The sequence below is a fragment of the Apteryx mantelli genome, chromosome Z, assembly GCF_036417845.1.
Source record: "Apteryx mantelli isolate bAptMan1 chromosome Z, bAptMan1.hap1, whole genome shotgun sequence".
Classification (NCBI taxonomy): domain Eukaryota; kingdom Metazoa; phylum Chordata; class Aves; order Apterygiformes; family Apterygidae; genus Apteryx; species Apteryx mantelli.
This window is the reverse complement of record NC_090020.1, coordinates 35,277,604-35,349,692: the sequence shown is the minus strand read 5'-3', so window position 1 is coordinate 35,349,692 and position 72,089 is coordinate 35,277,604. Positions and strand designations below refer to the sequence as shown.

At 36.8% G+C, this 72,089-nt stretch overlaps 1 protein-coding gene across 1 annotated transcript; it reads left to right on the top strand.

Moving 5' to 3' along the window:
- The first annotated feature begins 35,271 nt into the window (after positions 1-35,271).
- MFSD14B (major facilitator superfamily domain containing 14B) lies at positions 35,272-67,532 on the top strand. The gene is made up of 12 exons (XM_067315221.1): positions 35,272-35,498; positions 45,457-45,552; positions 49,139-49,201; positions 51,627-51,754; positions 52,604-52,718; positions 54,604-54,822; positions 55,698-55,811; positions 56,401-56,472; positions 58,553-58,665; positions 59,585-59,682; positions 61,524-61,681; positions 65,871-67,532. Exons 1-12 carry the CDS (start codon positions 35,352-35,354, stop codon positions 66,072-66,074), a joined length of 1,527 nt encoding a protein of 508 aa, XP_067171322.1. The 5' UTR covers positions 35,272-35,351; the 3' UTR covers positions 66,075-67,532.
- Positions 67,533-72,089: the final 4,557 nt, after the last annotated feature.

Genomic DNA, 72,089 nt, shown 5'->3' with positions numbered 1-72,089 from the left:
TCCTCCAAACAAATAGATATCCTGTAACAAAATATAGATAACACCACACTTAAGGAGTATTTTATGCAAAGCCTTTCCCATATATATAGGTAGATAGATAGACAAGCATTTATGCCACTGTAAAAAATTTCATCTCACATGCAGAGCTAAAAAAGAAAAAAGGTGGGGGAAAGAATGAAGGAGCTCATATTATCTCTTATTACTAGGGAGAGAAGATAAGTGTGGGATTTGATGAAATTTGCTATGAACTCTCTATGTAGATCTCATTTATTAGGGAACTGCTTGGTTACTACCCTGATGTGGGCTACTGAATATCCTAATGTAATTTCAGCGGGTTCTCAGGCATCCTGGGTGCTTCTCCTGTCCTAGTGAAAGGACAAAAACCCAAAACCCTGGGGCACTGGGAAGAAAGGAACATTTGGGACTGCAGTTAAGCAAGATTATTCAGTCCTCAGTTCAGGAAGATGGATTCCTAGAAGATGACACAAACAGTATGGCTACATTTTCAAAGAAACAGACCTGCCAGTTAGCACTCTAACAGCAACCTCTGCAGGTTGATGCGCATTGTGGCAAGAGGAACCCATAAAATGCTACACGAACAAATCATGCTGGAAGTTATGGGTTTTTTTCTTTTGATGTGAACTTAGTACTTGCAACACTGTACTCTTGGAAATGAATCTCTCACTTATACACCCCTGAAAGGCAGTGAAATTCAAGAAATACCCATGTTGTGCTGCTTGTGGCCCTCAACTTAGTGCTGTAAAGAATGCCACTATAGGGGTGAAAACAGTCCAAGTTCCTCTCTTATCAATCCTGGGTGTCCTTCCAACTGTAGTGGTATTTATTCATGTGAACAACACTCCACTTTTGTGATCACCTTCAAAATTCAAAAAACCACTAGAAATTAATGCTTATTCATTATTCGCTTAGATTAAGTGTGAATTAATGACCAATAAATACACCAAGTGGATCATATCAAGCTACTGATTTTTATGAGGCAGTACTAAATGGAAATCTTTGCTCTTACCTACATGTTAGCACTCTGAAAGCAGATTATGTTGCATTTTGCCAATACTAACAGCTGCTCTCATAGCACTCACTTGAAGGATTTGGTAAGGGAGACATCTTTCACATACGTGAAACTGGGAAAAGATAGGGATGTCTACATTTTCTTTTAAGCAACTCCTCGCTTCTAAGCTTGAGGTAGCTGGGCTTGTTTCTCAGAGGCTGCAAGCAACTCAGCACAGTGTATGATGTCAGTGAGAACTGTCATTGTGTTACAACTTTGAAAAACTGATAAAAAGTACTTTGAGTGCCATATGTTGCAGAATGCTTCTGAAAACTTGGGCCTAAATGTTTTGCTCAAGACTGCAAAGTAGCTCATAGATGTCAGAGGCAGGATTAGAGTGCAGGAGATGCCATCTCTTGGCCCTCTGCTCAGGCTGTTTGAGCACACTGACAGCAAACTCTCAGCAAAACACAGGAAGAGAAGACTGTGTAGACAGCCCCACTAACACTGTTCCTGTTAGAATTCCAAAAAGGAAAAAAAATTGTATTTTTTACACACCACAAGAAAAAACATTTTGGACAGAGCATCAGTCCAAAATGGATCAGTCTTTACCTTGTCATAGTGTGATGTATGTGTATGATGTGTCCTTCCACTGGGTATTTCTCCTTTGGCTTTGCATTGCTGCCATGTCAATGTAACTGTGGGAAAATAGCTTAGAATAAGTATGTATTTTCCATTACTTCCTTCTGCTGTCTGAAAATTGTATTTAAAATTCTCCCTCCTTCCCAGCATATTGGAATTCTTTGAAATGCAGCTATCAAGAGAAAGATAACTATAAATAAAAAATAGTACTGGCTCCAGTCTAGGGGTGATGCAGAAAAAGAATGATTTCCCTCTACTTCTTTTTTACGAGTCTTGCTTTCCGGGAAAGATTAAGACATACTGTCTGCACATCCCACCGTGCAAGGAACACAAGGAGTCTCTGGTGTGACCCTTCCATAACCACCCAAAGGGGCAACAGACCATTTTATTTTAGAGCAAATCTGTTTTAACTATAAAATGCCAAGTTCTCACAAAGATGACTGATTTCAAAGTGAAACAACTGAAATGCAAGCTGGAGTTGCAGGGGGTGAGGGCAGGAAAAGCGGGGAAGAGAAGAATGTTTTATTAATCAGTCTCAAAAGATAACTTGTTCAGAGGAGCATACAATACCATAGGATATCAGCATTGTCTGCAAAATGTCTTTTGCATCTCCTAGGAGGCTGGTATTAGCAGTCTGCAAGAAACTCTTCTTCTCTAACAGTAAATAATCTAATAATAGTGTATTTTATTGGACATTAAATATCTTTAGAGGGAAATAATTTGTAATATTGAAAGCTACCAGAATCCAATGCATACACATCAGTACAGTATGTACTTTCATTAGAAAAGCCTCCAAATGTATATCATTTGTCCAACTGTAGCAAAAGCATGGCCCAAACTGGAAAGAATGAAATAACTTTTGATTCTGACAGTGTTTCTAGAATTAATAAAATTAGAAAATTATTAAATGCAGGGAAATCAGACTACCATTAGATGAAGATAAGAATATTGCAGAAAATATATCGTGTTTATAATGCTGTCAGTAAAAGCTTCTTTCCCTTTTTTGAAGAGGTGATAAGTCATAATTCCATATTCCCAGTATGTTCCAATATCACAGAGGAAATAATTCTTCTTACCACTGATTTTCCCTCATCCACTTTTCAGCATGCTGGGCTAATCCCCAGATGTACAAAATGGATAGGCTTTGTATGCTTTGAAGGTGGAAAATCTTGGTCAAGATTTGGAACAAGAAGTATCATGGCAGAATATGGATATTTTCACAAGATCTGGTGTACTGCCACTACTGGGACCAATATATCCCAGTCCAGATAAAAGTAAATTTAAGAAGCAAACAATGAAGGAATTTGCACAAAAGATTATCAAATAATCTGCTTCAAAAGAATGAAAAACTTATTTTCTAATTAAAACATAATTAATCAATAAAAGACATCAGTACATAGAAAAAATGGAGTAAGTCCTACACAGCAATGCCAAGTCTTAACTTATAAAACATCAAATTATACCATTAATATTTAAAATACTATATGCGATAAAATATTGTATCAGAGAATGTAAGTGAAAATGTCCATACAAGTTGTCCTTGGAGGACACTGTCTCTGTGTTTACAAAATGTACGGCCTTTCTAAAGTCTTAAAAGTTCTTCACATAATCAGGTTTAGGAGAAATAAGACATGTTTATTATGACTTTCAACATCTTTAAACAAATCAGCATACATTCCATCGATTTAAAATGTTAATTTCCTAAAATGTACCCTCAAAAGGATTCAAGCGCATTTTGTCAGACAAACAAATAATGTAAATTATTTTATTGCAGGTTCAGAATTTTCTTCTTTAAAAAACAAAGTTAAGCACATTTCAAGGCGTCATTGCAAAATAAAAATCAAAAAGTGTTGTTTGAAAATAAATTGATATTAATGTTAAGCTTACTTTCCATTTTTTCAATATTTTATACAGCATAAGACATAACAAAATATCCAGTCCTGGTTCCCTGTTTGCCTGCCACTCTCAAGAAGCATGGCAATATTACTTTGTTAAACTTTGTTAATTCAGCAAGAATACAAATTTAAAGCAAACAATAGTTCCTAACTAAGAAGTGAAACTTAGAAATAGTTCTCAAATGACTGTGATATATATATATCTTTGGAGATATTCAAAACACAGCTGGACAATGTCCTGAGCAACCTGATCCACGCTGGCCATGCTTTGAGTGGGTGGTTGGACCAGATGACCCTCAGAGATCCCTTGCAACATAAATTACTCAGTGATTCAGTGGTCCAACCAAAAGAATGTCACTGTTCAGATGCGATGCAATACTTACCCCCAGTTACTGTAGAAAAAGTTGACTTCTCATTTTATACTAACTACTCAACTGAGAAAAAATGATCCTGACTGAATAAGGAAAAATATCTGATACCACAAAAAGCAGAAAGAGAAAACAAATGGCTTGTTAAAATTAAATACATAAATGGCATTAACACTCATTCTCTTTACATTGTCATATTAACTTCCCTAACAGAGTCTGTGACTTCACTTCACTACAAATCCTCTATCAAGTTAGAAAAGTTAGAATTAAAATCAAAGAGATATTCATGAAAAGACAGAAGAAGAAATGTGTATATTATCCCCTCTCATCGCTCAATGAATCACGACTCATGCTCTGGCTGAGTTTCCAAGAGCTCAAGGGATTCCTCCTTGAATCAAACAGATATGGAAGTGTATCTCCTTTGCATTTTCTGAATGGAATAACATCCTTTTCTACATAAAATTATTCAAAAACTCCAAAGGAATCTAAGTGCTTAAAATCCAGATAGATAGTAGCCATGAAAAATAATTCAGTATACAAAATGGGCAGACTACTCATCTATTTGAACATCTGTTTTTGAGTCTATACGACTTTTAGAAGTTCTTTAAGAGTCTTAGACAAGAAAATAATACCAACATGCAGCATCTTTAATTAAGTAACCTACGGTACTGATTTTCTACCAGAATTTTTAGATCCCATTATGGTCTAGTGTGTAATGTCTGTTTTTTTAAAAAAGATGTATTAGTTAAGAGCATGGCTTTTTGCCTCAATAATTAAATTGGAACAACCCATGCTGGTATTATCATAATGATTATTTCTCATTTGTATAGTGAGGAATCACTTAGGATCTTTCTTTATTGAACAAGACACCACTGTGCTAAGTACTGCATGAATACAGAACAAAAAGACAATGCTTATCCCTCAGATTTGCCATCTATAATATGACTTGTAACAAGGCAGCTGATTCCACTTTCTTATGTAGGAGTAAGTGACTATGTACACTCAGCTGTTACACATCCCTGAGCAGGCTATGTCAGCAACAGTCACGGAAAAGCTCTACTGCACAACAGGACCTGCCGAGTAGGATGCTGTTCACCGCAACCCTGCAGAACTCATTTCTTTCTTCAAGGCCTATTTAATCAAGTATTGTTCAGGTGAGAAGATTTAAGTCTACTTACTAGCTATGTCAGCCCCCATGTTTTATTTTTAGTGAGTAATACTTTGTCATGGAAATGTAAATACGGAGCCAAGGTCAAAATACATTCTCTAGGACAATCCATTCTTTGTGTACCTCATTTGTAAAGCAGACCCTGTGATTTTTGCTGTAAAGCTTTTTATGGTAAAGGTGAAGGCATGAGAAATATTTTTCCGTGACAATTACAGCTCTGAAAAACTGCAGCAAACAGGATGGCAAATTAGGGGTTTGATTATACAGCTGGAATCATAGCCATGAACATTTCTAGCCACAATGTTCTTAAATTCTGCATTCTATATCTACTCAAATTACTTCAGTGACTCAATTGCAAAGGGTATAAATTCAGTCCTGGCATAAGCAGGGTGCCACAATGATTGTTCTGTTTATGACAGGGGTAAACATGGCCTAAAGCTATTTATCTGCCATTTATAAATACAGTATAATAATTTTTTTAACAATCATGTTTGCTTCTTCTATTAACCATGATCGTATAACCACATTTGTGTCCCTTCATTAGACATCTAATTAAACAGAAAGGGAAAAACAAGATAGGTAAGAAAGATCTTTCCGTACTATTAACCCATCTGAGTGATTCTAAAACTTGTACTACTTATCATTCTGTCAACCATCATGAATGCATTTAGCTTAAAACAGAAATAACAAAGCACAGAGGATGACAGATGGTTATGAAATTAATTTCACAACCAAACTCCCTTGATTCTGCAAGCAAAGGTGCAAAGAAAGAGAAGAATGCACAATACAGATCATTCCCATGCACATTACATATTTTGATTTTACTGATATTAGAATACCCTTCATTTAAAAATATGCTCAACTAAGATGTTTTCCTGGAGCACCAAAACTGTTTGCTTTTCCATACTCAAAGGGCCTCAGTGAACTCTATTTTTCAGGGAGTCTAAAGCTTCACATTAAGTGGAAAACACCTCTTATCATCATACTTTCATAATATAAGTATTTTTCGAGGACAACTCTTGTCTCACTTTCTTGCATGAGACAGAGAGAAGAGACACTTTTGTTTACCTAAACACTCATTTGCCATCTTTCACTGCTAGGATGACCTGTACATGAAATAAAACTTTCAAATGTTAGGAGAACATACTCATAAAAAATAGCAATCTGAATAAGCGAGTAACATTTGCCTTTAGCCAAGAAAATACTCCAGTGGTAGCTGCCTATAAGGTTTTCAAGACTGGTCTAACATTTAAAATATTTAAGCTGCCTAGACAGATTAGTTTAATATCCACTTCAGGAGCAATTTCCCTTCCTATGGCGTACTTTACAATTTTTAAATGATATACAAAGTCAGACTATTTATTAATAATTGTTTAGTTTGTTCCTAGCTTTTTCTAAAGAAAGACGGGAATTTGTGATTTACTATGAGTTTTCTGGCTTTGGTTTTCATTATGTAAGCAGTATCCTACTGAGACAATTTTGGGTGCGGAAGGATTTTAGGATTTGGTTTTTTACGAAGCACAGACATCCTATATGGGTTTGAAACAATTGCCTTTCCCTGAAAGATGCCATGCAGGAACAGATTTGGACTTTAGGGCATAATCCATTGCAGAGATACTGGTGAGGCCTCGGTTGAGTTCAATTTTGTCTATAAAGCAGGAATTCAATTTCATTGTTATGTGTGTAGAATTTGGCATATCTTCCCCAAATGCTGAGCACTTATTCATTGAATGCTGAATGATTTTTCTCAGAATTTACATATAAACTCATAAACTGGATTAAAAGGAACTAAAAATGAGTCAGAACTTCAGCATCTGTGTGAGCTGATTCTTTGCCCTCAATAATACAAACAACAGAATAAAGCAGCCCTTTCAGACTCTTCTTCATATTAAAACTAATTGAGATCTTGTATATAGGCTATATTTGAAGAAACTGAACAGTTGTTTTATGTGTTTATTTGGAAATACTGTAAGAAGGACAGGTCAACAACTCTGATAATTTTAAATGGAATGGCTGGAATATAGCCTAAATAATGACTGCTCTTCCTCTAGGGCTAACTCAGAGAAAAAGCTCTGCTGGTTTAAATGAATTGGTAATATGAATAAAGCCAGATACTCACGTCATGTGTCACTACAAGATTACATGTTCCATCTCTCCCTGTTTTTCAAGATCCTACAGCTGCAATCTTGCTCATGTGTCAATGCCTGATGGACACCTGGGGGCAGCAGTGGCTTGGCTGTAAATTGGTTAATGCTTTTGTTCTTTTGTTTCTTATGCTTTTGTTCTTTTCTTAAGCATGGCATTGGCATTAATGAATAGTACTCAATTGTTCAATTTGAAAGCTCGAGTCTTATAAACTCAGTCAAAGTCCCACCACCACCAGCTTGAGTATACGCATACATGGCTATGTTTCATTATGTGACCAAAGTGCCTTAGCAGAGACTTGGACAGGTATTTACAGGACAAGAAAATATGTCAGCCTCTGCTTCTACACAGTTCTTGGCTGCTACACAAAGACTGTTAAGAGAAGTGTGTTTTGGGGATAATTTTCTACTGATTTATCTATTGTGCACAGAAGAGAAACCATCAAATGTTTCATATAATGGTTTGCATTATAAAACTAACAAATTATGGTCACTGCTAACATAAGTAACTTGGACATTATGCAGGAAAGTAGAAGGGGAAGTCTACATATTCCATTACAATCCCACTGATGTAGCTAGTTTCCCATAAGTTAACATTCTGAAAAAAAAAAAGGCTTATTTTTGATGGCAGTAACGCAAGGATTGTTTATGTGATTGATCTTGTTTTTGCACGTTTGAAGAAACTGCATTGAAGGGAAGAGATTCCAGCAAAATTGGTAACACCTCCACCCCCCAGTCCGCAAAACATTTTAAATCTATTTATTACGGCCTTCAAAAATTCAGCTGCAGGTAAATGAAATATCTGGGTTTTTTTCCTGGACAAGTTGCAAAGTCAGAAAATAAATAGGATTAATTAATCTATCTTCTGTGTGCATTATGATATAGTCTGTAATTTCACATTTTTTTTTCCCCCCAGTGGAATCTCTACCTGATTCAGTCCACAATATGAATACTGCTCATTTCCTGAAAAAAGAAGCAATGGAAAAACAGAAATACCGTCCAAAAGATTGTACTGACATTCATTCAGGTCATCAGTGGGCTTGGAATCTCAGAATTCTCTGCACAGACCTCTGTACTTGAACTGACACAATAACTGCCTGACATTTTGCCAGCCTCTATTTGGACAAGTTCTGAAGGAAGATGAGGTACTCCTGTATTTGTTGGCACCAAATAAATACTGAATTTCAGGAACCCTGAGTTACGCTGAGGTGTCTTTGTCCTCACTGCTGAACTAGAAACTCAAAAGGTGGGGGAAAGGGGAGATTAAGAGCACAGATCAAAGACACAAATCTGAAGCCAAAGACCATTCACAAAATTTCCAGTGCTATCCCAAACCTAAGCTTTCTAAAAAGAAAATCTGCCAGAATTTTGTATCCTGAACAAAACATAATAGCCAGCATCAGGGAAGAGACATATGGCTTGCAGAACTGTAGCCCTAATGATTACTCTTGGCAAAGTTATAAGGCATATTATAAAGAGAAGTGATGGCTGACCTTAAAATTACTAGATCTGCCTGAAAAAATGTGTGTGTACGTATATGTGCACATGCATATTTGTGTGTACGTAAGTATGTATGTGTGCAAGGCGGAGACTTTTTAAAATTGCATAGTATGCTGAAAGACAGAAATATTTTATATACTTATGAGGAGACTTCTTTTAACTGTCACAATGACTAACTCTTTTCTGTAGAGCTATAATCTTTAACCTATAGGTCAAGACCCTCAAGCAAGTCTTGAAGTGTTACATGGCAGAAGACAATAAGCAGCAGCAGCAGTTCAGTTTCCTGCGAGCTGTCCAGAAGCTCAGTTCCCTTAAGGTGGAAAAGTGAGAAAAGTCTGTAATGACTGACAGCAAATGTTTATGTTAGCCAAGGAACTGCCTTGCATTACTGCCAAAAGCTCAGATTTTCAAAAGAAAGAAAGTGAACATAAACAGTTGCTGCCAGTTATTACTCCCAGTTTTCAAGGCTCTGCTCTGGAGGAAGCGAGCTGTTAGCCTGGGTATAACTTCACTGGGTTGTACACAAGTAAGAGCTTGCAATGAGTTCCACTGATGGAATAGGTAAACATTTAGCTAAGATCCAAATACTGTCCACATACTTGACAAATCAGAAAATTGCATTGCTTTCATGTTCCCATTTCCTTGAACAGAATTTTAAAAGAATTATGTCTGATGAAACTCTTTTAAATGGTTGTCATATATGTTGATACGTCTATTGACATGCCAAGAAAATGAGAAAAACTCAAAATATCTTGATGAGGCTTCCAAAAAACACTAACAAAGACTGAAAATGTCATCTTCATTTCAAATCTACTTTAGAGCCCAAAGAATCTTGCTCAGCTCTTCCAGGCATTTTCTCATGGCTGTAGGTGATGAAAGATAATTTTTTCAGCATTTCTGCAACAAACTGCAGGCTTAGCAGCATTAAATTGTGCATATTTTTGTCACGCTTAGTGGGATTTAATCTTTAATTTTAAATTGTATAAAAGCCTTACTTTGAAAGTAAACCAGCAAGGAGGCTGTTTGAGGAATGAATGAAGATTTTTTGCCCTTTAAAATACTGTACACAGTAACTGTTAATTTGTCATTTTGTGTTTTGTGGTTTTGTACCCTCTCTTTTAATGATTTCTACACTGGCTGAACATTCATCTCTTACACATTTCTCATGCTAAGAAGTGCACTGCAGAATTTTAATAACAAAAGTGCTATTTCTTATTCTATTAGAGTAAAAAAAATTTGCAGTCCTCAAAAATGGTATTATATAAGAACTGCATTATGGAGGCAGCAATAATGATAAAAAAACCTGAAGTTGCTTTGAGATTTGCATTTAAAGCAGCATTCAAAATTTCTTCTTTCAGTTTTCTAACTCTGGCACACTCATTTTTCAGAGGACAATTAAGTACTTCTTGTAAGTGAAATACTTGCAGAAGAATGTTTTTCCTACCTCAGGTCTTATGCATCTGTGTAACATCTTCATCAAAGAATTTTGTATTTTGAATTTGATTTCTTTCATCATATTCTCTAGAATATAAACTTCTCAGGCCAGTTAATTGACTTTCTTAATGAGGATCATTTTAACAACATAGGTGTATCCTATTTACTTCTAACTTAAGTATGCATGTCAACTTATGTATGTTATGTCACAACCTAAAAATAATAAGAATGTATTGTTTCTATATGTTTAAATGTCAGAAAAAGTGACATTTTTCCTAAGAGAGTATTGGAAAGAAGTATAGCATGTGCTGCTTGGAGCTTAAATGTCAGCTTGAAGCTGAAATTAGTTGATAAATTCCTCATCATTTGTGAGCTCGTTTTACTTTGAACCTTTGAATCAAATAATTTTTTGTCTTCCACTATGGTAGTCTTAAAAGAATTCATCACTAACCTAGCACCAGGTGATGAACCAGTCATTTTGAATGGGTTCCAACTAAGAAATACTGAAATATAATATGGAATTTTAAACCAGAAGTCAGAGTAACAGCAAAGTAATTGTTCAATTTATAACTTGCATCCTGTGCAAGAATTGTAAATTCTAAACATTAGGGCTCTATATGACAATAAAAAAGAATATTAAGTATCCAAAAGGTATTGTCATAACTTTTGCAACCTTAAGAAAGCTTTACTTATATGCAATATAGCCAATAATTTACCAAAACCAAACAAAAAAGTACTTGAAATTATCCAGCTATGTAACTGGTTTTCTTATAGTTAATATCTACAAACAATTTTCCATCCAACCTGGATGGAACCTGTGAGTTTCAACTACTTTAAGAGCTCGGGTGCCTAAATGCACATTCAAATAAATAATATGACCTGAAAGATGGTGACTTACATGCACATCCTTAAGTCTTACATTATATTTATCCTACGGAAGGTGATAAAAAATTTATTAAGGTAACTGATTCATGCTTATATGGCATAAGCCAAATGATTTGCAAGCCTGATATTTTAATGGTGTTCTTTATTTAATAGTATTCATTTTTGCAAACATAGCTTTCCAGTTGCAATTTTTTCTAAGTTTGGAAAGAGTTTCTCTGGTACTCAAGTATCTTGTTGCAGCATTGCGAGACATGTTTCCTAAACACAAAGATGACAGGACAGTTTTATTTACCTGTATTGAACATGTACAGATCACCAATCACTTTCCCATAGTGGATACCACCACACACAGATACATTCCCCACCACAGTACTAGGTGTGCAGAGCTCTGATTTGTATCCAAATTCATTTCATACCTTTTCCTTTAAATCAGTCACCTCCTGCTGGCTTGCTTTCCTCACCAGCACATTATTGGGTAGCCACAGATCCCTAACCACTTTCACTGGAAGTGTGGAGAGGCTGGGGAAAGAAGTTGTAGCGTAATAACCTTTGCATAGCTGCGTGCATATGTATTGAGGGGACTATAGAGAGGCACAGGTTATCACAATCCTTATAATGAAATACTATTGGAAACAGTGTCTGAAACATATTACAAATCTGTTTTCTAAAATATTAAAATATTATGCCATTCTGCTTAAACATAAGAAAAACCTGTTTAACTGTAAGGGTGGTCAAACACTGGAACAGATCGCCCAGAGAGTTGTGGCATCTCCATCCTTGGAGATACTCAAACCCTGACTGGACACAGTCCTGAGCAACCTGCTCTGGCTGATCCTTCTTTGGGCAGGAGGGCTGAACTAGGTGATCTCTAGAGGTCTCTTCCAACCTCAGCAATCCTAAGATTCCATGCTGTGTTTATTTTGGGAAAAAAACCCCACAATATCATGCATATTTTCACTATTTGTTGAGCTAGCTAGTCCTAAAGCTGAGAAAGAAGAGAATACTGTTGCAACACAGAGACAAGACTGAGCAGGAATTTGGTACCACTTGGGAAGTCTAACAAAATGGCCTTGATTGTAAAAGAAAATATGCATTGGTAGCCTTGATGATCTGTCCCAACCATAGAACCAGAACCTAAGAATATAAACAACAAAGGATGTGTGCACGTGGTAGGAAGGAGGGGAGAAGGTGGATGGGACAAAAGAAGAAAGAATGGAAAGAAAGGAAGCAGCGGAGTGTATCCAAATGTGTGATAAATGCGTTAATATTTTTCATACTAATAGAAATATACTAATTGTTCCATAGCAACTTACCAGAACTTTTATTCAGGACTACTTTCTTAGAGGTACCCTTACCTCCAAAAGTCTAGTGGTGTGACTGGAGGGAAAAGTCTAGTATCTTATAGATCAGGTTAAGGAGGGTGAACATAAAGGAAAGAATGGAAGGAGCAACAGAGACATAATATGACAAGGAGACCATGAGCTGGTGAAGATGATATCATGAATTGTCAAATGAGACAGTAAGAAAGAATGGTAAAGAGTAACAGTGTACAGTTGTAAAGGGCCTAGGAAGAACAGCAAAGAGGCTTCAACTTGGCACAGCGAAACAGAGAAAGCCAGCTGCAAAACTAAAAGAGCGGAGTAAAATGGACGGAGCAATAAAGATGATTTTGTGACAATGTAGGTGTTAGGAAGTAGTGCTGGGGAAGACAAAAATTGTGACTACAAGATTCTGAGATATTTAAGCTGCAGGCAGGAGATTTGGCTGCCTGGAAAGAATTCAAAAGTCATTTCTTAGCAGTATTAGGCAGCAAGATTTGGACATAAATGGTGATAAAAACACGAAAGCTTAAAATCTCTTATTTTAGTTACTCACGGCTCTGGTGTGGAATCAGTTTTGCAGAGAGGCAATTTACCATAGGTATATAGTAAGACAGTTACCAATCCTCTTTAGGCCACAGAAAGAGGCAAGTTTTAGATAAACATATCTAAAACAAACTACATGATTTTGTCTTACAGAACATTTGAAAAATCAAGCCCAGAGGTACCATCTTTTGCCTAAAATGAAAAATTATTATCTGTTCTTTGACAATGCTAGCAACAAGCTTGTATCAAGCAAAGCCAGTGGCTTTCCTTTTGCCTACCTCCAACTTCAAAATCCCACAGTTCACCTGAAATATGTCTTGTATACAATAGAAGCATGAGCCTGTATTCTATCTGGTCAGACAGATGTATACAGCTTTTGGACAGAATGGCACTTCTGGGATCCTGGCAAATGACTGTAAAGTCCTGTCCTGTCCTGTCTAGCTTTTCTTCCTCAGAAATGTAGATTTTTGGACATATGCCTAACGCAGCTTCAGATCTGAATTTAATCCCATATTTCTTCTTCATAAACAACTGTAGTCATGCATCAAGCTGATTGAACCTCCTAATTTTCTATCGCTTCTTTAGAAGTGATAGATTTTACCCTTGCTGTTCAGCCTCAGAATAATAACTATTAAAAAAGAAGCAAAAACAAAAAAAATCCATAAAGAAACTAAACAAAATGTGCAAAACATCACCTTGCATGAACAACGCTCGCAAAATTCTTATATTCAAAGACACCTGTAAAAACCTGAAGGCAGAGATAGCTCAATTAATAATTAGAAGGAAACATGAAACCCCAAAATGGGTTAAATTACTCATAGTCTGCCTCCTCATCTACCCAAGAGCAAACTGAGTCAGATCTTTTTTTCTCCTCAGTGTGAAGCACAGATTCAGATCTGGCTCAACATTAGAGAACATAAAATTCTGAGTGGGTTCTAATGAACCTGGTTAAGGTTGCTGATAGAAAACTCTGCAGGATGTGCACTTCACTAGAAATGACAAGTACACTCAACCAAATAATTTGCACAACTCTTTCTGCTGTACCAGAAGCTTTAAAGTTCCATTTGCAGAGTCATAGAATTTCCCAATGTATGAGAGGTTTTCTTGTCAGCCTAAGCATCCATAATGCTCTATTGTGGAAAAATATGCTCTCACTCTGCTAATGTAATACAAAATAATCGTCATAAAAAGTTGGAAAATTTTAATGCTGCTCATATTCACAAAGAAAAAAAACAGAACCAACATTCATAATATTCATGTTAACAGAAAGCAACCTTGGCTTATTCTTTCTTACCCTACTATATGTAATAAATAAATTGTACATTCATTAAAAAACTAGGAAAGTTAAGAAGAAAAAAAAAGTTCCCTGTAGGAGTCACCCTTAGATTAGTTCCAAAGTTCCCATGCTCCACCACATCTACATATAAAACATATCATGTAACAGGTCAGACTTTGCCCTTTGGCTCCTCACTTGCTATTCCCTCTTCACAGTTGTTTCAATGATGAATATTCCACTGCCTGTCTTGTGACAGCCTTGCTCAACAACACATATCTACAGTGACCTTTCTCTTCCTTTCTCAAGCAAGATCCACAGCAGGCACTGGAGCATCAGTTCGAACTGGATCTCACCCATAACTTTCATATGGAAGACACAGTACATAATGTATACTCATCTTTTCAAATAAGAAATTGTCTGACTCAATATCACTCTTTATCTTGCTAGGGTTGTTTTGCCTTTGTTGCCCACTGTGTCAGAAAATCAAAATGTGTCAGTTTTGTGTATTTGGTTTGTATGTGCCCCTTTTTATCATTTGCTCCTGTACTTTAATTGAGATCCTTTTGGGGGAAAAAAAGCTAGAAAGCTAGACAAGAACATTCAAAGCTTCGCCCCACCTGCTTCAAGTCAGGAACTTGAAGCTGTCTCTTTCACATCCCAGGTGCATATCCTGACCACAAGACTACAAAAAAATAAAATAAAATAAAATAAAATAAAATAAAATAAAATAAAACCAGAAAAGTTCTGGGATAGATCTGCTGATCTTTCCTACTGGAGTTGTTCCATTTCTGTAAATTGACCTACAAACAGAGAATGAGAGAAAGAGGAAGAGAGAGAGAGAGAGAAAGAGAGAGACTAAATCCATAGTCCAGTAGCTGGGGCAGGTATCTCAGCTATGGAACACTCAGGTTCAAATGCTTGCTCTGCCAGAGTAGCCCATATCCCATGGAAATGTCCTGTTGCTGTTCTTAGTATCAGTACTTTTTTCAGGGGACTTGAAGAAGGAAAAGGAAACTTTAAAATATCTTGAGTTTATCCTAATGTAGAACGGGAACACTCTGGAAATTCTGAAGATATTTCCCACCAACCTCTACGCACAATGTCTGGGAACACTTTTCAAGATGTAAAGTTCCTGTTTTTATGTGAATATTGAAAATGATATTCTTGAAAGGACCTGTGTTTAGCTCACTGTTTCAAATTATGTTTCTCTGTGGAACTAATAAGTCTGAAGTGGGACCTGAAATGCTGCACATCATTGAGAACTGACATTTGGCACAGAATTCGTCTCTTATTTGGAAAGCTCACAGCAAAGAACCTCACCCACTGAGCCAAGCTGCCTTCAGTGAATGAAGTAAGACGACACGTAAAAGAGGAAAGAAGCTGCATTCCCACTAGGCCTCTATGTGGCTTGGGAAAGTAAGCTCTAGAATTGCAGCAGCAGCAGCTACATCAGTAAAGAAAGTTAACCTATTGCTGTATCCACCTTTATTCTATTAAACCACTAAGAAACACAGTATCTCTAGCTAAAGCCTTGTAGCTCACATGCCTTACATAGAATTCTCCTGATGCAAAAAGTTGCTATAACATGCTATACTTTTAGAATGCAAAATAGATCTTGTTTAGTGTTCATATTTGAAAACCATGAGATTCTAAAGCAATTGGTAGATTCTTTGCCACATAGTATAATATATAAGTATTTAATAATATATAATACTACAATATATTATAATATATATTAATATATTCATAATAGAAATAGCACATTTTTGGAGGTGATAAGGATGTAGGGAGTCCTACTTGGGCACAAGCCGAGTACATGAGAATTCCCATCACTACCTTCCATAACAAAAAACATATTGAAAACAAAATGTTATACTTGTAAAAAAACCTCCAGCCCTTTGCATTTATCATTGCCCTAGTGTAACTACAAATCGTATACATTTTGATTGAACTTTTGTACTCACTAAGAGCAAAGCTGTAGGCTCCTGGAAGACAATCTTCAGCATTTTTGGTAGAACATCCTTCAAATAAATGTAACTTTCCTTTTCCTATACTGAAATGCAAAGCAAAGATTGTACGATTGGTTTGTAAAACAGCTCCTGAATGAATAAGCAGAATTTCTATAAAATCAGCATGTTTTTAGATTTATTCTTTATAGCAAATCATGCATGTAAACCATTTCTTAGATTCAGGCAGACTAAACCTTACCTGCAATCTGACGAAAATCTTTACCATGACATTGCTTGCGTCTACACCTTCTATTTTACTCTTCGGTATATTAAAAACGCAGATAATTGCACAGATTTCAGAAGTATTACAGAAAAAGCTGTCCTTTGATTCTGAGAATTAAAAAGGCATACTGCCAGCTCATCTCTGAGTAATTGAAAAAAATAGTGCTGTTTTTGCCCTTATGACACATCTTTAAACCTCCTATAACCTCCTATGTTGCATCACAACATCTGTCAATTCACAAATATTCCCCAAGCTTTGCCCATTCCTACTTGTCCATGACAACATTTATAAGAAAATAAATTTTATTTTCAAGTTTCTAAAGAAACCATTACAAAAATGGAAAGTATTTCTTAATCAAGGCAAGAACATGGTAGTGCCTCTTAATTCAAAAAATGGAAATGTGTTGATGTATTTAAGGAAAATTAATCTATAGATTAAAAACCTGGAAAGCAAAACCACATTGATGCAATCCCTTCAAGTGTAATTCATCACTGCTGTTAAAACGGAACCACGTGATTCTTCCTTTAATTTGCCTAATATGGAGTTTTGTATTCTAGCTATACTTCCCTCGATTTTAACTTTTACATCGTTTTCCACAATTTTCATTTTCCCACAGATACCAATACGAATGTTTTACATCATCTTCCTGACACCAACATATCATATTCAGTCTTGTGGAGTGCTTCGATATATATTCGACTAATTATTTACAGGGATTTTTGCCAAGTCATTCTTGTCAAAGAAGTTTGTGCTGCACTTCTAAGCACAAATCTATTGCGCATCTCTAGTTGTTCTATATTTTTCCTCATTAAACATTGTGTATTTTCATATACTTATATGGTTTAAAGAATGTGTATGCCTTTGTAGTATACTGATCCATTATCCTGCTTTTGAAAAAGCTAGATATGAGATATATTCTTCTGTCTAAAGCATATATCTCTAAAACAATGATACAGTACTAGAAATACATATATATTGAGCAAAAATGCAGACAGTTACTTTATTTGAAAATAGCAATTTAATTTATGTGAGTCATCTCACAGGTCTTGTATATTCAATACTGATGTTTACACAGGAAGTGGAAATCTTATTAAAAAAAAAGTTTACTACTATAGGCCAAATGGGATACTGATTTGGAAGTTGCAATGATTACAAATATGTGCCTCAAAAACAGATGATTTCAAAACACAGTGATGTCAGCTGTTTTCCTGACAGCCCTTCCACATGTCTCTCATGGTTAAAGACTCCCTGCCATGCAACTGCTTGGCTCTCACGTTTTTGGTTTATTTGCTGGCTTTACCATATGAAAACAATTCCAAGCATCAAAATAAAATATTTTTGAAAGGAGAAAACAGTCACAAGTTTTATGTGCTTACTACAATCCTTCCATTTACAAGAATACATATTACAAGGACAAAGAAATGCACGGTCCAGAGGGCAGTGCTGAGAATCAAGGCCCCGAGCTTCTAGGCCTTATCTAACCACAAGCTTGTAAAAACACTAAAATAGCTCTGTTTCTCACTCTCCTCATCTCTAAAAAGGAACTAGTACTAAGCAACTTCATAGGAATGCTGCATGTTTTGATTACCTGATACTCTAAAGAGCTTTAGGATTCTCAGAAGTAGCAAAATGTTCCAAAATTTTTTTTAGATTAAAAATTCCATTTTTCCTTAAGAATGTATTTTTCTCCAGTGCACTAATTGGCTCCATATGGGTAAAGCCTGTGCAAGAGGCAGTGAAGACAATAGCATAAATCAGGGGTAATGTTAAGGAACCTTACAAACAATCCCAAAATCGTTAACAAATGTGATCGTTTGCTGTGGGATGTTTTCTATGGTGTGTTTCCACTTAGCAGTCAGATTGTTTACTGCACTCAAGCATACGAAGTTCTGTTGAGGTGCATTTCCTGAGAAGCCTGACACTGAGAGCAGAGCGTCGTCTACATCAGAGACAGTTGCATCAGCAAATGCTCTGCTTCACCTCAGTGCAGCCTGTTGCACTAGACGGTTGCACAAGAATACAGGAACATAATTATACGAGAACAAATATCTCTAATTTAAGCACAGCTGGGAACCTCCCGCCACATCATCTTCATTTTGTTCCCTTACGGCAGCATTCCTCAATGTTCTTAATCAATAGACCACCGAACTTCTTTAAAACACACACACACATGCATGCATGCATGCATGCACGCACACACACGCACATGCCTCTACTGCTAAGCAGCAGGCAAGAAAGCCGAGCACTGCTGTGTGTCATGTAGGCGAAGAAAAAGTTATTGCTATACAAAATTGTGTTTTATTTCAAAATTGGAAACAATAAAGTATAGAATACCGATAAGATAGAACATGACACTTGGGCTGGGATGCCAGAAGGCACTGGTAGCAATCATGAACTGGCTCCCAACCTTCCCTCAGGGCACTTACTATTTCTTTGATTGCAATATTTTTTATGAACTATCTTCTGCTGCCTTATGAGTAATTTGTGACTTATGGGTGATGCACTAAATGACACCGCTGATGTACTAATGAGCTCCCAATAGTAGAAAAGGAATACACTTAACACCTGATACGAAGTTAGAGTAGAGAGAGGCCTTTAAGCCCTCGAGGGGGCAAGGCAAGGAAGACGCACTCAGTCTATGCTCTGATCCTTAGAGAGGTCCATACTGGCCTCCTCATACAATCAATGAGATACCCAGCTGACATCAGTCAAAGCTATGGCTCCATAGATTCCAGGACACGTTGGCTTATGCTTCCTTCAAGGGGAATTGGTAGTTTCAGAGGAAGTCCTAAAGGCACAACCTGCAAATCTTATCGGTTTGTTAGAAATACAGGATTCAGTTCTCTAGATCCTCAGGGACCTTGGAGACAAGTCAGGTCCAGTGTGACATATAATGCGTATTTATCATGCTACCACAGAGAATACAAGATTGAAATCTTTACAAGAAAAGGGAATCCCTGACAGACATGTTTTGCCTGCTAAATGGGCAAGTGACTCCCTGCTTGGATTCACAAAGCTGCTGTTTAACCTGGAAAAAGAAATAAAAGACAGGGCTTTTTATTTTTTTCCTTTTTGTCCGTGAAGCAAAGGAGCCATATGTGCTGTCACTTTGGGAAGAGAGTATGTCATTTGTTTGAAAAGGGTTACACATACAAATGTCTGTATTTGTTTGTCCCCCTCCATCCTTTGCCATGTTTGCATAAGAATAAAAAGAGTTTACAAGAATCTTTGAAGTAAAACCTTTATCAAGTTCCCCAGTCAAGGGGGTGCCGTGAAGTAGAATACTTTTAACTGGATCCTCAAAAAACCCATCAGTTTTCATGTGGGGAAAAAGCATTATCATTATTCTCCTGCTTTTTGAAAAAATATTTAACTATTATACGACTGGCTATATGTGAATAGCAAGTAGGGGAAGGGAACATGCTGTGTAAATGACTGCTCTTCCCTTCTGTCCTATTACAGCTGTGCAAAATTATAGGGAACACCAATTCTGCGTGAAAGGAGAGAGGCTTCCAAACTGACTTAAAAATGCACCTATACTCTAGCAGTTCTAGGACTGCTTTGTTTTTTTAATCTTTTCTGAAGCTCTGAAGGCAAAGTCCCAGGCTTGATATTCAAAATAAATACAAAAAACTATAAAAGAACCATAAAGGAAAGCCAAATAATCGTCCAAGAGGGAATTCTGAAAAATGATACAGGTGTAAACACAGCTGCAAGGGAAATAACTGATTCTATTAAAGTTTAGCATGCTGTGTACTGGAGGCAGATGTTCATAACTTCTAACTTTCTCAGAAAAGGCCTTAACTGGCTATATACCACCAAAACTTACAATTCCTCTGTACCTGTAATTTATATAGATATGCTGATTGAGTATGCTGTGAGCATACACATTCATTTTCATTAATTCCCTTGGCTCTTTAGAGCACTACTTTGTTAATCACTAGCTGTTAGTTATAGCTTTTGGCAGGTATATATTTTAGGATGCTTTTTTTCAAATTAAAAGGGGGATTCAAAATAATGAGTAATTTACAGAATGGTATTAATGTTTCAGTAAAAAAGCTGAAGCTATACATATTGCAAGCCATTTCTATCATCATGCGCTGCAAACTGACAACTGGAGCTAGTTATTTTGTGAATGGAAGACCCCCATGGGAAATCTGAGTCACGGGGCAAGCAGTGGTGATGGTGATGACCCTCCCTGTTGCAGGAAGCCACTGAACACAGCTTACAGTGTTTGGTAGTATGCGTATATATCATTCAAAGAGAAGTGGTGTAAGTGTTCCAACCTCTACGCTCTTTTACATTTAACACCTTAAATCACTGTTATAGTTCAGGTTGTATTCTTTAAGTGAAAGTAGTACATAGAAAGTGAGAACTGAATTCTTCTTCTTTAGCTGGTGGAATATGCGATGTCTAAGGTCAGGGATATACCCAAGTAATCACAATAATCATAGCTTTTCTACTATCCAAGTACTGAGCCTGAAGACAGGCTAGGGCTCATTAACCTTTTGCTTCACACCAGAGAAGTGAAGGAACTGCAGTACCAGCAATTGATAGACTTAACTGGATAAAGACAACGCTAGCTGAAATTCCAATAGAGAAATGATCTTGTTTGCAGCTATATACATTGCAGTCTTTCATATTTACATTTCTTGCCTCTTGAGTAAATTCAAGTTTAAGTAAATATGTTCTGCCTTCTTGACCTTTCTCAGTATTTTGAATTGACTACGCTATATTCTTTATTTCATCTGTTAAATTATACAGTTTGATGTAAACTGTTAAACTGCAACTATCTGCAGTTCAGTGATGAAGTGATTCTTGTAATAAAACATGGGTAAGTAGCGCCCACTATAGCTAAGGCTGAGTTCCTATTTCCATTGCTCAGATGTGTAGCAAATAAATTCATCTAGGGGTTAGCTTAAAAGAAGTAGGTTCTGTGTTTATAAAAGTCAAATATCATCTTTCGTTTTTCCCATTTAAATTTGAACTTTTGCATTTGGGTTTTTACTTCTGGCATCTGTAACTAACCTGCAAATTTCTGTCGACAAGGATTCTTCAGTATTTTAACTTAGAGATTTTTTGTCAATAATTTCTACAGCTAAAACCCATTAAGAAAGCAGAAGAGATGCATACATATATCAAGCAAAGGCAATTAAAAATACAGAACAATATTAATTAGAAGTGTTCTATATTTGTCCAAATCTGGATCTCACTCACTTGATAAAGCCACATTTTGATAATGTTGTAATTTTCACAGCAATGTTTCTTCTCCTTTGATTACCTGCTGGTCCTGAAATGTAAACACAAGCAAAGGCCTAGCAAAGTGACAGAAGTGTGAGTGCATTGGAAATATGGCATAAAGTCAACCTTGCTGCATGGCTGCAGCATTGTTGAACAGTAAGTCCTGCATCATTCCTTCCAGAATAACTGAGGACAGCAGAACCTTGTGAAGCTATCTTCTTTCTAACTCCCCTCCCATCAGAAACCAGCTATAGGGGTTACTGGACCTTAAACTGTGATCCAGATTTTTTAATCGCTGCTGTGAGCCAGTAAGGTTTCCCCTAATGCCTGTGTATGCATTCTCCTTGATGCTGACACCCCTCTTGAGAATGAAAGCAGATTATATTTTGACTTCTGCATAGGTGTCCTGCTTCCCTTAATCCTCCAAGCCCATAATAATGGGCTTACTTTCAATATTGGCCCATAGCTTCAGCAGACTGTATATTATGAACAGAATCAATATGTTCCTTAATAATAAGAATATTCAGTGAACCTCTGTGTCTCATCCTTAATAAGATGATAAGTGGCTATGTAGGAAGTAATAAATATTTTAATTAAATCAATAAAAAGACTTTTAGGACACCAGGCCCTTAATTTAAAGACAGGCTATGGATTTTTTTTTTTTAAACTATATATGCTCACTGTGTAGGCTCCACCTCCCACCAATGTCCTTGTCCCGACATGTTCTCAGCATCTGAGGTTCTCATTAGAGCTGAAGGTGATGGAGGTCATTGACTTGCCTATTTCTCTGATGATGTCAAAGGGAGCTGCAGTTGCCCAGCACAGCTGAAAATCTGTCTATTCACTTTAAAGTAATCACTTTTAGTAAATCAGCTTTGAAAAATTTTGCCCTGCATGCTTGCTAATACATGCCCTATTACACAGCCCATATATCCTCTGTCTTGCTGAATGTATCAATATCCTAATTTCTGAAATTCATAAATCCCTAAATATTCCTGTACTTTCCAAGCAGGAGTGTAGGGCTACACAGTATACTTCTTTATACAACAGTTAACTAGTAGAACCCTCTGTTATAAGCAAAGAGACCAAAAAAAAAAAAAAAAGGATTTTTAAGGGAACATAAGCATAGAATTGTCAGTTTTGAGTTACAGGGATAAAGCTTTTGAAACTCCTACAGTGGGTGAGGAAGATAATTGCCTTAATCTTTTTCTTCTGACAGATACACCACTGCATAACTATCAGTCTTTTATATGAATTCTGAAGTAACTGATGCAAAAGACTGTCAGGTGCTGGACCTGATCATGTTTAAAAAAAATTAAATTGAATAACTGGGTACAGTTTTAACAGGTCTCATTTGTCTTTTATATTGATTTCCCATGATCCTAGCATTCCCAATTGGAATGTAATTTGTGACTGCATTAAAAAGTAGGCATTTTTCATTGCCATATTTAGATCTAGAGGTTGAACACAGACATGTCTAGGCTGATTGTACTTGAATTGAAATGGAAGCAGAATTTGCTATTTAAAACAGACATATCACTGAGTGCTGCACTTTATCTGATGTATAACTCCTGAATATCAGATGGGGTACTGTAATGTGTATGTATGTAAAAATACGTATCATTCTCTAACTGTCTGTGGTTTTCATGAAGTCGACACACTGCTGCTTTTATTTCATCTGTAATAGCATCTGTGGAGATATTATGCCCATATGGAAAGGGCAAGGCTGTCCAGCATGGAATGGCTACTTTTCCACAGAAAACATTGATCTAAAATATTTGCATCTTCACTCAGTTATACAAAGCATTCCTGGACCCTAATCCTCCATCGGATTCCAGCTATAAGGTCCTCCAATATTCTTGCATTTTGAATGAATTACAGAGATTACTTTAGCAGTTCTATTGAGTCAGTGACCAGACACCATGTGTCTCTAATCAACATTAACTGGAGCTCTTGTGTGTCCTGTGTGTTGCAATACAGAGTTGACACATTGAGCAACTGTTTTCTAATTGATATAGAAGCTGAAAGAGGCACTACCCCAGGGGAAAATGCTAATATTCAGCTGATTTTCCTAGTCCCTTCCCCAACTATGAGATAATTTCACATCAAATAGCAGAGAAAAACACCCAAGCCAACTAGTCATTACAATTAATCAGCAAAACAATTGTTTAAAATGTCTGCATGCTAATCTGCCAGGTCTTCTCTGACTACACTAACAACTCAACAGTAAGTCTTCTTATTCATTAGCAATGACACTTTCACAGTTTTTAAAAGGACGTCTATCTAGGTTTGGTTAAATCAGCTATCATATTTCCATATACTTAACAGTAAAGCACCTCATAAAGAAGTTCTGCAAGACTACTTTGAGCAGAAAACCTAACTGGAGGTCTACCTCCAGATGAATTCCTATAAAACACAAAAATAAAATGTGCCTAATACCTTCTGCAGTTCACACGTGAGCAACATTTTGTTCCCTGAATGACTATTGACTATCGTATTTACATATAACCTACTTGACAGATATCAAAAGAAATGATGGAAATGAAGTCTTTATCACTGCTCAGATAAATCTAAAGCAAATGCATTTAAAAACTTGAATTCTCACGCATACTGTCATGTATCAGTCCTACGGCTGTACACAAACTAAAGCCAAATCAAACTAAAATTTGCTTCCACAACTGCTGATCAAAAGTGGGAAATTATCCATATCCTGCAGCTGTAGAACACAGAATTACATAAACTTCCTTTAAGCATGTTGGCCTGCAACAGTTGCAACTTACCACTCATGGGCATTTACACAATACAAGAAGTTCTAGTTGACGCATTTATATGTATCTCACGGAAAAATGCTTTCACTTCTGTCACTAGCTTTAGCTGTATATTTTTGTAAGTCACAAAGTATATCCATAACAATATTCTGTACTGCTAGATGTAATAACTAATTTTGACTTGCAACTTTTGACTGAGAATTAAGCAGATGGCTGTAACAGCTCAGTACTCACTTCTTCCTTTTTAATACTTGCTTAATATGATATTTAATATTTAAAAGTGACAACCAAAATCTGCTTTTCAACAATTTTCCTAAAAAGGACAGATGTACTTTTGCTTATATTGCTTTTCTCAAAAGTAAGGATTGGCATTTAAAGTATGCTTGCAAGGTTTGACCACTGAAAGAAAGAAAATGTTATACAAATAATTACTACTCATGATGACACAGCAAAAATAGAATAAAATAGTTCAAGGATTAATTGAGCAGAGATACCTCTGATTTTCCAGCTTACCAAAATGTATGTTCTTCTCCACTACAAGGAATATGTCCCTGCTGCAGTATCCTCTCCCAGGTCAAATCAGTGAGAGTGACTGCTGATAAATAAGAACGTTAGACTATTAACATCTAGCAGTATTCCATTTAATGTATTTGGATAAACAAACTGAAAAACGAGGAAAGATGGTGACTGAAACAGCTTACATGGTATACTTCCATTATTTTTCCCATAATCATTTCACCTTATTATCATCATCATAATTTTATTTTATTTGGAAGAGAATATGCTACATCCTGTGACATGGCTGCTTCTGGTAACGAAGTGAACTATTCATCTTCTAGGAAGAAAAACATTGTGAGCACATAGTTCACTATCCTTCTGCCCAGTCTTTTCCAAAACAAGTCAAGTTTCTCTGCAAAACTCTTGCAGAAAAATCCAAAATTCAATTATATTTTAAAAAAGGGATTATGAAAAAGGCATTCTATATCCTAGATATCTAGCAGCAACAGTAAACTGTTCTAATAACATGAAATATTTCTAGATGCACATACAAATACAGCAGGTTAGCAAATAATGACTGTAAAATACATCTAAATAAACTATCATATGGAGAGAGCAGACACTAATTGATCACATGAAGTAAATTAAAAACCACAGGGAATTATAATTACACAGCTTTTATTTCTATATACACATGAAACAGCAGAATATAAAAGATTTTGTAATTTTTAAATGGTTGTTAAACCATCTCAATCTTGCTCTCAGCAACACTTCACTAATTCTGTGGTGATAACACTTCATATACAGCACAAATGACTGTCCTATTATTGTGAAATATGTGCAAATCCAGAGGGAGAAATAAATCTGTGAGTATTTTGCCAGCTAGAAAAGATTAATAATATCTCACTTGTCAACATGTAGAAGGCTGATCATCCTGGGGGGGGGGGGGGGGGGAGAGAGAGAGAGAGAGAGAGAGAGAGAGAGAGAGAGAGTGTGAAGCTGATATTTTTATTTACAGGACGTTAATAATGACACCATAGTAAGGACTGTTTTTTAAATTAAAGAGGTGTTTAAGATATCACAAGTGACTGATACAAGAAATAAAACATAAATTGTTACCAAGGGAGGAGTGGGTGAAGAACAGGAATACACAGCAGCACACGATGCAAGGAATCCCTCTACAATGACTAGTAAATATTCAGATTAGAAAAAAGAAATCTAGTAGTACTGAAGACTGAAAACAAAAGGCTTTAAAAGATATCACTGAACACAGTTTTACAGCAAATTTAATAAAGTATAACAAGCCTAAACCAGTTATACTTACAAAGGTGTTATCAATGGAACAGCTTCCAAACATGAATGCTCTGTTGCCTGTCACTGCCAAAGCATGTCCATGTCTAAACTGAAAAGGAAGATGGAGAATAATGTGGCCTGCTGAAATTATTCACATTTTTTGCCCTTAATCTGACGGCGTAACTTAGGATGCCTAGGTAGCAGAAGAGATGGATTTGAACCTCCTTAGCCTGAGTAGGGAATTGAACTCAAATCAGTCACTTCCTGAGAAGTGCTCTGCTAGGCATTAGTTAAAATGGAGATGTGTTGCCACCACTACATTAAAGAAGGTGAGTCCTGTGAATGTAGCTGCCTGCCAATAGAAAGGATTCATCTCTGTATGTTCTCAGTGAATGGCTGCACCTCAAGTGTAGTGCTCTTCTCTACATAGTGACCCCTCTTAGATAACTCTACATACATCCTTGTTCAGAACATGGGAAGCCTGGGTTGCCATTTGGAAGTGTAACTTTGCCTGTTGACAGCACAGAAAACCTCCATGACCAAAAGAGGTACTTGGAATCACTTTTCTGGGAACAGATTCTTAATTTTCAGGTTCTCACCTTAAATTCTTCTGCAGTTCTAGCACTTGCCTTTTTGAAAGCTCACAGCCTGATCCAGTGAACATATCTGAACATTTCTGCTAAATGGCATCTCCTTGATCTCAGTTTGGCTGTAAGCATCCTCTGGTGGGAAATGGACCTCGGTGTCCCAGTGTGGCAAAGGACCCAGGCATAGAATTAGTAGAGGACATGCACAAATTCTTTATTTAAGGAATAAGACCTTAGGTGGTAAACTTTTCGTCAGTTGTTAGCTTTTTATTTGCACAGTAGCCAATTCAATAATTTTAACCCAATAAAATGTATACATTCAAAATGGCTAAGCCAACAAAAAGATAAAAAATATTAGTGAGAAAGGTGCTTCTAGATATTTTTATTATCAAATCTTAAAGATCTTCACATAAACTAAGCATCTGCTAAACACCATATCTATTTTATAAAAGGTAGATATAAAAATAGCTAAAAAAGCGTTGCAGAATTTTCCTGGAGGCTAGCAAGCTATTCTGTTGCAACCTATGAAGCAAAATAATAAGAATGCCTATGGCATTCTTCATCTAGAGGGGCCCCAAACCACTCTGCCAACTGTTTATGCATTCAAGATTATTCCAGATGTGTACTTACACATTATTTCAATACGTTATGTTTGAGTGTCACTCAACTTGAGTAGTGGTAAGAGCAGGTAAATTTTTGGAAGCAAACAAAATCAGATTTTGATCAAACCATGATGATAAACTCCTTATTTGTGTAATAACTGTACTATATGTGTGATCTCAAAAATAACCACAAATGATCAGAATAACAACTTATTTCTCATGTGAGAGCCACAGGATTTTTAATTAATGTTAAACTTACTCTTATGTTGAAACAAGTGTAACAAGACAAACAAAAGTCTCATCAAAGCCGAATTATAGTGTACATGCAGACATACAATTGGAAGGCATTTGACAAGCAAAAGGGAGATAAATATAACATACCTATGGCTTGGAGGGTCTCCAGTGACCTCTTCTGTAATTGAGTGTCCACTTGCTAATGCCACCTTTAAGCTATGGGGAAAAACACATATTATTAAAAAGGTTCTGCAAGAACATTCTGAAATTCATTCAGTGGATGAATCAGTGATCTTGATTATTTTACTTAAAAAGGGATTTAGAAGAAAGCAACCACTGTTTATTATGTCTGTGGCTATTCTTTCATACATTAAAGCACTGTATTTATGACAGTTTTCAAGCTAAAAATAAAAAGTTTAAAGACTGACAATCAGCAAGTCAGAAGGCAAGTCAAAAATAACCTTTTGTTATTTTTCTTTTTTCCTTCAACTCATATTCCACTCACCTGTTGCGCCTGTTTTTTTTCACTCTTAGTGTAATGTCTTTCTGTAGGTTCAGTGTGTTGTCAGAAACTCAACTCTGGCCTAATTTATCCAGCTCCAATTCATTCTTTATCTGCCTTGGTAGCAGTTGCTATGACACAAGGTACACTGAAAAAAGATGCACACTTGCTTGATGATGCAGCACTATTTCCGGGTTGCTGAAACACATGGCAAGTTACACAGATAACTGAGACCTCTGCGTTCATGCTGATATGTCTGTAGTGTGGCACTACAGTAAACAAAAGTATTTTATATTATTATTAGATTATACTAGAGAAAAGTTGCATCAGTTGATTGGTAGCTATACTCGTTGTTAATTTTAAGAATAATTAACCTTATCTACTCTATACAATTGATTATCTCCATTATCAAGTAACTATATCATCATATTTGGAATTCCTACAAAGGAGCAAACCAGAAATTTGGGTCTAAACCCAGGAATTTATTGTAAATGAAAGAGTAACATACTGAAACAGTTTGGGATTTTCATTCCACACAGTATAATTGTTCCAGAAAAAGCTTGCTGGCTGTAAATGGATTATACTAAACTTAATTGTTCCTTTTGTATACAGTTCTGATTTTCAAAAGCAATTCAGACCACAGAAATTAAAGAAAAAATCCTGTTTGTTTCTTCGTAATACTAGAAACTCAGCTCTCCAATATAGTCTTCTCTTTATTTTCCTATACAAATGAGACTGGTAATTTGGGACTCCCAGATAATTATTAGAACTTGATCGATAAATATGGATAGTTATCAAGAGATGTCCCTGCTATTGCATGTACATGGAAAGACCATGAGAGTACATAATTTACATTAAGGCTTTACACTGCTTCAGCTTTCAGGATTTATACCAAATGAGAGCTCAAACTCTGACTAGGGAAGCTACCTGTCAAAGCACTTTGTGAAAACAGGGCTTTGATATGTTTTAGATCATAAAAACATAAATTGTTTATTTTCCCAGTACCTCTTACAATTGGTGCAAATCACAACATTGAGTTTATCACTAGATTACTTTTAATTTCCATGTCTTCCTGTCCCTTTCCATTCCCCCCCTGCCTTTTTTTGCTGTCCTTGTAAAAGATAATTTCATTTGGTATTCTTTGTTTTAAAAATGGTAGATATGAGCGATTTAGCACTAATTAATTTCAAATAACTTCATTATATTAAGAGCGGGAATGACCCTTGAGATGTCTCTCACCATTCTTAAAGCAAAAATTCAAAGGCATTAATATAATTATTACTTAAATTGATGTAAGAATGAAAGTGTGCCCAGCACAATTGTCGGAGTGGGAGACGGACCCGGAGTAATGATGAGTCTCAATGCGAGTATGGTCGTTCTCCCTTTATTAGAGCTTACACAGAGTATATATAGACAGGCGATAGAGCATGTGCTAGCAATAGCTGTATGATTGGTTTACAGACTCTGTTCACGTGCCTAAAGCGAATACACGATTGGTGCAAAGTTGCTGTTCCCGTGGAGGGGCTTGTCGGCCCCCTCCTTTACCTGTTTACCATACTTGCCTTCCCCTTCTGTAATGGTCTAGGAATGCTCAAGGACAGTTCACATAGCTGCAGGGATCCTCCCTCCATTGTGAAGACAGGACTGCTCACTTCTAAGAGATCATGCCCTTTTTCACTTAAGCATTCTTCCACACACAATAACAATAAATATGGCACCATAATATTAAGTTTTAAAAATAATCACAAATCAGGCAATGCCAAAAATTAATTTTGCCTAATAATCTTAATTTGTCTTCATATGATTTGTGTGTGCGCCTTCTTCCTTTTAGTATTACTATATTTGATTCATTCTCATACGAGAAGCTCCTTTTGAAACTAAGCAATAACAAGGACCTAAGAACGTAATTATTATTTAAATTTAACATAATTATTTATTTCTTAAATGATGGAACATTTGAACCCAGTTATAGGGCACCCCTGTGCTAACCAGTCTTTGCTCATAAAAACAAATAAAAAAATAAAATCTCTCTTCCAAACAGATCATAGATGATGGCACCAACTATGTTACTAATTCCAAATAAAGATGATTTGTGCTGGGATTTTTTTCTAAATGATATATGGGAAGCATATAAAATAATGACTGGTATTAGAGTAGTGCTGGGTGCAGAGAAGAAAAACCCTGCTAAACAAAAACATACTGTAGTTTGGCCACTGAAGTGGCAAGACTGCTCAGAACACTTCAGTAATTTACTCAATTAAACCTAAAATAGCTTAGGCTGAAAGACTATGAAATAATTAAGAAAGCTCAAAAAATTCTAGATTACCAACAGAAGAGATAAAAAGAAGCTATTCTAACTGCACAGAATTAGGTAAGTAACTTGAACAAAATAAGAAGCAAAAAAGATCTGTCCTCAAGCCAGATTAAAAAAATGCTCTTCATTTGAAACTATAACCCCATCTAGCGGGACTCCTTTTTAATAGCTATGTGATAGGATTTGATCTGTTTCTTACTATTACCCTGAATATTTTCTGTTAGTAAAGACCATAAAATAAGAGCTGGAGACTTTTGGGTTTTGCTGGCACCATTTTTTTCCCTAAAGTATTCTATCCTTGCTACCATTAGGACTACCTTATCAGTAATAAAGGGTTGATGTATACAGGAATACTATCTGTTATCTGGAAGAACTCTGAGCAAGCTTGGAGTAACACTGTGGAAAAAATACAAGCATCCAGCTGTGAGAAAGGTAAGAGATTTATAGATAGAAAAGTACAATGCAGAAGTAGTGTAGGTCAATGGTCCTTGGATCACCCAGACTGCAAGGATTTCCATCAAAGTTGTCTGTGGTCACGGAAATTAATAAATTATAAGGGGGCCCAAGACTGTAAAGGAAAATCTCACGGCAGCATGTTACCTGCTTAGCAGTGTTACCTGGGAACAGTGACTGGTGGGGACTAGGTTATAATGAATTTGAGCAGCCCAAGAATGAGTTCTGTCTGTGTGCACAGGCAAATTGCATTACTGGCACCTTCCACTGGCTTTGTTCCTCTTGCCTTTTATAACACGAAGAAACTGAAGAGGAAAGATGACTCCTCAAGTCTAAACTCTTTTTGCCAGGAGACTGTGATGTATGGAGCAAGCAGAGGGCAGGGGGTTTTTCAGGTCTGTAATATCTATAGTTCACTTTATTGTAATACATAGCTGGGACTGAACGCAGAAGCCATGGTGAGTGTCTACCCTGCAGAACAAAGTGGCCGGCCTCTCGCACGCGCTACTGCTTCACTGATAGAAGCCCTCAAGCTGTTTTTGTTGACAACTCATTTAGTAAGAGCATATTCACCAGCATCCTGCCAAAACAACTGTACAGAGCACTTTCTCAAGCTCCACCCAGCTGGCCACAACCAATAATGTTACTTTCTGAAGACCGTGTAAATCATTACATGATCTTTCGTATTTCTTTGATCAGTAGTTATGGCTATCAGTGTTGACCTACAAATTATCATCAATTAGCTAGAGAGCATATACCCATTGATACAAATGGGGCCATCATACTTCTCTCAGACCTGTCACTGGATACTTGCAAATTTAGCCTGAGAGTGCTGTTGTGATTTCTGTTTCAAAGATTTTCGGTCTATAAGACTGGCAAGATCTGAGCCTTAAAATATAAGAACAGATATACAAGCTATACCAAACTTCCACCTATTCCAGTATCCTGCCTCTGAGATATTAGTGGATACTTACAGAAAGAGTGGAAAAAATGAGCAACAGCAGACTGATCCTTCTTTCAATAAATTCACCCAGCTTCTAGCAATCTGCAGCTTAGGGATTTTCTGTTGCTTAATAGCCCTTAATGGAGTTTTCTTCCATGAATTTGTGTAACTGCCTTTTAAACCACTTATGCTTTTGAACCAAAAGATCCGGTGGAAATGAGTTCCAGAATTTAATGCCACTTTGCCTGAGAAAATACTTGCTTCTGTTGTTTTAAACTTGTTACCTGATCATTTTATTTAGTGTATGCACTTCTGCATAACAAGAAAATAGCAAGTAACGGTAACTTAGCCACTTTCTCCATATCAGTCACAATTTTATAGACTTCTGTCATATTCTTCCCTTCCCTTAGTCATCTTCCACATACTGAAGCCATTCCATGACTCTGCTCATCCTTGTCTCCATGTTTTGCATTTATTTTAGTTTTATTATTTTTTGAGGATTTTACAGCACAGATAATTCACAGATTCTTGATATGTTGACATTTTCAATTTTTTTCTCATGTTTCCTAATATTTCCTAAATTTCTATATTTCTTTTTGAACACTGATGAGCATTCAGAAAAGTACCTACAAGGTTTCTAACATCTCTTTCGTAAGTAGGAATAGCTACTTCAGAGCTCTACACACCCAATGGCTAATTAGAATTCCTTTCCCTTAGATGAATGATCGTCATTCATCAACAGTTAATTTCAGCTGACATTTTCCCATTCACTCACGTTCATGATATTCTTCTACTACTCCTGATTGTTCTGATCACACCCAATAGCATTCTGTAATAAACTTAATCTCTTCATTATTAATCCTCTCCTCCACATCACTGAAGAATATGGCTTAAGAATATTCCAAATAGCATGGAGCACAGAATCTAAGGGAACTCTGCTGGTAACCTCTCTTCATAAACTGACTACTTACTCCTTCTTTTTGTTTCCAATTATTTGTTTAACCAATTCTTAACAAATATTATATACTTTGCTCAAGATGGCAGGCAACAAAAAAATGGGACTGATACACTGAACCACCAACAAAAAAAGACCAATTTTCACCTCACATTTCACTCTATTATGATATGGCTAATAAATCCAGATTTAAGCATATATGAGTTGAAGACAAACTGTTTTTCATGAAAGGAGCTTGCTCATGGAATGAACAGACTTTCTGACCAAACTGCAAATGTCCGTAACAAGTCTCTTCTACTGGGCAACATGCACCAGGTGACCCTGCTTGAGCAGGTGGGTTGGACTAGATGATCTTCAGGGGTCCCTTCCAACTTCAACCATTCTGCGATTCTGTGATATTCCAGTGACAAGCCTTATGGGTACTTTATGTCCTTATATAAACAGACAGGTCTTATTCTACAAGCTGCTGAATAACTTGGCCCTAATTTAAAGAAGATGAATAGTATGTACTTAACTTGTGCTATACCAAAGACAAAGGATAAAGCTCTAGTATGTTTAAATCAATAACAAAATTCTTATCTCCTTCAGTGAAACAAGATTTAATTTAGAAAGCTCAAGCATTAGTAAGACCACTGTATAAGAAACAGACAAAGAAATAAGGCAAATGCAAAATCTTCTGGGAGAAAACCTTCCAACTTTAAATTCTGTATCAGAGAAGGCCATAACATTATGATATGAAATTACAAGTAGCTTCTTTATTGGGCCTGAATCAATAGCCATCAAAGATGCTAGAAGACTTTCTACTGATTTGGATCCAAATTGGATTAAGTACATAATGGAAATTATTTTAATGCTGAAATTCTCAAAATACAATGGTGACTTCAAGCAATTCTTCTTATACAAATTGAAACCTGCGATCAGTTTACAAAAGCTGATGTATTAGACTTATACATTCGTACCTTGCTAGCTAAGGAAGCTGTCTGAATGCCAAAAATTTTGAGCATCTTGCAGCCTGTTAAAAAAAACAAAAAAGACTGTAAGGAATGAAATCCCTGTTTTCAGGTCAATAGAAAAATTGTCAGGACCTCAAAGGACCCAAGATATTACCTATATTTCATAGCACTGCCTACTCTTAAAGAAATGAAAGGTTTTCTAAAAGCCTGTAGGCTACAGGAATAAGAAAGTGGAAGGAAAGCATGAAACTCGACAAGGAAATTAGCTTGGGCAGCCTGTGAGAAGTCATTTTAAATAATATATGCCAGTTTACTAATCTCTACACAACTGAATTTTGCATATCTATTTAGTTCATGGTATCCAGTGTTCCTCTTAAAATGCTGATGTCTAGATTGAGCAAAACACAGAGCTTTAAGAAAGGTCACATAAAAAAGAGAAATACAATTTTTCAAAACAACACGTGCAACTTTGCTGGAAGAGAATGCTTGTTGAACTGTAGCATATTGTAGAAGACAAATTTGCACAGCATGCTACACTTAGCGAGTATATAGGCTGTTACACATTCACAAAATAGATATAAAACATAAAATACAAAAAGGCCTTTAAAATTAATAATTATTATTCCAGAAAACCAAAAAAAAATCTGATTCTGTAAATACTTTTGTACTCTGCTGTGAACAACTGGGCAGTCTCAGGGAAACGGATGACTTGACTCCAATGATATATCAAGATGGAGCGAGAGCGGGCAGGAGGAAAGCCTCTCCCCGCAGCCACACACAGGCCTTCCGAGCTCTCCGGTCAACACTTTAGTCCTGACAGTTCATGTGCTAGACCGAGTTCTCATGGCTTATTAGTAGACACAGTCTTTACTCTCTGTGCAACGTTATTTGAAAATACTCCGTTTGTACGCATGTAGTGAACTGAGAGGTAGGAAGCATCTAAATACTTCTCATAATAGTTAAAAGGTCTTCTAATACCCAAGCGAGAGGAAACAGAGCTCCCTATTACCCCTTTGCGGTGACGAAACCTCGGGATCCAACACAGGTTAATAAAGCTGACATCACAGCACATGACCTGGCTTTAGACGGACTCTTATTTCCCTCGTCAAAAGGGAGGAGCCGTCGCTGAACGTGACTCGCCCGGGACTTGCGGGACAGGTAAGGGTATCTCGGCCCGCAGCGCGAAGCCCCAGCCAGCGCAGCGCAGCGCAGCGCCTCAGCCGCACCCGTTAACCCTCCCGCCAAGCAGAGCCGAGGGGCACAGCCAGTACCCAAGCCCCTCCCTCCCACCGCGCGCGCGCCTCCATTTATCCTCCAGCACTGGCACGCCCACTTCCTTCCCCGGGGCGGGCTTTGCGCGTGGCGCTGGGCTTCCGGCACGTTCCGGGGCTCCGGAGTGACGTAGTTCCGTCGAGGTGAAGGGGGGGCGGGGGGCGCGGTCACGTGAGGCCGGCGGCCGGCGGAGCCCCGCCCACGCGGCGCGGCGCGGCGGAGGCGGCGGATGCGGGCGCGGGCGGGAGGCCGCCGCCAGCGCGCTCCGCAGCCGCTGCTCCGCCGGCCTGGCCTCCCCGCGGCCATGGTGGGAGCGAGATGAGCCCCGAGCCGGAGCCGCCGCCAGCCTCGGCCCGGGAGGGAGAGGAGGCGGCGGCGCCGCAGAGGGAAGGCGGTGGCGCCAGGCGGGGCAGCTGCATCATGCTGGTGAAGAGGGTCGGCCTGAAGGCGGGCGGCGGCGGCGCGGTGAGTCGGGGGCGACGCCGCGGTTGCCCGGGCGGAGGGGAGGGCGGCCGGCGGCGGAGCAGCGCTCCGCGGGCCCCGCTGGTGCCGGGTCGCCCAGCCGTCGTGGGCGCTCCGCGCGGGGCGCTGCTCTCCGGGGCAGGTGCCCTGACGCCCGGGGAAACTTTGCGCAAGCTGGTGGATGCGGCGCTGCGGTCGGCGTCGCCCCGCGCACGGGGGCCGTTAACGGCCGGGCCTGAGGGCGCGAGCGCGCGCCGGTTGCTGCCGCCGCTCCTGCCGGCGCGGGCAAGCGTCGGTAAGGCAGTAAATGTAAAGACGGAGGTGGTAGTAAATTAGTAGCTAGGAACGGATAGAGGTGCTTCAAAACAACGTTTAGGCTTTCTTTGTTGGCGCTCTTGGAAGCAGAAACTGTGGAATTACCATGCAGTTTTAACAACTCGCTCTTTTGTCCACTCCTTTCCCATTACGTTAAAACGTCTTTGTGCAACTAACTTAAAAGGAGCTGGACTGAGAGAAATGGTCCGTGTGCACACTTGAAAGCATCTGGAGGAAAGATTACTTTCATAAGTGTTTGTAAGTGGTGCATAAGTAATTTTCAGCAGGAGTGTATTTCAGATGGCTTAAGCTTTCCCTTTGTATATCCATGTCCACAGGGTATCTTAAAAACACACCTGAGATCACACCACCTGAGCTTTGTGTAGCTGGGGACAGATGACTTATTTCAGGCAGGGTGGGCTGGGCTGAGAGGATATAACCTGTTCTGGCTTGTAGTGGGTGAATCCAGGGCACAGGATGGGAGCAGAGGAATTTAGGGAAATGTGTAAGGTAACAAAATAGGTGATTATGTCATTGACAGCTTTTAAAGGGGCCCAAATACAAAACTGGTCAAAGACAATAACTCATTTTACTTTCAGTGATAAGTGATTCCAACTTTACAAAAGAGATTTAAACTTTATTTGAAACCTGACTTACTAGCTCTTAATATATAAATGTTTGTGTGTACATATGTTTTTAAACTACTTTCATGTTCAGGTGTTCCTGAGTAATGTATTTAGTACTTGTTTAATCACAAAATTAGATGTGCTGAAAGCATCATTTATGCTGGAAGTTTTTTTAGCATTCTTAAGTTTTGTCAGATGGCTGACTTCTGTTACATGTCATTTCCTCTGTCCTCCCATGCTCCACATGTAAGCATCTCTGCTATTGGAGAGAGAAGATGGTTTACTGTTTTATGTTAATGTGAAGTGAGCAAACTTGTCATCTCTTTAGCTGAACATTAATGGTATAGCATTATTGTGATATCAGGACTGGAGTTTTTTTAAATGCTTGAAATCAGCTGTTTGAGATTATTAGGTTCTTTATCCCTTACTCATCCAAGGTTATCTGATGAAGGTGTTAAATACTTTTGATGAGTGGTGAAGCCAAGTGATGTAAAAAATACTCTATGTAGTATTCATCAGTCACACAAAAGTACACTTGTGTATGTTAGTTCTGAAGCGACTGCTTCACCCTTCTTGTAACATTATAATGTTGACCACATGGTCAATTTGGAGTTTTGTTTGCATATCATGTCTGTATTCAAGTCTTTCAGGTGTTTTTTTAGAAATAGTTATCACATACATCTGGAGTTCTGAAGTTCTTGAATGAGTCCAACCTGCTTTTTAGAAGGCATAACTGTTTCTGAAAAATGCATGACTGCCTTCTAAAAAGCAGGTTGGACTCATTCAAGAACTTCAGCTGACATTTGATGAATGATATATTTGCTCTTCCATACAGCAACTCCTGTTTAAAACTCTAGATGTATGTGATGCAGTCATGCATTTTTCAAGTCAGAATGGGGAAATAACTCTAGCAGGGGCCCATTTACTTATTAGTTACAAAATGTAAACTTTCAGTACTCCTTTCAATTTGACTTTTATCATCATGAATGACCTAGTAAAAGAAATAGAAGAGGATGTCAATATATAGAAGGAAAATGCATGAATTTAGTAAAATATGAACAGAAGGTAGGAAGAGAAAGGAAACAAAGTAAATTACTTTCATACCAGTTTGTAAATTTAGCTACTAAATGATATAAATTATTAACTTATAAAATGATCTCAGGTTTTGCTTGATTTCCCCCCACCCCAAACACACACTTGTGCCCTTAAGGGAGTTTGTGTTCCTGTAATGCATCTCCTACAAGACAGGAAGATATCAGGCCTTAAGCTCTAGCCTTATCTTCTGTGCATTGGTATAGCTGTAATAAAATTATACTTGCATCAGCTTAGGGCCTGCTTTACAATTCCTGACTAAATAGCCTGTTTCCTATTTTGTCACTGCAGTTCATATACCTCCCTGTGATACTCACGTGGTTGTCATATTGTTAGAACACTCTGCTAAGGCTTTGAATGAGCTTATTCATTCTAAAATATTAGGGGCCAGATCATGGCTTTAGATATGAACATAGAGATCTCTGAAACCTGTGGGAGTGCAGCTCTGGCACTTGAAACTGGAAGCTTGCCCTTGGGCTGCTGATGAAGAAATTAGAGAAGTGAAATTTTGATCTACTTTGGTCTGTAAAAGATATCTTATGTAGGACAGAAGAATTAGAACAAATTGATGTGACAAAGTGGAAAAGCAATTATGAAGTTGTCTGTCAGGTTGCACAAGGCTTTCTGTCCATCCCACACCCAGCTTGAGAAGAACAGGTTTCTGTTTCAATTTTTGGTAACTAACTTCTCCCTTTTGAATTCTTCTCTGGCATTGACTTTCTTGAGTGGAAGAACGAAAGAATAAATGCTGCACAAGTGACTTTTTACAAAAGTCAGTTATTGGCTCAAAAGTAATCAGGGAAAATGTGTTTAAGTAAATTCCATTGGAATTAAATCAGTTTCCCTTGGATGTGTTTCTCTGATTTCAGCGAGCTTCAAAAGTTGAAGTAAATGGTGCCATGGACATTGTGTTACTGGTTATGCAATGTTGTTCCAGCTAGATTTTGAACACTGAGAGTATAAAACTTGGTATGAGTATTTTAAACTTTATGCCATGTACTTAATTTTTATACAGACTATCAGTAGCATGCTGCCATGCTAAGGAAGCTTTTTAGCAAAATACAATGCCATACTGTTCAAATAAAGTTATCTTTATAGGAGAAGTCTTTAAATGGGATATTTAAGGAGAAAAAATACCTGCGTACCTTTTTGTAAATTGATCATACTTCAGTCTCTGTTCTCAGACACTATAAAATGACACAGCTGTTGTGGAGACCAAGACCTCTGTTTGGTCAACCAAATGAAATGTTTGGCAACAAAATGAAAACTTTCTAAAGTTTAAAACTGTACATCTTCAAAGAAATTTTACTAGTCATTATTCATTAAACTCTGCTTTACAGAGCTTTATGCATTTAGTGCCTACTCAAAGAATTGCAGATTTTTATTCTTAGTGCTAGAGTTTTTCTAATATTTCATATATAAAAAAAAAAAGGCATCATGGGATTGATGAAGCACTATTTAAGGGTTAGGAGACTTTACTGATATGCCTTTCAGTCCAGTGAGCTGGCTCCTTAAATTTCTTACATGTAGGATTTAGAGAGACTTGCTAGTAGTAAATAGGCGAATCAGTTTGGCAGTTTGGTTATCTACTTCCTTGTGGAGCACATTTTTGTCCTACAAAAGAGTTATTTTTCATGTTAAATCTTCTGTAGATTGTTAAATTTGAATAATCAGAGAGAAACTGTTCTGTTTTCTCAAGGTTGTTAATGCCACTCTGAATTTTCACACCATATTAAATTAAAATAACACTGCTTCTGGACTCTGAACCAATGCAGGGAGTAATTAGCTGGTGTCTTAAATACAAATCATTATTGTTTCTATTCATATTGAGAGGTCACTTTTGCTGTTCTGAGTGTTCTGTTGCTAATCCTCTAGGCTCTGACAATCTGGAACGCTTTGAGTTGGGAGAGAAGTATGCTAGACTACAACAGTAAAAACTTGACTCTGTAACTGAGACTTGATTCTCTAGTACTGAAGTTCCAAACTTAAAGTCATTGCCCAGTGAGTAATTAGCTATCCCATGGAGAGGCATGTGAGGTATCTAAATATGCTATGCTTTTGAACCAGAACCTATGCTTTTGAGAGAGAATTCTCCATGCCTTAGGTGTGTCTATATTTTGGGAGGAAAGCTGTTTAAAGTTCAACACTGGATAAATCAGCTTGCAGTTTTGTATAGTGTGGAATGATGTTTGTGTATTACTTCTAGAAGTATTTTATTTTGAAAATATGGTAGCATCTAAAGCAGAGCTTTTACAATGTGGCATGCACATGGTGATGGTTCTCTTGGATACTCTTCCTACCCCCAATGGCTCTTGACTCAAAGACTGAACTAGATATAGTGTTTTAATGTTTACCAGTCCTCAGAGGTTTTCTGTTACCTAAGCTTGTCTAGTGTACATTTAAACGCAAATGCTTTCCCAGTGTCCCCCAAAAGGATGTGGCAAGACATTTTATGCTTTGAGAGTAAACTGTGTGAAATGCCACCTCACTTTTTTAAACCTGATGTCTCAAAGTTTTGCTTAATTCCCCATATTTTAGTATCGGAAGGCAATGGCTATTGATTCCTCTTCATCCTCTTCATGTCGCTCTCAGTTTAATAAATTGCAATTACATCTTTGCTCAGATGTTTCTATTGTATTTCTTTTGGTGATGAAAACACAAGTTTGAACAATGTATAAACTGAATTAGTTGTGATTTATATTTCAGCTCATATGGCATTTCTAAAATGTTAAAAGCTGCACTGTGATTAGAAAGTACTTTCACTTGTTTTGAGTGTATTTTCACACTGTGCACAAGGTGAGTGTCTTAGACTCTGTGCACGCTGTCACTTGGTGATTGCTTCATGTGACAAAGGCGACTTAGGTCTACAGGGTGCTATTTGCACTTGAGTGAATTTTTGCCATTTCTAGCAAATGCAGAAAAGATCAAGAGACTTTTGTAGGGACCAGGGTATAATTAAGGTGGCTTCTAAATAGTCCCGTTTGAAAGTTAGACACTAGAATCTAGGAAGAGGGGGAGAGCAGGATAAACAGGTAATCTACCTAGAGAGCTAGCTGGGTAATACGTGCAGAGAAAAGAGCGTCTGTAACTACAAATGTAATAGAAACTAAAATACAGTGGTACCATAATGTTTGTGCTAGAATAAAAAAAAAAGAACCAGTGATGCAGTGAAGTGTACCAGAAACTGTTTGCTTTGTATCATTGGTCTTGAAACCATTGAAGTTCTTGGGCTGGGGGAGAGGGAGAGAGACGAGGGAGACTGAGGAAGTAATAGTGAAGATGTATGTGAAAATGGGACATGCTTGATAATTTGGTATCACCTTCAAGGTCAAAATGTTTCACACAGGAAAGTATGCTTCTGAAAAAAATTGTACTGATTCTGTTAGTTCAGTTGTTTGGTTTCTTGAAAATGCAACAGTCGACATAAGAGTACAGTGCAGGTGGCCGTGCTAAATTTTACATGTAGCAGTTAATTTTTGTAGGGGGAGAATGTTTCTACAGACTCTTTTTAAACAAAGTAACAACACTCTTCATAGTAATGCATTTAAGTGTTGGTTTACAGTGCTGTGGAAAGACTGAATACTCTTTGCAAAATCTCTTCCACACTGAGATATCTTACTACTTGGTGGGAAAGAATTTGGTGGGGGGGGGGGGGGAGAAGGAAAGTTTCTGTGATTGTTAGTTCAGAAGTTCAGCTTGAAATTGATTGTTATCCTCCTGAGAAATAACAGGGTATTTCAGCCTGGAAAGTTCCTCAGGAGGTCTCTTGTCCACCCTCTGGCTCACATCAGGGTCAGCTCTGAGACCACATCGGGTTGCTCAGGGCTTTATCCTTCTGGAGCTTAAAAACCTCCAAAGATGGAGCCTGCACAACCTCCCTGGGTGACTTGCTCCACTGTTTGACTGCCCTCATGGAGGGGGGAAAAAGGATGGTGTATTCATCCAGTTAAAGCAAGTCTTCTTAATCTGCCTAGCCCTCATCCTCATACAAATTTGAAAAGTTTGAAAAGGAACTTTGGAGGGCTTTAGCATTCAAAAAGTGAGAAGTGGTTTTGTTCTGGAATAAGCACAGTACTTACAGATGCAAAACAGTAGTTAAATGTTTGAAATTTGGTGTTAGAGTGCTTCTGCAGCCAATTTGAGCAATGAGTGTAACTAAAGTACAAGTTTGATTTAATAGGTAAATAGTTGACTTAAAACTTATATGAATATACAAATATTATAAATTCAAGCTTTGCTCTGAAGATTTAGAGTAAAGCTAGCTATAAAAACGTATCTTGATGTGGAATATTTTAGGGTGAGCTGTACTTGTTTTCCTTTAGAATGACTAAGAGAAGATATTCTTACTGCTGCACAATAGCAATTTCTTTTCCCTTGTCTGTGAGCAATTCCTCACCATCTGGATTTATAATCTCGATATCTTCTCATGGGTTTGTTCATGTTCAACAGCTGTGTTCTAATTTAAAAAAATTTTTTACATCCCAGTAGTTTTTACTGTTGTCTTCAAATTAACTTGCGGGTTTCTATCCAACTCTTTAGAATTGGGGAGGGGGAAGAAGCTTAGAAGGAGTTGAAACATTGTAAAATTGGAGAAATGATAGATATTTTGTTAGAACTTGTGTGACACCTGGCACTTGTTTCATAGTGATGGCTTAAACTTTTATTGTTAAGCATTTGAGATTGTGTAATGTTTTGCTTGTTACTGATTATGCAAGTGTAATAGTTTGACCAACAGCTGCATTTGAAAGTGATCATAATATTCATACATAATTTGTCAGCCCACACTCCAGGCAGTTGTATGAAAATCTGCATGGATGGAAAGTAATCCTGTAACAAATTTTAAAGCATTAGCATGTTAGAAATGGGGTGGCCCCAGCAAAGTTTTAAAAACTAAGGGTGGGTGGAAGGAGGAAAGGAAAGCAATTTCTAAATTGTTCAGATCCCTGCTACTTCTACTTATATTTCTTTGTTTAAAAAGTTATATTTCATCCCCATATTTTCTAGTTCAAGAATCCTAAAGCTCTTTGTGCTTCAAATTGTTACCCACTTTGCATGTGTAGGTCTCAAGTTCTGTCTTTATACAATTTGCATACAGTTGTCTTCTGTTGCAAAATATTTTTGCAGTATGGAAACTGACCCCACCCACTTCTTTTGGGGTAGATTCTTCTTAAAAGGCTGTGTCAAGAGAAGCACTTCTGGGAAACTCCTTCTGAAGCTTTGTTTTTGAACCCGGTAGAGAGATTTTCATCTGTTTTAGTTAAGGGTTTTGGTTGTGTGCCTGTTCAACTGTAATTTTTTTCCTTTAAAATATCAAGGCACCGATTAAAAAAAAAAAAAAAAAGAACTAAAAACTTGTGATGAGAGTTTTTAGGGCCTACAGGAAAGGTAGACATCCAGAGGTAAGTATCTACATCAGTCTGTTAGATAAAATCAGCAAGTTTTCCTGTTTTCATGATTGTAGTTACCTGATATTCACTTGCACGAGTGTTCTTCAGGTAGTCTAGATGGCTAGGGCTCTATAAAGAAAACTGAAAATCATCAATTACAGTCTATGCAGATCACTGATAATGGTATGTCTCAAATCAAACTATTTGTATGTCTGATTTGGAATGCATGACTTCATTTTGACAGGCACATATTCCTTTCATGAATTCTTTTCCAGGTTACCCCTTGATTCCAAAAGGGTATAGAGATATTTGTGGGTTTTTTATAATTCAGTACAACTATCTAAAGCTGCATGTCACTGCCAAAAGATGACACTGCCAAAAATTTCTTTTCACCTCCAAGGAATATTCATTTAGGATCAGTACAAGATGATGTCATTTCTTTCACAAAAGGTTTTACATGACTGCTGAAGATCAGGCAAATGTTTTTGAATATGGGTGTACATCTTTCTGGTCAACCATCTAAGTCTCAGATGAAGTCCCCATGTAATAAAAACTTCTGGTTTTGTTATACTGTAATTCTAGTGCTTAAAAAACAACAACAACAAAACATAATATTTAGTGGCATTGGAAGTGTTTGCTGAATGCAAAACACCATTGTTTATGGTCCAGCATCACACTTAGTAATGTAGAGGTGGGGGGGAGTAGAATGGGGGAAGTAGAATAGAGGCAGGGGAAGGCTGGGGAGTCCTTTACTGCTCTCTACTGTGAAGTTTGCCTTTTTCTGAGGCGAGCATGGTGGGAAGGGGTCTTCAGACTGAAACGTAATCTGTCTTAAATAGTATCCTTACTGACAGACATCTTGTCAAAAAATATGCTCTTAAAATTATTACCCTGTTTGATTATCCAAAAGTACTTGTAGGCTTCTTATATAAATAAAATCTTAGATGTAATCTTTGGAAACTTGGCTATTTCAAGATTAAAAACTGCATGGTAACACATAGAAGAAATGTTAATAATGCTTGAAAGTTATCAGTGTCTCAGATAATCTTTGACCTAGGATATTATCATATTGTTTTCCTGGAGAGAACTATTTTCCTTAAAATTGTAGCTTCTAAACAAGCTACGCTATAAAAAATTCTTATTAGTTGGAAAAGTATCATCTGTGTTAGCTTTAATTTGCTACTACAGACTTTGAAATCTGGTAAGTTTAAAATTATTAGAGAAGCAGGCACTTAGGCTGTCTTGGCATAGGGATTTCTTTAAAAAAATCTTTAATATAGGCATCAGACTTAAATGAATTTTGTTTAAAAAGTGCTTTCTAATCCTGTCATTCCTCCTAATTGAGACAAAAGGTACTGGACAGGAAAAATGGTAAGTGCGTGATTGTGCTCTGCCTTTGTAGCAGACTCTCTGACTTTTTCAGGTTTAGTGGAATATCCTGAGGTTCATGTTCTCCTTGCTCTCCAGCTGCCCAAATGACATAATCTGGCTGATATGTGTCACTAGATGATGTCTCTTGAACTGCATCCAGCATTGTTAGATTGTGCAATTTGCAAGAGAAGCATCCTTGCATCTATTGGGTAAACTTGAGATTTCTATGGGAGTGCTAGATGAGAACACTCTACTATTCCTTTCTAAGAATTACTGATCTCTTGGGAGTGGAATGGCTTTGGATTGGCTAGAAACCCTGAAAAATCAACCTTCTACATGGCAAATATTAATGTAAAGGGGGAAAAATAAGTTTAGAATTTGAAAACTTAGTAAAACGGTTACTATGGTTAGGGGTAGATGCAGAAATGAAAGAAAGCAACCGTTCTTCTGTTTTACCCAAGGGTTTTGTGTGGTTCATCTAAAGAAAGTGCTCCCAGATCTCTCAACTGGGATCCAGTCCTTGGGTGTTGCGCAGCTGTGTTCACAGCAGCATGAGCATTTCTGTGCTAATTCTTCCTGGGAGCTATATATTGACTAGCAGAATAGCTCTGGATCTGTAGTCCGCACAGAAATAATTGGTCAACAGAAAGCTTTACGGGGTGCATAAGCTGTCAGTTTTCTCTGACAGTTTCAAATACAAAATCTGTGCTGCTCTTCTGATTATGCAGGTTGTCATAGTCTTCTTGTAATAGTGACATAGTCTTCATAAAACTGGTCTGTTTCATTGCCACTGCTTTGAAAGTTATGGAGGTAGCAAGGAGAATTACAAAGCTTGTAGCACTACTGCGGAAGGTTGGGAATTGCTCAAGAAGAAGGGAACCTAAATACAGACTGGAGGGGACAGTAGTGTAGGGCAATGTCAGGAATGGGAAAATAGTTCTCTTCAGTCAGCAAGAGATTGAGGGAACAATCTTTCTGAAGTTCCTTGGAGATCTTCAGTCATTTTGTAATATTTCTTCTCCACCCTTGTTTGGCTTATTATTGTTCCCAAGGGTTTGGCAGTAGGTCATCTTGAAAGCTGATTATGGTTTCAAAATAAGTTTGTGAGATATCTTTGCACATGTAATGAACTGGATATGTACAGCCACTGCAAATGTTTTTCTTTTTTAGCAACAAGGTTTTGGTCGGCCAAGCGTATACCATGCGGTGGTGGTCATATTTCTAGAATTCTTTGCCTGGGGACTGTTGACAACTCCAATGCTAACAGTAAGTATCACTGGTCTGTCTTAAAGTAATGACAAAGGTTAATTTGTTACTTACTAGAAATAATACTTTTTATTTGTTTTACACTTTCTGCTGAATTCTGAAATTCAGGGGTGGTCTTTTTTAACATTCACCACTGTAGAATGGTATCATTCTAAGGCTGAGATCTGGACTGCTGGAAGACTAAAAGATAGTCCAAAATACATTACTATATTTTAAGTAACTTTTATTTACCTTTTAGAGTAACTAAGGTTACTCTGTAGGGTTCTCTGTAGATCTTTTTTTTAAAATTTCATAGTCCAATTCATCTGCTAATCTTAACCATTGAATAATATACACTTCCCATAATTAAGTTTGTACTCTAGTGTGGGCTGGTTGTTGTGTCAGCATATAACTTGCAGTGAAATAAAGGCTTTCATGTAAGAAATGGATTTTACAAGTATGTTCCAGATGAATAGATAATTTGAGCATTTGGTAATAGGATATAAAGCCTTTCATCTGAACACATGGGTCTTATTTGTCGAAATCAGATGTGCCGAAGTTTAGTTATCAAAAGTCTGTTAGCCCAGTTTTTCACCAGATGATATCTGAGAATACTTTGAATACATGACTGGCGTGGTTTTGGGGACAGGAGACCATGGTATTTCCTATTTTCCTTCCCCAATCTCCAGGTAAAATGAGCTACATTGCTCTTAAAAGGTGTTTGTGTAACCTTCCTAAAGATACTTGGTGATCATTTTAACTAATAATAATACAGTGTGTATAAATGGTTAACAGATTTCTGTAAAGTAGATGTCTCACTGGATTGCTGTCCTGTCCTGTCCTGTCTTGCCAGAATGAAAGTATGAGGAAGCTTGCTGGGTGTTCATTATTTTATTTATTTTTAAACCAGAGTGCTCAACTTCAATTTGTGCCAGCTTGGCACCTCTAATTTAGAGGGATGATGTTCTGACAGTAATTCCTCCTTAGTCTTCAAAAACTCTGTAGTAAAACTATATTTTACGTTAGGTGAGTATCTTCTTTAGTGTTGTACCCAATTAAAAACATTCCATATAAATTCATACTGTCAGTCTCATGCAGCTCAAACTGTAATTGAAATTAATATTTCTCAGTGCACTGTATTTAATGGGAATGTTATGAACTGCTTCTAACTTAAAGGAAAATTATTATTTTGACTTAAGTATTTGGATTTTATACTTGCAGAAATAAAAGTGGTAGTCTTGAATGTCTTTCTGTATTTTGAATGTTGTATTTCTTCTACACAGTCTTGAATACTTATGAGGCTGTTGCATTTGATTGAAAAGTTAATGTAAAGCACTAACTTAAATATAATGGTGTAACCTAACACAGGTGTAGATGACTTCTGTATGCTTGTGGCTTCTCTTTATTTTTAATCAGCTCTTCAGAACACATGGTGTTTGTTTTAAACTATTTCAGATCTGGTTTGATATTTGCACCGCTCTCCTTCATTACATGCTCATGATAACTTAGCCTGGCGTGCTGATCAGCCAGCAGCACTAGAGGTCATGGAGAGCCTTCTTGTGAGCCTTTGAGCTGCCAGTTGCCCGTTTCTGTTCAGTTTTGTCTAGTAGCGAGAAAAGGGCAGAAACGTGCTGATCAAAACTCCTCATGACTCACATTTTGGTGGTTGTGTTCTGATGCTCCAGGTCATGCTCAACACTCAGATTAAAATGTTTTGTTGTCTATTACCCAAATAAATTGTATGCAGGTCATGGTAGCTGAGATTATTTAAAGTGAGTTTTCTAGATTTCTTTTCAGCTTCTTTTGGCATCTGTTTGTCAAAGAAACTGTAGTGCTTGTATGTCATACTGTACTTGGATAAGAAAAGATTTAAAATGTTTATAAAACATACACAAAGGAGATACTGCTCACAGAATGCCCAAAGTTGATGCCCATTACTCTTATTTATGGGCTTGTAAGTGAATATTAGTGAATTACCATAAGTGGTTTTAATCACTTAATGACTTCAATATAATATATTTTTGTAAATAGGTAAATATCTAATATCAAATGCCTTACTCTAAGGCAATTCCATCTATCAGTTTGTTGAATTTTTTTATCTTTTGAAAGTAATTTTCTTTTAATTTATAGACACAAGCTAGAACCTCTATCAGTGCTGATTGCTTCCTAGCAAAAATACTGGAAAATGCTATACAGAAAGATAGTTAGACTTAAGCTTCCTGTTTTTGCTAAGACTTGCAAGACGTTACCTGCTTTCTAGAGTGCCTGTTTTGATCTCTAACTTGACTCTTTTATCTTCTTCCACTCGTATGAGAAGATCAATGGTCAAACAGATGCAGAATTGTTTTAAATATCTAAACAGATGAAAATATCAGTAGGAAAAGGAGTGTATATAAGCAGAATTATCTGAGAGGTATTTTTTTAAACCTATGATTTGACAAACTTGCCCATTCCTGAAAAAATGATGCTGATGTCTTTCAGTGACACTGGAGTGTTTTCTTCAAGCTAGTGAATTTCTCAATATACACATACATAATTTTTGTAGATTTTGCCACTTCTATTCATAAATAAAAGCAGCAAGCCAGTCTGAAGTCATCCTTTAAGAGCTTGAATAGATGCTAGTTTATGTAGGCATTACTTACCTAGCATTGATCTCTGAAAAGTGTGTGTATACACACTTTGGTTATATCAATGTCTCTTTTTTTAAAATTGATATATTGCCACCTGCAAGGCCTTTTAACTCTCTTCTACCTTTATGGACAATCTCTTTATTACAGATTAGCCTTAATTCAAGGGCAATCTTGTTACTGTTAAAGCCCCTTAAATGAATTCATGGTGGTACTTAAATGTATTGACCACTCAGAACTGTTGCTAGTATTCATAAATGTTTAATTGTTCCTTAAAACTGTTTCTAACTGTGTGATCATTGAAAATCTGCAGTTCATGCTCATAACAGTAAGTTGGCTGTCGTACTTTTCTTTCTTCCTCCTCCCCATCCCTAAGTCCAATTTAAGGTTGTGATAATTTTCTTAAGTGGAGACTAATATGTAATGTGGAGGGGGACAGGAAGAGGTGGAGCCTGTGGATGCATACAATTCAGAAATGGTTTGTACAGTCCCTTTTTAGGCAATCGTGAATATAGCATGTGGTTTTTCTGAGTGTGTGGGGGAATCTTCTGGTTTTGTTTTTTATTTGACAGACTAACAGTTACTTGAACCTCATTTTCACTTCTCCTTAGTAACAGTGGTCAAATCAACCATATGAAGGAATTATCTACTGCAAAAGGTCTGATTTGTATGATATGGACACTTTTTCCTTACATTAATCCCCTTTCTGAGCAAAATGTCCTAAATGAAAATATCCATTCATTTCCCATGTGTGCCCACAGAAGCATTTATACTGGTAAATCGATATTAAAGCTTGCCAATATTTTGTGAAGAAAAATACATAAAAAATATAAACTAATATAATCATGGGGTAAGATATCTTTTTAACAAGTAGCAGTTGAGCTATCCTGTTTTACAAATCAAATCTAAACCTTGAATTTATTTATTTATTTATTTATTCCCTCCTGTCTCTCCTGATTCAAATAATTTTTTTTCTTTAGGTCTTACATGAAACATTTTCTCATCATACATTTTTAATGAATGGTCTTATTCAAGGTGTTAAGGTAAGATTGCTTAGAAACACTGAGCTAAATATTCTTTATAATTGTTCCTGTATTGTAATTAGTCTTTCCTTTATTATCCATAAGAATATTCTGGACATTGAGAATGTAATAAGTTCTCAAACCATTTCTCTTGTTGTCATGGTTGCGTGTTCTTGGGCTCAATTCAAGATTTACTGTTAAATGGTAGCATTGTGAAACAAGTGAAATATTTCTTAGAAGTTTAAATACCTCTGATTTGAATAGGTAGCAGTTAAATATTGTAAGATCCCTCTAAGAATGGCAGTAGTGTTTGCTTTTTCATGTTAGATGATATATTTCAAAAGCAGATTAATACAGCCATGTTGAAGCCTTTGAGATGAGAAATGGAGCACTTAAACTGCTATAATTTTGTCCAAGATGTGGCATAAAAGCTATTTATATTTCAGCAGGTTTTTTCTAGTCTTTTATGAGCTTTTGAACATTTTGAGGTGGCCAAGGTGCTTACGATAACTTATGGCTTACTTGTGATATATTGGGTGTTTAGACAGGGGCCATACTAGATTGTTGCCTGGAAAAAAAAATGCTTGGGAAAATTTTCTCTGGTAAAACTTCAGGAAGTGTCATCTTTGCTAACCATCTTACACAGAGACTTCAAACCACTTAATGTAACCTATCACTGAGTATTGATTTACAGCAGCCAAGAAATTATTTAACTCTATTCTGTAACAGATTGCAACAGCTTTAGCTATTAGATGACAACTTTAGTGAGGAATTGCTAGCTTGCTATCTTTTGTAGTGGACTGGCAGTGTTTCAGAAACCCCATGCAGCAGGCATCTAGGGATGCCTCAAACCGGAAGAGGAAGTTAGCTTTGCATTTTTCTCTTAGCAAAACAAAGCTTATGTTTCTCCTGTTGCTTTCTCTCAACTCTATTCATTCGCAGTGCAGCGTGACTATTGTGAGTAACATTTAAAAGCAATGAGTGGAGAGTTCCCCTTATATTTTCTACAGAGTATATCTGTAGAAGACAAGTGCATTAAACTCATGCTGTAAGTGTATGTATTGCTCTAACAGGTGTAATAAATGGGGGAGGGATAGATCAGAGTGAGCTTGGCCTTTTGTGTCCAATGTAATATTCTGCAAAATGTTGTTAATGAAACATTAAGACTATTTTGGGTACCAATTAGCAAAATATGTTAGTCTATTCTAGTGAATTTTGGCTACGAGGAGCAAAAATATTAATTTCAACTGAGTAAGGCATCTAACTTTGTTAGGATCTGGTGGTCTGGCTTTACAGCTTTTGCTCTCAATTTACTTTCCTGAAATCTTTGGAAATACTAGCTATTGGGATTTGGCATAATGCTGCTTTAGTACAGTAGCCTGTATGCTGATGTTAGACTGGAAGGTGATTACATTTAAACACCAGAGGTTAGCTAAAATTAGCTGGAGTAGACTTCAGCGTATGTAGGTACCTTAGGTACTTGCAGAACCATGTTTTTACTAATGTTTGATTTTATGGCAGATCTGGATTGTTGTGAGAACACTGTACTAATTAGGAGGTAGGCATGTCTCTTCTGGAGGTTTTCCCGAGCTCAGATCTGTGAAAGGCCTTGTTTTAATTCTTCACTGTAGTACAGAACAGAAATAAGCCCTAGATTCTAGGGCTTTATGAAATGTTTTGTTAACTAAATGTAGTAATCTCATGGTTAATGCAATGGAGAGAATGTGCTACTTGCAAGTATGTTGTATGTTCCGCTGGACTTACTGTTTGATTTCTAGTTAGAGATACCTAGATAATGTTTCATAGCTTAAAATCTAGTGTTTGATTCTCACACATTTTATCCATGGCCACTCTACCTGTAGGTCTGTGCTTTGCCACCAGAATGTCAGTAGTATGGTGTATTGCTGTCTCAAGTTCTGAGCTCAAGTGGTCTTCATAGCTGTTGCAATGTACAAATGTCCTGTATGTGATAAAAGTACAGTGTAAAGCAGTAAACATTATTCCGTTTTCATAGTTCTTTTATTTGTTTCAGAGAACAGTTAAGTCATCTGAAGCCCTGTCTTAGGACAATCTTCTCTAAGTTAGAGGGAAGTTTGGTTTGGGACCCAGCACTGAGAAGCCTTACTTTAAGGCTAAGAAGTTGTCCTTTGTGCAACTTGGCTGTTGGTTTTGGATATTTTAAAGAAGCTTTTGCCATCTGTGATACTTTTGTATTGAATCAAATTGAGGTTGAAAAATTTATCTCCCCTCTGCCTCTTTAAATCCATTCAGGATTAATAAATTTAAAACAAAAATCTAAATCACAGAGAAAAGTAGACTGTGGAAGAAGCTGTGCAGTTTACATTAATTTTTTGTAAGTTTTCTTGTATTCAATTTCTTATGTTGCAGCTGAAGTGAAGCTTGGAAATGTAAATGAAGACATTAATTTTTTTTTCTTCTGTCACAGGGTTTTTTGTCCTTTCTCAGTGCTCCACTAATAGGTGCTCTATCAGATGCATGGGGAAGAAAACCTTTTCTTCTTCTCACAGTTTTCTTCACTTGTGTCCCAATTCCATTAATGAGAATAAATTCATGGTAAGTAGTACAGACTGCAGTAGGGAACTTGTCGGTATAGCAGGAAATTCAATTACAGGAGTAGTAGTTTGGGCAAGCGGGAGAGGGACAATAAGGCAAGAGAAAACACTTTTAGGATGTGTGATTACGTTATTCCGGAGCTTTTTGTTCAAGGACTGTTAACAGCATTGGTCTTAAGTATTTTTTTATGGAAGGCAGTAATTGAAATGGTTTGATAGCACTGCCTAATTTGTAGCTATAAGCTCAACTGTGACTTTCTCTGAGGCCTCATAAGATGCTGTAATGAGTGTATTCTTAAAAGATGAATGAATCTTAGTATATATTTGACCACATTTAACATTTTGATTATGAAACTTTGAAATCTTAACTGACTGGAGTTGACTTGGTTTCAGTTTCATTTACTTTGGTTGTGAAACTTAAGAAGATAACACAAGAACTTTGTGTACACTGAGTGCATTCAGAGTTCAGCTTCTGAAGCATTAATATATGATAGTTTATTCTTTAACTGGCTGATAAATGGCCCTAGAATAGCTTCTGAACAGAGTTCTGAGATGATTCCTCTCAACTTCAACTTCCTTCAGCTTTGACAGTGTGAAAATGTATAGTTATCATGTCCTTCTTAAGAGGCCACTTCTCCTTTTACATTGATGTAAAGTGAACACTAGAGGATCAAAAATTAAAGCGATGATTTCCGGTATTTAAGCTAGACTACACAATACTGGACTTTATTCGTCTCCTATAGAGCTCTAAGATAAACTGTTTTCACAGGATAGAAACTTGCTTGGTTAGTAAGAGAACTAGAGGTCTTTCTCAGCTTAAATTTTCTAATTGTTGCTTTTAAATCATTAGGTGGTACTTCGCTATGATTTCAGTATCTGGAATCTTTTCTGTTACCTTTTCTGTAATATTTGCCTATGTAGCTGATGTAACACAAGAACATGAAAGAATTACAGCCTATGGACTGGTAAGATATGCTAAACTTAAATTTGAAAAAAAGGTCAAATTGTGACCTTTGTATTGAACTTGTGTTTTAATACACAGATTGTTTCCCAATACATGTAACGAGGCTGACAGAGAAAGGAATGAACCATGGATCAAGGCATTGTGTTAGAATTTGGGATGTCTAATTCAGATTTTTCTATTGCTGCATAGACTGCTTTGTGCTCATAGCAAAACAGAATCAGCGTTTGACTACTCTGCCTGCATCTAGGGCATATTTAGCAAAACATGTTGTTTCAGGCTTTGCAGTCAGAATAAGCAGTGGTTTTGACAGCAATACAAGTTATTTGATGCTGGTTTGGCCATTTCTCTCCCCCACCTTGATTTGCACTTTTGCTTATACATGACTTCTTATTATAGAATAGAACTATATAGAATGGCTTTTCTATAGCCATATATAGGGAGGAAGGGGGGAAAAACCACATAATGTAGTCTTTCTATTACCTTATTCATGACCTTTCTTTCTTTGCAAGGGGAGAGGAAAATAGTTTAGTTTGTACAAACCGGCTTTTCCAAAAAAATATAATTCCTGCTTAGCTTACTTTTGTAAGTAGCTATATTGGTTTAGGTTTTGTGCAGCCAGAGGCCCATTGGTAGGTGCCTTTAATCTTTCAATTTTATTTATCCCTGCATCTTCTGTGCATTTTTTTCATTATACAATTTTTCATGGACTTGATTCTTGACTGACTGTACTGTGTTCTGTTGTCCTTTGAGCTGTTAAGGGGTAATCTAAAAATAGTGGAAAACCTTAAGAATGAATGATTCTCAGATGTTAATTTAACAGTTAAGAAAATAAAGGACTTAGTTCTCTTGCATCAAGCTTGTGTGTGGTGTTGTAGAAGAGCACAAAACAGGATTACAAGTTTTGAAACTTCCATTTTATTTCTCCTGCCTGTAAAGGGCCATAAGTGTAGTTGGAGGATCCATTCACCTGCCTTTAAACAATGAAACAGTGTGGGGTTCTCTAGGGTTTTTTGCCCCCCCCCCCCTTTTTCCCCTAAAAATCTATAAAGCAATAGATCCTAAAGTGCAACTGTTTCAATGAGGTCTGTGTCTTTTTCTAAGTGGTTCATCTGTTATACCACCTTTTTCTTAAGATTCTTCTAGGTAGGTGTAAAACTAAGCTGCTAGCTTGAGTTGTTACTTATTCTACAGAATAGTCATGCACAGAATTTTTATTTTGGTGTGGAGAAAAGTGGTAATAGCTTAAAAAAATCCAGCTTTTTCTAACCCTTTCTGATGATTTCTGTAGTGAAATTAAACAGCACCTTAGACTTTCCAGCATGTTCCTCTGTATGTGAATGTAAGTGATTTATTAGTAGCTGCGTGTCCTTACAACGTAATATGAAGCAGTATGGTTGTTACTGAACTTCTTGTCATAGTTACGGATCTCCTAATTTGCTGTGCTGTCCAGTACAGTTGTAGCTATGTGTATTTATAATTCAAAATGCTTACAAAGGCATTATCTATTACTCTGTTCATCGCAGAGTTCTGAGGCTTAAGTTCATCTAGGCAAGCATTTAAATATGCTGACAACTTTTTTCCATCAAATCTTGTCACGTTCATAATTGGGAAAACTTTCATTTGGACTAAACAGTTTTTAAGAGCTGTTTTCCTTTGATTTGGCCAGACTCAGTTTTCAGTCTTTGACCATAAATGCTATCTTTCTTGTGTATAGGAGGGTGGAGAACCTTCTTCTTTGGACCCATATTTCCAGCCATATATGACTTTTGAATGAAATCAGTTTGAATTTGAATGCTGGACTTCTGGTGTTTTCATTAGCAAGTTGCATTACCATGCAATGACAGAGTAACCAATTTGACAACTTTGTAAACTATTCTTATGCATAGGTATCTGCCACCTTTGCTGCGAGTTTGGTAACTAGTCCTGCCATTGGTGCATACCTGTCTGCCAGCTATGGAGATAATCTTGTTGTGCTAGTGGCCGCAGTGGTGGCTGTTGTGGACATCTGTTTCATCCTGCTAGCAGTACCAGAATCTCTACCTGAAAAAATGAGGCCTGCTTCGTGGGGAGCTTCTATATCTTGGGAACAAGCAGACCCTTTTGCAGTAAGACGTATTTCCATAGATATTTAAATAATTGTTTTTGTAAATGTTTAATTGGTAGCTTTAATACACCATAATCTCTGCTCTTGTACAAAAAGGTCCAGCTAAATAATAATAAAGTACTTTGGATTAAATGTTCTTTATACTGGAAACAAGTTTTGATGTGAAATCCAAAGGGAAATGCTTTACTCTTCTAACCTACTTTCTCTCTGTTAAGATAAGAGAAATGCTGAATTCTTATGCTGCTGCAGCCCCAACAACTGATACTACAAGACTTTCTATATGAATGTTATGCTTTCTGCTTTCATAGAGAGGTTTATTTGTGTTTGTTTTACACACTGGTATCTGAAGAGGAGAATGAATTGTTCTTAGTCAGATCACCCTGCTGGAAATTGTTGTGAATGTTGAGAGATGAGTGACATGCTTGAAAGACTGCAGTTAAACTTGTTTTCTACAATTTATTTTTTGCTCAAACTGGAAAAATACTTTTATACAGAATAACAATGAGGTTATAATGTTTGCTAGCATCATTCAGAACAGACTATTAGGGACATAAGTTAGATGCTATGTATTTCCCTAAATATTGCAGTATATAATGTTGCTTACAGCAAATACTTGAAATTTGTCACCAAACTATGGCTTCAAAAATTAAATGGGAAATTTAGCAGAACTTTCAGATATCAGGAACTGTATGGAACAAATTGCTGTTTTAACTTAATGTTTAGCTTACCTATTTCCTTGTACAATTTTATTTTCTCAGTATTTGACTAGTATGTGTGAGTAAAAGTGGATAAAAAGAAATTGAATCCAACTTCTTTATGCTTTCGTTAGACTTCATATTCATGTTTTAACATTTGTTTTGCTCTTTTGTCTTTCAGTCTCTAAAGAAGGTTAGAAAAGATTCTACAGTTCTCCTGATCTATATTACAGTGTTTCTCTCCTATCTGCCTGAGGCTGGCCAATATTCTAGCTTTTTTCTATATTTGCGACAGGTAAGTGTTGGTCACTTCTTATCTTGATAATTCTGTTTAAATAGGGGTTCCCTGAGACCCGTTTCTTGTTGAAGACTCTTAGAAAACTGCATTGTGGCAAAATACAGTTTTAAAAGCTAAGGCAAGGTCCTTCACTAGTCAAGAACTGAATGAAGCTGGAAACTTGACTAGGGAAGCATAAAACCTGCCCTAGCTTAAGTATGTGTTAATGAGTTAAGCAGACCTTTGTTCCCATTCAGCGTAGTAGTTTATATGTCTCAAGTTGGCATCTTGTCTCAAGCTGGCATCTTGCCTGTTGAAGAGCTACTGCTGTGTCCGTGGGAAGGTGGGGAACTTTAATTTCCAAATAGATGGCTTTGTGTGTCTTTTTCTTTTTTTTGGGGGGGGGGGAGGGGAGAGGGGAACAACGACAATGTTTTTCTTCTGTGGATTTCTTGGCAAGCAGTAAAGTTAATGTAAGTATTCATATGTTTGAGAATAATTCAGATCACAAGCAGGGATCAATACTTTCTTTTAAGGAGAAATATTTTTGCTAGTGCTTCTCCTAGACTGTTTAGCATTTATTTATGCGTTTCCTGTTTCTCTTCAGGTTATAGGGTTTGGATCTGCTAGCATTGCAGCATTTATAGCTGTGGTAGGAATTCTGTCTATAATAGCTCAGGTAAGCTTTATTTTTTTTCTTTATTTTTTAGCTTTTTATTAAACAGTTCAAAACTGGATGCTGAGGCACTTCTGAGTGTTAAACTTGTCTATGAACTTTTTACCTGCTTTGAAACACCTATAGATCTTGTGTTCACTAAAGATTATATTCATACAGATTCTCTGAGTAAATCCCTCTCCCTTTGGATAGATTTTTCCTCAGGAGTACTGGTGCTTAGGCATTAGAAAATGTAACCAAAACTCACCAAACCTGGATCAGTAAATTTACCAAAAACTCTAACTTCAGATGATTAAACTGGTGTAGGAGATTAGTTTAACAATATTCAGTGCGAAAGGCCTTCTGGAAGGGGAAGGTGATTTTGTTCACTTGCACCAATGTTCATAGATTTCACTAGCTTATGCTATCACTCTCATATAAACAAGATGTCTGTGTCCAAGTGGTCTGGCCAAGGCTACTTAGGCTCAGCATGGAGATTGCAGGACTTTTGAGGTGTTGGTACGTTGTTTTCATTCCTCTTAATTGGCAACAGTGAGCTGGTTTTTGGACAGGTCTTTTACTCCTTTTAGGAGTCAGACAGTCATTATGGTGTGATCTTTTGTCTCTTATTTCATCCTCCTAAATCTTGCTGCCCACTGTGTCTATTTCCTTGTTTAGGTATCTTTATGGCTCCAGTTTGTCTTCCTGTTGTGATAAGGGGAAGAGGAATGGCACATGCAGTGTGTTGTAACCTTGTTGCCATCCTCCTATAAGCAGAATGGAGGTCTTACTGTTTTGAAGTAAACGTTCCTCAGTGTTCACCAGTTTTATTGTTGTTGGCTGTATCCTTGATTATCAATACAAGCCACTCTTAACCCTTGGTCTCTTTCTTCTGTTGCTTTTATGTGCACTTACATTTTCCAGTTGTACTTTACTCAGAGCAATCTTAATGTTTTTTACTAAACATCTCTACAATGCTTGACATTCTGCTTCATGATTTTTAATATTAAAATGCAGAAACTATGCATTGATTTTTTTTGAACTCTAAAGAGTGCAAATTATTGAAATAAATCTTGCTTCATAAATACTGATTTGCAAGTTGGCAGGTTGGATATACCCAGAAAAGATTGATTCACACGTAGATAGAATTATTTTATTTTTGTTATTTAGCTTTCAAATTAGCTGAGACTAAAACTAAGCATGGGAACACAAGAAAACTAAAATCAGTAAGACGAACATGAGAGAGGAAGTGTGCTTTGCTCTGCAGTCATTCTCATTTTCTTTCCCTGGCTTTTCATAAGGTTCTTATGTTAAAGAAAAATGTGTGTGCTGTTAAGTCCATGAGGCTATCTGGACTTTGCCTTATTGGGAACGGTCTGCCTCTTGCCATGGGGCTATTGCTGTTGTACCTGAATTGGGGCTTCCTTCCCCTTCAGTAGTAATGTCCCTACTAACAGATGAAAAATTGGTCTTCAGGATTTGTTTCCATGTGCAGATAAAAAGGTCAAATGACTGATGCGAAGAGTAAGTAGAATATATAATAAAAGTTGCATAGGAAAGGGACTTGGCCAAATTTTGATGTGAGTTGTGAAGTAATGGAAGCAGCAGGACTTGCTCATTGGTTTTAATTGTAAATATGGGTGGTAATTCACATTGTCCCCCACCCTGAGAAAAAATTTCTAAGGTAACTTTTTTCCTCTACTGTTTGTAGATGCTCCTAAATTCAATCTGCACTGTCTTAAGACCAGCTTTTATTGTGGAACTTTCTGTTCTGTGAGAAAATAAATTGTAGGGATGGAAGCAGTCTATATCCTGTCTATATCCTGGCATCTGTTTCTACTGTAATGTGCACAGAGAAGGCAATACATACACTCTAGAGTCCTTAAGCAGCAGCAGAAACCCTTTAATAGTTAACAATATCTGTACATCAGATGCTGATATGACTGCATACATATTTTAGTTTTAATATGGGAAAGTAGTAGCCTGAATAGTGTGGGTTTCTTCAGCAGTTGGAAGGTCTTCTGAATTATTTTGTGTAGAAGGAGAAATTACTTTAACAATGTATTTTTAAAGTAACTTATGGATGAATCAATTTCTCTTGCAGACTGTGTTTCTCAGTATCTTGATGAGGTCAATAGGGAACAAAAACACAGTTCTGCTTGGCCTTGGCTTTCAGATCCTTCAGTTGGCTTGGTATGGTTTTGGATCTCAGTCTTGGTAAGTGTGCATTTTCACACGTGCACACCTGTTATGAAACTGATTTTTTCCAAGAAATCCTACCATTTTATTTTTGTCATCATGAGTATTTGTCTTGTGTGCATAAAACATTCTGATCTGTGTTACACTGCGGAAGTTTGGTCTGGATTTTGCAAACTTAAGAATGATGGAACTTTCTGAGTATATAGTGTAAGTTGTAGAGTAGCAGCTCTTTTGAAAAAGGAATCTTTGCACCATTTTAGTACACTGATTTGTTTTGTCTTCATTACTAAAGCATTTTTAAACTTTTTAAATTCACAAACTAATAAGTAGTATGTTCTCTCCAGTAATTCCATTAGGTTCATCATGTCAATCAAAAACCTTCAATTTCATTTCTACCATGTCATTCTCCTACTATAACTGTTTTTGGTCTTGGAAGCTATTCAAGCTGCTTTAATTGGAAGTAGAGTGAACTAAAACAGGAAGCTGGAACAGCTTTTCCCTTAAAAAAAAAAAAAAAAGTTTGTCTTACAACTCAGTGATGAATGTGTATTCTTCATCAGAGTGCTTCCTCATGCGCTTTACAAATTAGAACTGCTTCACCAGGAGACCCTCTGAAACTGTTCCTCTGGTATAGTCTTTGTAGAGGGCAAGCCAGTACGGCATTTCACTCACTCTCCCTTTTCCCTACTTTAATAGCTAGTGTAGAATCAAAAGGTTTTTATTTCATCAAGCTTTTAACAAGAGTAAATTGGAGAAAAGGAAGCAGAGGAAGGCCCTGACTAGATAATTGCTACCCTTTAGTTATTTTATTAATAGTACTTTTGAAAGAGGGTTAAGCCCTAAATGAGGGTGGCCTTATGGCCTTTTTGAGGTGGGGGAAGGCAGGTGAAGGAATTACAGGCATTGTTTTCTAATTCAAATTATGTATTTAAAACAGGATGATGTGGGCAGCAGGAGCTGTAGCAGCTATGTCAAGCATTACATTCCCAGCAATCAGTGCTCTGGTTTCACGAAATGCAGAGTCGGATCAACAGGGTGAGTATTAAATGAACTTGTGTTTGAGCATCAAAGCAAGCTTTTCTGGATGATTCTTCTGACTAGAAAGCAGAATATTTACCTAGTCATACTTCTCAAATAGGCTGATGAGTAAGAAGTTTCTGTGGTACTAGCTGTGAAGTCTACCAATATATGTAGGAAAGAAGGAGGTGTACATATCTGTCAGATTTGCATTGCAAAATATATAGCTTCTATCAGACCAGTTGCTCTTCTAGCTTCCTCTAAAAATATTGACCACAAAAGTGACAAGAAAATGTGGTAACTTTCATGCTTTTTCCTTCCTCTTTTTTTTTACTAAAAGTAATACTCTCTATAAGGAGAGAACCAGTATTAATGTAACAGTACCATCTTTTAATGCAAACTAAAAACATAGCTTACTAGATTTAAAATAAGCCATATATTCACAAGAAAATGCTCTCTTCTGTGTGGGGAAAGATGGCTCTACTTGCTATACGACTTCCTTTTCTATTCCTTGAAACTTTGAAATTTAAGTAAATAGTTGGTCTGAGCAAATAGGAAAATTTCAAGAAGAAATGGCATGTAATTGTCTTTGAAGGAGAATAAACATATCAAAAATACCATTTTGTTTTAAAATGGAGTGTGGGAAAGAGTCATCAAAGTACTAAGTCTTAATTTTGGCATCTAATAGCTGAATTTACAATGTTGTATTTTAGTCCTGTTCATATGTCATAAATATCAATCTTGCTTTAATGTTGTACAATGAGAAGGTAGATAATTGAGGTTAATATGGGAGAAACAACAGTAATCTCTCTCCTAGAACTGCATTTCATTTGAGTTTGAAGGTGCCAAAGACAATATTTTGCATGTTTTTAATCTTCTCCCCTGCTGAAAACTCTTTTGTTTCTAATAGACATCTAAAAGACCAATTGTCTACTCATGTCATGAAATGAATAGTTTAATTAAAGAGCAAGTTTACAGAAGTCATTAGCTTAAGTGTACAGTAGTTTCTAGAGTGAAGTTTTGCCACCTAGTGGCAGGCAGCGTTTTAAGCTTGTAGGTCAAACTGTAATGAAAAAATCTTGGATGGCAAACAGGCCAAAAAGGAAATTGTCCATCTTTCTTACAAGTTACTGGCACAAGAAGGAAGGGGCTACTTGAACTACTAATATCAAAAATAATGTCCTGTAGCATCTTAGTCTAAGATCATCAAATTATTGTAGTTATGTTGCCATCATAATCACTTAATGAGCTTGAAGCAAAAATATACCCACAGAACTTTGATTAATCAAGCTTTTCTAATATTTTAATCTGAAACTGCAGCTAAGCTAGTATTGTGAATTTACTGCTTTTCCATCCCAAATAAGTTGTCTGATACTTGGATATATCCTGGTTTAGACTGCAGAAGGGAGGCCAATTTATAGTTTGGCCATATTTTGCCAGTAACATTAGACTAATATAGGATGTGTTAGACAACTTTCACTTGAAAATCAGCTAGGCAAGTACCATATTTAACCTCTGTCTTATTCATTGTTGGCATTGGATGAGGGTGGAAGAATTTTTATAGAGAGAATTAGACTTGCCCATGCTTGGAATACTTAATCTCTGATTTAGTTGCAAAGTTTCAAAACTCAAATGGCTGATAGTATGCATAGTAGTATAATGACAGAACTATGGTTGTGCAGAGGATTATTTTAATTCAGCAAAATTGTCTTCAAAGTATTTCTTAACATCTTAGTACATAGGAACAATTATAGTATATGATACTTTGAAACAGCTATTAGAAAAAATTTTGGACTGTTAAATTTTGTGTTCTTGATTAATCAAAATAACCCTCTGTTCTTGCTTTTTTCTTTTCTCAGGTGTTGTCCAAGGAATAATAACTGGAATAAGAGGTCTGTGCAATGGCCTGGGACCAGCACTGTATGGTTTTATTTTCTTTCTCTTTCATGTGGAGCTCAATGAATTGCCACCTGATCAGAGTTCTGGAAGAAAAACAATGCAAGATCCCAGTGATGAGGTAAGTGTAAAACATGCAGAGTTCGCATGCAGAACTCTAGGGTAAAAATCTGTTGTTTTTCTTTGATTAAAATATTGATGTCCAGTTCCTGAACTATTTAATTTCCAGTTGTCAACTTTATTGAAATATTAAAATAGTGCATAATTAAAATTTGATTGTAAACTTTAAGTTCACACTAAATAGCAGTTTTGGCTTCAGCTATTCTAACAGAACTGGTTAATTTCTTTTGCAAGTCTACTCAAAACACAGATATAATCCTGAATCACAGCAAAATATGAATTTTTGGCAAATAGGAAAGTCATTGTTTAACTTAGCAAGTTATAGCAATTTTATTTCTGAACCTCATAGTACTAGGCTAATTATTCACATATACAGTGATTCAGTACACAGTTGAGGTGCAGATGTTTTTAATGGCAGTAATAATACTGTTTATGACCCTTAACTTCTGATGCTTTTTGCTTTTGTTTCTTTCGTTCCAGCCAAAGTACAGTCTTTTCTATACAATGTTTCTGTGACACTCATTTCAGTCTTCTTATCCATTCCACCTGTGCTTTTTGGTCTGCTTTGTTCTTTCCTATTTGGCTTCCAAAACATCAAATCAATGATTACTAGAGCTAGGAGAATGTGATCTCTTGTGGACCTTATGTCTTTTTAGCCTGATCTCCTTGAGCTCTTCAGCTACAACTTTATTGCTTTTTTTAAACAACTGGACTTTTCAGAGGTCTTATCTCTGTTTCTCATTCAGCTGCTCAGTTAGGGGAAAAAAGAATTACTTCAACATATAAGTAACAGGCTGAAGCTGTTACTATGCAAACAACCATTTGTTGTCCATCCCCCAATCCATGCATCTTTCCAGGTATAAACTGTAACCAGAGCTTGAACATGTTGCTCCTTTTTTAATGCATGGTGAAGAACTCTATAATTTGCTCAAGCAAACTAGAATAGAGGTCTTTGCCCCCTTCTAAAAGTTCTATCTATGTTAATATTGTACAGGAAGGAAACTATAATCAAATCTGAAAATATCTTTATAACCTCAGATTCAGATTTTCAAGAGTTTTGGCATGCTTCCATTAGTTTAACTTCAGCTTCTGAAGTTTCTTAAAGTGTCAAATCACACCAGGCTTCTCTGGGGAAAAAGTTGGCTTGTTGGCTTTGTGCATTTGTTAGAAAAACTTTCAATACTTCCTGTTACTCTAAGAAAATTCATGTGTTCTCACTGAATTAGTCCAGATGTATTACAGTGCAATGACTGAGCATTCCAGTAAGTTATAGATAAGTCAGCTTCTGTTTTAAGGCTCTTTAATGCACTAAAGTCTAATGTATGAAACTCCTTATAAAATCATGATTTTTGCATGCTGAAAGTGTAAATTAAAGCATAGTTTTGCACTTCCTTGGTTTTTGGAAACTTATAAGTAGACATCTTACAGCAATACAGCAGAATAGTTAAGTATTTGCATAACTCGTAACTGCATAACTATATTGCTCATATTCTAATTTCAGTGGGGCAGCTCTTATGTTTAATTATGTATGTACTCATAAGCTGTGCTGAATGTATATAATTGCATTTTTTCCTTGTTTGTAGTAACCAGGCACCTAAAACATTAAACTATCATTCAGGAAAATAACAATACAGGTTTTTTCCTGCTAATTCTTAATCTTCAGTCTAGCATAACTGTGGGAAAGACCTCCATCTTTTAAACGATATGTTAACTTAATCTTTTAAGTAAAATGAAAGTGAAAGCCAGGGAATGCAGCAAGATAAAACAAACAAGCAAGTAAATGTGTACAAGCCAACTTAAAACCTTAGTGCTAAGTACCTTGGATTTGCAGGGCCCAAATGCAAGTCACATGTACCTTGTTTTTTTCTTCTCCCAGTGTTTTAAGTTGATAGCTAGGAGTTGCTACATAATTTTGCTAATAGCGTTTTTACCAAGAAGTGTTTTAATTACAAGCTTTGATGTTCTGGTTACCTTGTTTTAACAAAAGTCTTTGGAGCTGCAGTAGATGGTATCAGGTGTTTTAGTGTTTGCTAAGTAGGGTAAGCCTTGTTAAATATTTTTTATTGATACTTGAGCTCATGTTTTACCCCTGCTTTTGTCAAGAGCTATGAGCCTACAAGAACTGAATTGAGAATCCACAGTTACTGGGCTGAACCTTGATTAAATCCAGGGTGCTGTCAAGGTGAATTTAAAAACAGTTCTTCCTCCTTTGTTTCCATTACTGTAACACTAGTTATTCCTGTAGCTACAGGAAAAGGTTCTCTAATTATCAACATGAGTAGGCTATTTATATAGCTATTGTTGAAGTTCTTAATGTGACTAACTTGTTTATGTAACTTTTGACACGTTGATATGGGAAAGCTGTCTTTTGTCCCATTTAAAAAAAAAGCTAAGTTTAACTTGAGAAAGCTAGAAGTTGTCATAATGTACTGTTGTATTTCTTGAACATAAAGTTTTCTGTGATGGACAGTGTTGTAAAACTGTCAGATTTAAAATTTTTGTAGACCTTCATATTCTAACAGTTGTTTGATGGAAAGTCTGCAAGTTTCGATTATTTAATAGGTCAAGTGAATGAAGAGAAACAAATCCCAGTAGTCCTTTCTAAGGCCACTAGGAGGGTTTTCTTTTTTTATTCAGTTCAGACTTAAGTTTCTGTTTCCCTTTTTCTTAACTTGCCTTTACTCATTTCTCTAGCTAAAGGACTTAAGAGTGGAATTTTACTTAATATCACCTTTTTTGTCTTTGAAGTAGGAGAGCTGCAGTGAAGCTCTTCCTCTTCTGTTAGGAAAAGTTTTGATGCATATGTTTAAAGAATACTGACTATCTGCTCCTCAAAGCAGCATAGATAGTAAAAGTCAAGCATATTTATCTTCATTCCCTTCTAAATAACTGTTTTCAGAACTAGGTAGCCTTAAGAGGAGAATGAGGTTGCATCATAGAAATTATCCACCCATAGCCCTTATAGCAACAGTACAATCAGAGTGTATTCAGGCAGTAATAAAAACACCCAGCAATGCTATGAGCAGGGACCACTTTTCAATGCAGCTTATGGCTCCCTTCAGTGAAAGTGCAATAGTGGCATGTTCAAAAGCTGCTCAGATAGATCAGCTGTTAAGCCACGGATAAAGGGATTCATTCATGGACGCTTTTTAAATTTTTAAGTACTTCTGGGCTTAGCATCTATGGAAGATTTATATAATTTTGTTAATATAAATTCTGTTTAATATGTGTAAAACTTAAATTTTTTGCCACAATTAGATTTAATTTAAACTTGCCAAAAGAGTTGAAGCAAGGGAAATATCTTGTTGTTACTGTATGCTCAATTTCAACTTTCCCACTTTATGCTAGACTGACTTTCTCCATTTTGTTTGGTAAAAACAAGTACTGTGGACTGAAAAGTTTCAGCTTCTGATTTTTATTTAATTTTAGTTGCTGAAAATGCAGGAAGGATATTTAAGGTTTTAATAAAATTGCAGGATTGCTGCACTCTCCTGTGGAGTTTAGCAATCAAATTTAGCTGGCTTAAAATTAGTCTTAAATTTTTGGTGCTTGGTTTTTAAGCATGGTTATGGAATATGGATAAGTAAGTTGTATTTTATATTTTAAATTGAACTGCCCATGAGCAAGAGGAGAACTCTAAATATCAAGTTATCATATATGTCAGCAATTTATCCTTGCAGTGAGAGGGGTATTACCTGAATTGCATAGCCTGCCATTATTCTCTGCATATAGTTCAGTTTGGGGGATGTTTGTATATCCAGCTAACTTGTGAAAATGTGAAGTGATAAAATTAAAGATTTATTGAGCATTTTTACTTCTGGTTATTAAAACTTTATTCCATTAATCTTCAGAGGAGTTTTCCTGATTTAACAGCCTTGTTGCCTAAAAAAGTGTTTACAAAGAAACATTAGTCAATGCCTGTTTCATCTGTGAGGTAATCTTATTGTAAACTGATAGTTTTGTGTATATTTGTGTGTGTTAGATCAGTGTGCAGAAGATGTGAGAAATTCATAGGAATTGTAGATGCACAAAAGTTTTTTTTGCAGTGCACATGTGAACTTGTTTGTATACAGTTTGTAGACCATGTAAATATTCCCCCATTATCTCCTGCCTTAAGGGTATAGTTCTTAATGCAGCAGTCAATATCTTAAGTTTCATGAATTCTTTCTGATATGCTTGTTTCCTTGCAGAGAGCAATCATTCCTGGTCCACCCTTCCTGGTTGGAGCATGCATTGTTCTTCTTGCTTTTCTGGTAGCCTTATTTATTCCTGAGCACAGTAAAGCCAGCAGTACCAGAAAACAAAGCAACAGCATCAGCAGTACCCTGAGCAACAGCCTAGACAGAGGTAGCGAAGAGGACATTGAGCCACTCCTGCAGGATAGCAGCGTATGAAGGCTAACTTCTGAGGAGAGTCTGGAAGAAATCCATGTGCTGAATTGCAGATCTGGAAGCTGGGTAGGATGTGCTGAGTATCTGGCCTCCAGCAGGAAGGTAACCATGTGCAAGGGAGGGCACATGCTGTCTGAGTACTCAAATCCATACTCAAGGCTGATTCCACATTTGCAGGAGGGTTTGTCTAGCATAGGAGGTCACAACTAGATGTGATTCCATTTCCAGTACCCAATAAGTGGCTGCAAATGCATGTCAAATCCTGGTATTGGGTAAAAACCTCAATATACAGACATAATGGAAACTTTAAGTTGAATGGTCAGTTCCCAAAGTCATATGCAAAATAATCAGGTTTGAGACAGAACACAGTTTCTGCCACCACTGTTAAAGGTTGTTTTGCATTTCTTACACCTTTTGTCTGCATGCATGCCCCATGTAGTCCTCATGGATATGAGAGGGACTGATCTATATAGTTCTGGTATCTGAAATATTGTTTATTCATAAAGGTTGCTTTGAATTTCCTGAAGACATATTCTCAAATATTACTTACTAACCTGAAATCCAGTAGCTACCAGAAGGCAGTGATAAAAGCTGAGGTGATTTCAGAGGGTGAATGATTACATGTGACAGTCATTTCCCCTAAATGAGGATCATGTCCAAGTCTTAAACCCACATTTCAGAACAGTCTATGCTGAGCAATTAAAGCAGATCCAGATGGCACCTGAGAGCACTGGTCACATTAATGTTTTGCTAATAGGAAAATAAAATTTTAAATGATGTAATGTACAGCATCAGAAATGTGGACACTCCTAACTTCTGAGGCAGGAAAGGCAGTGGGTACCAGAGAAGTTTACATCAAGAAATGTGTATATTTATTGCATTTTGTCACTTTATCTGCCATATGAAACAATCTTTCCTATTAATTCTTTTCACCCCTGCCTTAACTGCTATTTAGTGTTCAGTTATTAATCATATTTAGCCTTCATATCATTCTCACCTGCTGAATCTCATGGATATATTCATATCAAACTTCCTTTCTAAAAGATGCTTTAAAGAAGTTGCAAATGGCTACAAATATGTTAATTTTTAGAGACATTTTATGAAAAAATACAAATTTATATGTATTTTGCTGCAGTGTAAATGGATCATTAAACCTGACTTTAACGAAGTACTCCTATGAAAGTTTTATATGTATGCAATATATGTAGATATTTGTAAGGAGTTTTAATTTTTCCAGATGGGGTGCTGTGTAAATCATGTATTTATAAATTTAATGAGGGTACTGACAGATATACAGCTTTTTTAAAAGGATTGTGTATTGACTGAACAAATTTTAAAAATATATATTTTGAAACTTGTTTCACATGAGCAGAGATAACAAACCTTTTGTACTATGCGGTTTGGTTTTTAAGTTAATAAGCTTCCTAATGCATAATAAATCTGCATCTTAAGCTTTCTAGGTTTCACGTGTAAGTGTGTGTTCTTCCAAGTCCACTGTGCCTTCCCTGCTTCAGAGTGAAAGTGTTTTAATCCTAGTACTGTATTTCAATATCTGAATTTCCTTTGAAGATTTTTAGATGCTATTTCTGATGGGACTTAGCTGTTCCTTTTTATTTTGAATACCCTTTTACCCTGTTTGGAATTCAAAATATCCAGCATAGAAAATACTTTCTTTTTGATGCAGGCTAGACTGCAGTCAAGCTCCTGTTTCAAAAGTGAATGTAGAATGCCTGTAAGTTTCAAAAATGAGTGGTGTTATGCTTTGTCACAATTTGATTTTGGATGGTCCCAGCATGGAGTGTCTTAAGCTTGACATGAAATGTCAGAGATCATACACTTCAGTATTAAAAGTAGCAGGTGCCAAACATACTACTGTTAATAGTATTCCAGCAATAGATCAGTTCTGAATTTTTAGTTTGACCTATTGTGAATATGAAACAGATCTGAACAGATTGGCATGGCCAGTGCAAATCCATCTTTCAGATGCTGTGGTCTTCTAGAGCATGTTTTGTTATAATGCAAGAATGTACAATAACATTTAAGATAATACATTATTTCCTGATCCAGAGAAACAGTTCTAACTGTTCTGGTGCAAAATACTTCTTTACTTTCCTCTGGAGAAAATAGCCATAGCCTTGCCCCCAAAAAATTGGGGGAGGAGGGAACAGAAGTGAAAGAAGTCTGGAAAACTATGCCTAGGATAGTTGTTTCCTAGTCCCCTTTTTCTTCACTTTGATTTTTACAGAAGGTGAACAGTGTGCAGAGATTTTGCACTGCTGTGTACATGCATTTATCACAGAAGTATCATGCTACTGTGTTTAGAATAACATTGGAAAACATTAGGAAAACCTTGTGACTTGTATTTCTCAAAGTGTGTTAACTATTCATGTATAGTGGTGTCAGAATTGTCTTTTAGCGAGGACAGAATTTAAACTTGTTCATAAAATCTCATGCCCAGACTTTCCTCTTGCTGTGGTCCAACAAGCCCTCACTTGTAGTTTGTACTAAGCTTTAGTGGCTAAACTTAGACCCTTCCTAGTTGTTTTGAAAATGCTTGGGAGCCAGGATGAGAAAACAAGCAGAATGGCCTAACTTTTATATTATAAAGGAAAACAAGCATGATTTCCAGCCATTGGTTTGTTTGCGTGGTGGCTTAGCTTCAGTAGAATGTGTTGTGTCTTAGGAAGCTTGGCAGTGAGGATGATAATAGAAGAGTGGAGATGAAGGTTTGAACCCCATGTGTCTAAAGAACTATTCGAAAGCAGATTTTTATTTTCTAAACAAATTCTCCTGAATAAGTGCTGCAAAAAAGAAAGAAGATACTGTTTGTCTTCTCACGTGTCCTCAAAAGAGGAGTAGCTTTGCTCTGTTCTTTAAAGGAACAGTTGGAAGTGATGATCTCACCCCTGGATGCTATGAGAATGGAAGATACTGGCAGGGTTTAAGATGCACTCCCTGGCTAGCACTGTCTACCTGCTGGCCCTTAGTCTATTTTGTGTGTGTTATGGAGGTGTCCTATGTATTGCATGGGGGCCTAAAAGTTAAAGTACTGAAATCCTTACTTGGACTTGCATTAACTTGAAAGTAGATGCTGGATCAGCTGCTGAATCCCTGAGAAGTGTAGAGCTGGGTAGCGTAAATACAATAAACTGAATTAAGCCCTAACAAGTTTTGAAATCAGATTTTTTTCTTTAAGCCTCTGGTTTTGTTGACAGCAAGTGATAGGAACTTGTATTTGCATATCCACATGAGAATTTAGACTTATGGCTTTCAAAAAGTTGTTTGTACCTGAAGTGCACCTTACTTGCTGCTTTGGAATCTTAATCTTAATGCGTATATATCCATATAGTAGTGGAAGGAGTGGAATTGAAAAGCAATTGTGCTGCTAGCTTTGCTCCATCTGAAGGGTCCTTCCGAGCAGATATTTGCCTTATTTAGACATGATGCAACAATCTACAGCAAACAAAAGGCAAGCAACATCACCCATGTCAAATGATTTTTCTACACTTGTAGATGTTTAGCATTTGCTGGTGTTCATGCTTTTCTAAATGGGACTGTTGTATATTTTGTGCAGAAACTGAAGTCAGTCTTTTGGGCAACTCTCTCCCTGCAATTTTGACCTTGAGTTATGCTTAGAAGCTTACATTTTTAGCAAAATACTGTGGTTGTTTTGGAAAGAGATGAGTCCTTTTTTGTTAGCTACCCAATCATATATGGGGGTGTCTACCTGTGGTTTGCAAATGTGACTCTTGACAACTTGATGCCTTTTGTCAGAGTGTGACTCAAACACCACTGTGAAAAATAGGAAATACCAATGGTTGAATCCTTTAGTAACAGACTGAAGTGTTTATTGGCAAGAAAAAAACCATATATACAAGTCTAAGCATCCTTGAATGTTGCTTATAGCTCCAGGACAGTGTTTTCTAGCTATGTGTATTTCATTACATTTATTACGTCCTTCTGTCTTACTGCTTTATCCTTTCATGATTTGCTGAAATGTATTTTGTAATCATTGGCTGTATCTGTAACTGGCTTATACATAATTGCAAGAGTAAACTTCTATAGGTTTGCGCAACTGTGCTTCTAGCCTGTACAGTTCATGCTCATGCTTATTTGCATTGGAGGTTTTAATTCAATGGAACTAGTGATCTTAGCAGGCTTTAAGTGCACATTTAAGTACTAGTAGAATACTTTAAATAGAATATTTAGAGCTGTACAACTCCATGCCTTATGTCTTTGTTAATATTGAGAGGTATAAAACTGAAATGGAGAGTGAGGAATAGTCATATTCACTAGACTGTACCATCTAAACTCAGTTGCAGTCTGTTAATCCTTGCCAGACACAAATTTTAAGCCCTGAAGTTTAGAAGAAAAAACTTTTCAGAGCTGTTAATCTGAGATCTTAACTGAGTGGTTAAAGATTTAATGTGCTTGGACAGTAATTTTTCCTTTTTCCTCAAGAAGAAAGCTTTCCTTACCAATGAGTTACACTTTTATTCCTTAAACTTTAAGGCATGTTAGGGCAAATACATTGGGAACCATGGGACACTGAAAACTCATGATGATTATGGGACCAGATAATCCAAAATAAATCCAATATTTTGAGTGCTAATACAAGTCATATGAAAACAGAATATGTGGCAAGATAAATAGAAGACTTCAATTTTCAGTGTTTCAAAATAATTCTGAAGTTATTTATCTGTATATGAAGTATATCAACACAACCACACCTGCCCTTCCTGGAGGTGAAAGAAAAGAAAAATGTGATAAAGGCCAGACTGCCAGGCAGTAGATTGCAAGCAAAACACTTTCCTAGGTTAAAGTCTTACCAAGAGTGAGCTGGTGCTACCTTGATGTTATAGCATCTGTCAAAAGGAAAAACAACTCATGACTCTAGGCAATAACTGAAGGTAGTAAAAACAACCCATTTTCCCTATTTCTCTCATCTCTAGGGAGGGAAAATGTCAAAATACCATGTAGCAATAATATTAAAAAGTTCTGCACAGGTGCCTCAAGCAGCTGGTAAGGTCTTAGTCTTTTATAAGGAAATACACAATGGTAAAAGCTTATCTCTAAGTTTGTGGAAGGTGCCAAGGGCAAAGAACTCTGAATTTCTTTGCTTTTATTCAATGTTGGCCATAGCTGTATTTGGAAAAGGGACTGTAAAAATAGTGTAGGAAAGATTCCATGTGTATATTTTGAAGTCATATGTTCTTAAAAATAAAGATCTGGATTTTTCCTTGATTTCCAAGACTGCAAAGTCAACCTGAGATTTGCAACTCATGCTATATTTCTAACACAATTATGGGAAATGCTCACCCACCTAAGGTGTAGGGTAAGTGTAATAAAAGTGCATTTGAAATAGCACAGAGTTACTGAAGAGAGAAGGAAAGAAAGCAGCCTTACTTTCATACCCAACTGAGTGCTCAGCTCTGATTAAAAAAAAAAAAAAAAAAACACACACACAAAAAAATGAAGTGAGCAAACTTTACCTGGAGGTTGAGACAATAAGGATTAGTTCTGGTTGCAAGGAAGTTTTGCTCAAATTTGTTAAAATGCTTTAACTGTAGTAAGACCTAGTTTTAAAATGGAATATTTTGACATCCCATTGATCAATAATTTTGGCCAAGGTTACATCTGTAAGATATCTAGTTTTTTTAATTAATATTTTGAATCAAAAGCATATAGAAGAACTTGCACTCCAAACTTGGGCTCTGAAAACTGTAAAACTTGGCCTTCAAAGAGGAGGATTTGACTTCATCTCCCAGAGTCATTTTCCTTTGCTTGGTTGCTACAAGCCTTTCAAGTATTAATTCATCCTCCCAGTGGGCCTCTTACAGGTTCATGTACCTAGTCCTTTAAAGCTGGGAGAGTCCATCTGCTGCAACCTTAGGTGGCCATTTTGCAGTTGATTCCAGTAAGATACACTTTCCTTCATTTCAATACTTTTTTTATTAATTTTTTTGTTCTTTTTTTAAATAATTTTTTTATTTGTTCATGCTCCAATTTTTTTCTGCT

What these genes read in the sequence shown, in the direction of transcription:
- MFSD14B (XM_067315221.1), top strand. Translation starts at nt 35,352, where the DNA reads ATGAGCCCCGAGCCGGAGCCGCCGCCAGCCTCGGCCCGGGAGGGAGAG. An exon ending in AGGCGGGCGGCGGCGGCGCG is followed by an intron (nt 35,499 to 45,456) that starts GTGAGTCGGGGG and finishes TTTCTTTTTTAG; the next exon opens with CAACAAGGTTTTGGTCGGCC. An exon ending in AACAAGCAGACCCTTTTGCA is followed by an intron (nt 54,823 to 55,697) that starts GTAAGACGTATT and finishes TTTGTCTTTCAG; the next exon opens with TCTCTAAAGAAGGTTAGAAA.